Source organism: Bubalus kerabau, chromosome 5 (genome assembly GCF_029407905.1).
Source record: "Bubalus kerabau isolate K-KA32 ecotype Philippines breed swamp buffalo chromosome 5, PCC_UOA_SB_1v2, whole genome shotgun sequence".
In the NCBI taxonomy this organism is placed as follows: Eukaryota; Metazoa; Chordata; class Mammalia; order Artiodactyla; family Bovidae; genus Bubalus; species Bubalus kerabau.
The window spans coordinates 80,866,978-80,930,101 of NC_073628.1; the positions used below are offsets into that span (position 1 = coordinate 80,866,978).

The 63,124-nt window shown below is 47.4% G+C and overlaps 1 long non-coding RNA gene across 1 annotated transcript; it reads right to left on the bottom strand.

The window, feature by feature from the left end:
* Positions 1-46,024: 46,024 nt before the first annotated feature.
* LOC129653940 (uncharacterized) lies at positions 46,025-48,476 on the bottom strand. The gene is made up of 2 exons (XR_008715298.1): positions 47,967-48,476; positions 46,025-47,807 (listed from the first exon to the last, which is right to left on the bottom strand). It is a non-coding gene; the product is annotated as an uncharacterized LOC129653940 (long non-coding RNA).
* Between the last annotated feature and the right edge of the window lie 14,648 nt (positions 48,477-63,124).

Genomic DNA, 63,124 nt, shown 5'->3' on the forward strand with positions numbered 1-63,124 from the left:
TATTCGCATTGCCTGTTGCATATTTCAAATCCTATTTTATTCCTGGTGTACCTTTGGGTTTGTTACCCAAAGAGAGAGTCTGCAGATCTTTAATCATCACAATTAGAGGGTGAGAAATCTAAAACATCACCTCTGACTCCCTTGGTAAGCCCTCCAGTACAGTTCATTGGCCATGTCTGTCTCAGAGAGTTCTAGGAGCTCTTGTTTTCCCCAAGCAAGACCTTACTGTATGTCCCGAGGAATGTTGGCTGCACGTGATTATTTTTTTAGATTAATTTTCATTGGAGTGTAGTTGATTTACAGTGTTGTGTTAGTTTCTGCCGTACAGTAAAGTAGCTGAGTAATACATATACATACATCCACTTTTTTTCAGATTAATGGCATGAATGAACTTATTTACAAAACAGAAACAGGATCACAGATATAGAAGACAAACTTACAAATACCGGGGGTGGGGGGGAGGAGGGATGATAAATTGGGAATTTGGAATTGAGATACACACTGCTATATATAAAATAGATAACTAATGAGGACCTACTGAATAGCACCGAGAACTCTATCCAATACTCTGCACTTGATCCTTTAATGTGTCTGTGGGCACGAGGTCATGGGCATCCACGGGCACACGCAGGCACGCACCCACTCAACCAAACATGGAGCTTCTACTTGGGTGCTGTTCCCGAAAGATCGGTAAGAAGTAGAATCTGGAATATAGATGGTTTCAATTAGAACTGGAAGCAAGTCTCCTGAGCTGCGTTCATCTTCCACATAACCAGAGAGGTCAAGTGTTCATGCTTTATTGTAAGAGTTTCCAAAAGCACATTGGGATGTACAGGGGCTGAATTCAATTTAAGTCTTAGTTTAAAAAATAGCTCCTCTGTCTACAAGTCAAGTACCAAAGTCCCTTATTAAAAGAATAATTTCCAGTATGAAGCTAAAACCCCATCACAAGAAACCCCAAAGGGGATCATCTTTTATTTCTATCCAGACCCAAGGATTGAACTCACTTCTCTTGCAGGCGGATTGTTTATCACTGAGTCACTATGGAAGCCCCTGGAATATCTGGGGATAAGCAATATGGGAGCTTCCTATGTGGGTCAGTGGTGAAAAGATCCACCTGCCAATGCAGGAGACACAGGTTCAATCCCTGGGTTTGGAGGATCCTCTGGAGGAGGAAATGGCAACCCACTCCAGTATTCTTGCCTGGGAAAACCCATGGATAGAGGAGCCTGGCATGCTACAGTCCATAGGGTCGCAGAGTCAAACATGACTTAGCAACTAAAGAACAATTTTTACCTGTTCCCGAAGACTTCTCCCATGTGGAGGTGTGAACTCCTGTCAGCAACCTCTCTCACTAACTGACTTCACCATGGGCAGGAAATGTGCCTTTAGAGGTTTTGAAAAGAATAAACTGGGCATACTGGCCTTGATTCAGCTCCTTCCTTTTTCCTGCTGGGACCTGGGCTGCTCACCGATACTGGCACCAGTCCTGGCCTTTTAGGAAGGAGACCTGGGTTACCCACCACTTCTATAACTGGGCCAATTTATCTAATTTGAAGATTCAGTTAACAGGCCCATTTGCTCTTACTCCAAGCTGCAGTTTTCAACCAATCAATACTAACTGTGATGTTTTGGCCTCCATCTGCCTTACCGTTTGTCTTCTTTTTCAGCTAGTTCAGAACTTGAGTGCAGAAAAAATTGTTATTTACTGGAGGGCAGGGCCCCCTCTAAGATTCCTGGTTGCTAATTCAGTTAATGTTTGTTGGACAGATGAATAAATGAAGGTATAAATTCCAGATTCTAGTTTGCTTCTCGAAACATTATTTTTCAGATAAGAAAGACTGCAATGTAGCAGTCCAGTGAGTCCTATTAAAGGGTCCAATGAGTCCTTATTGTGTTCAGGTCCAGTGAGTCCTATTAAAGGATTCATAGAGCATCAATCAAATGCACTTTTATGTGTAACATAGGATCACCCAAAGGGGGAAAATGATACTGAAAATGCAGTAGCTGCTCCCAAATTCCCTTCCCCATTTCAACTCAAAGACTTGGAGACTCCAACTCTTCATCCACTGTTCCTAGGATGCCAGCTTGGAGCATATAATATGCCTCACATCTGACCTTTTCAGCCAGAAATTTGCTTTGTGAATTAAGAAATGGGTGAAATGACCCCAGGGACCACCTCAGCTTGCCCAGACTGTCTGTATTCTCTGGCCCTACATTGCTGGAGATGCCTGGCCCTTGAGCCTACTGATCTGCTGTCCTGAATGGTGTCCCTTACTGCCCAGTGACACACTCATGCCCACCACTAGCCTCCTATATACTGAGTTCTCTCCCTAAGTCAGATGGCCCCATGAGAGAAGCAGTGCTTCCTGGTAGGACCATCACACCCTCTGTTATCAGACCAGCTGCCTCCTGGTCATCATTAAACATTGGAGAGGGCAGTCAGTTTCAGCCTCTGCTGTTCCCTAACCTCTGCTCAGCTCTACTACCCAAACAGGAGCCTGTCTGATCAGGGCATGGAGCCCACCGGCCACTCACCCTCATTTGCAGTGGCTCCAGCAATAGCCCTGTTCCCCCAGACTCCAGCCCTAAGCCCTGAGTGCTTCCTGAGTCAGGGCCTCCCACTCCCTGCTCCCTGGGTGAGCCTCATCTAGGGATAAAGATTACTCTAGGTAAGCAACAAGTAGCTTATGCCAACACTTATCCACTGGGAATAGTTTAATAGTGTTAGTAGCTTGGTTGTGTCTGACTCTTTGTGATCCCACAGACTGTAGCCCACTAGGCTCCTCTGTCCATGGGATTCTCCAGGCAAGAATACTGGAGTAGGTTGCCATTCCCTTCTCCAGTCTTCCTGACACAGGGATAGAACCTGCGTCTCCTGCATTGCAGGCAGATTCTTTACTGTGTGAGCTACAGGGAAGACTTCCACTGGGAGTGACAGCCTTGAATGATGTGTTGAGATTATTTCTGGGCTTAGCAGGAAAGAATGATGTGATGGATTAATGATGTCTACCATAAGAGCAGGAGTAGGGACAGGTGGTCTCTATACTATTTGCTACCCGTTTGACAGAGTTTCTGCCTCAGTTTCCCTAAGCTGCTCTGATTCTCTGCTGATTCTAAAATCTGACCTGATCTCTAAGCCCACCTCACTGGAGCCCCAGATCCCTCCCATCTTTATTGGGGAAATGACTCATTTTCCTATTTCCTTTTCCCTCAGCTTGGGTCCTGCCCTCAGTAGACTGATCACTTGGGAATATTCCACAGTCATTGTCCACCCACCTCCAAGTATCTTGGTTTGCTCAGTTCTTCCTGCCACCATCTCCCACCTGCAAAACTGGGCACTGGTTCAAAACCATGAGATAACCCTTCATACCCACGAGGAGGGCTGGAATCAAAAAGTCAGATAATAGCAAGTGTGGGTGAGGATAGGGAGAAATCTGAACCCTCTTACACTGCTACTGGGAATGCAGGCTGGTGCAGCCACCTTGGAAAGCACTCTGTAAATTTCTCCAACAAACATAGGTTACCATTTGATTGAGCAATACTCCTGCATATATTCTCAGGTGAAATTAAACATATGTCCACATTAAAACCTGTACACCAATGTTTATAGCAGTACTATTCATAATGGGCAAAAAGTAGAATCAACCCAAATGAGAACTGATGAATGGATAAACAAAATGTGGTATATTCATATAATGGAATATTATTCATCCATAAACAGGAGTGAAGTACTGATACTTATCACAACTTGGATGAGCCTTCAAAACATTGTTCTGAGTGAAAGAAGCCAGACTCAAAGGACCACATATATTATGATTCTATTTGCCTGAAAATCCATAACAGAGAAATCTATAGAGATAGAAAGAAGAGTAGCATTTGCCTGGTGCTGGTTAAATAGTTAAATGGTACGAGGCTTCTTTCTGAGGTGATGAAATGTTCTAAAAGTTTCTAAAAATGTTCTAAAATCTTGGTGATATTTGCACAATTCTGTGAATATACTAAAAACCATTGAACTTTACACTTTAAACAGGGGACATATATGGTATGTGAGGGGCTTCCCAGGTAGTGCAGTGGTGAAGAATCCACCTGTCAATGCAGGAGACACAAGAGATGCAGGTTTGATCCCTGGGTCAGGAAGATCCCCTGCAAAAGGAAATGGCAACCCACTCCAGTATCCTTGCCTGAAAAATTCCATGGACAGGGGAGCCTGGTGGGCTACAGTCCATGGGGTCACAGAGTCGGACAAGACTGATTGACTGAACACACACACACACACACACACACGTGGTATGCGAGTGATATCTCAATAAAGCTGTTTCAAGCAATACAAAACAGGTCCTGGTGCCAACACCCGCCTGAGTCAGGTCTGGGGTCCTTGTGGGCCCATCTGGCCTGGGCTAGGCTGTATCTCCACTTTGTGCCCTGGGGGCTTCCAAGCCAGCACCGCCCAGCTCCAGCCAGGGCTCAAAGTGACCTTGAAGCCTGATCACGTGACCCAGGCAAGCAAGTCTGAGGCGGGTGTGGCTGTGAGAACCTTGTGTGGAGGGTACCTCATCCCTCCTCTCCTGGAACTTCTCTGACCACTGCCACCTGTGAACAACTTGGCCAAGTCCATGGCTCCACTCCTCTGTGCCAGCTGCGTCTTGAATGCCCTGCCCTGGTCTTGACCCTAGTCTGATGCTGATCACCCTGAGGGGTCTCCATGTTCTCAGGATTGCTCAGCCACTTGGTTCCCCACAGCCCCTCTTCCTCCCAGCCCTCCAGAGGGACCATGCCAAGGATGGCCGTTTCAAGTAAGGCTCAGTTCATTTCAGTTCAGTCGCTCAGTCATGTCCAACTCTTTGCGACCCCATGAATCGCAGCGTGCCAGGCCTCCCTGTCCATCACCAACTCCCGAAGTTCACTCAGATTCACGTCTGTTGAGTCAGTGATGCTATCCAGCCTGGCTATTGGGACTCAAAGTCTTAATAGCTGTCTTGAGTAACAAAGAGGTGGCAGGGTGGTGGGGGTTCATTCCCATGATTTAGAGCCCGGTTTGTCAACCTTTTTTATCACCCTCTCTCAGGAACTGTTTAAAAGACCTTTGTGTGGCGATCAGTTCCCCTGACCTCATTCAATCTTAATACTGCAGATATATTCTGTATCTGTTTATGTACTATGGCTCTTGGAGGGCTTGGAGGGCCACAAGCCACTTCAAAGGCTTTTTTGCCTCCTCAAGGGCAATATAACCCCTGTTAGAAATGCAGGATATTCTAGTTTTCTCTAGATACATAATTTCAAAAGGTAAATGCACCTCAGTGTTCTTTCAGCATTATTGACTATAACCAAGATATGGAAACAACCTAAATACCCATTGACAGATAAATGGATAAAGAAGATGTGGTTAAAAAAAAAAAAGATATGGTGCATATATACAATGGAATATTACTCAGCCATAAAAAGAATAAAATAATACCATTTGCAGCAACATGGATGGACCTAGAGATTATCATACTAGGTGATATAAACCAGAGAGAGAAAGATGAATATAATATGAGATCATTTACATTTGGAATCTAAAAAATTATACAAATGGATTTATGTACAAAACGGAAATAGACCCACAGACATAGAAAGCAAACTTACTGTTACAGAAGAGGAAGGGGGTGGGGGAGGGATAAATTAGGAGTTTGGGATTAACATGTACAATCTACTATATATAAAAGAGATAAACAACAAGGACCCACTGTACAGCACAGGAAACTATACTCAATATTTTGTAATAACCTATGAGGGAAAAGAATCTAAAGAAGAATATATATATATATATATATATATATAATTGGTTAATTTTGCTGTTCAACTGAAACTAACACAGCAGATATACTTCAACTTTTAAAAAAAGAAAGTTTAAGTCCAAAAAAGATTTTTAAAATTAAAAATTGTATTCTGTCTAGTTGAGCTACCATGAGCTGAGCCCCATTATTCTATTTTTTTATATTTATTTTTTTGGTTGTGTCAGGTCTTAGTTGCAGCCTGTGGGATCCAGTTTCCTAACTAGGGATCAAACCTGGGTCTCCAGCATGGGGAGCACAGAGTCTTAGCCACTGGACCACCAGGGGAGTCCCAAGCCCCACTGTTTTAAATATTTGTACTAATCTTTGTATCTTCTATAATTTTTGCTTTATAAATGTTATTTGGTGCATCCCTGCTATATTTAAAATGGATAACCAACAAGGACCTACTGTATAGCACAGGGAACTCTGCTCAGTGTTAGTGTGGCAGGCTGGATGGGAGGGGCGTTTGGGGAAGAACTGGATACACATACATGGATGGCTGAGTCTCTTTGCTTTGCACCTGAAACTATTACAACATTGTTTGTTAATCGGCTACACCCAATTACAATATTAAAAGCTTTTTTAAAAAATAAAATTAAAATAATGAAAAGAAAAAATGTTATTTCGTGCATAAAAAAAGAATTCAGGGTATTCTAAAGGAACCCAAGGCCACAGGTGTCTGGAGCCTCAGAAATACTTCAGAAAAAGAAAGGAAAGTGACTCTGCTTCTCTCCCCCTGCTCTGTCCTTGTCTGTGTATTTGCTTCTTCTCTCCCTCTCTCTGCAAAGTAACTTTCTTTGCTGTTCTGTCACCTGCAGGAAACACTGCTCATGCTACTTAGCATTGACATAAACTCTGCAAGGAGGCAACCCAGATGATGCCTAGAGTCCCTTAGTCTCTAACCTAAACACTCATGGAAGGACTTCTTCCAGCCCAGGTTGGAGGTGCCCACTCCTGAGACAATCACGGGGCCAGTGGGCAGGGGCAACAGGTATAAAAATGGCTGGTGGGAGTCTATCACTGCTACCAGGTGGACAGAGAAGACAGTGCTCAGAGGAGGGGAGCCTGAGCATCAGCTTCTCAACACCATCTTAGAATCCCAGCTCTCCCATTCCTTCCTCTCTTCCACACCTCCCTGCCCCTGACCTTCATCTTCTGTGAGTGAAAGTCAAAGTCATTCAGTCGTGTCCGACTCTTTGCGACCCCATGGACTACAAAGTCCATGGAATTCTCCAGGCCAGAATACTGGAGTGGGTAGCTGTTCCCTTCTCCTGGGGATCTTCCCAACCCAGGGATCGAACCCAGGTCTCCCACATTGCAGGTGGATTCTTTACCAGCTGAGCCACAAGAGAAGCCCATGGATTATTCCTAAACCTCACCTTGACCCTGGCTTCATTTCCTCCCTGCACTCAGGTCTGGGCCTCTCATTTATGTCCCGAAGCGAATTCACACTCAATGAGGAGCCTGGAGAGCCCGCTGGCCCTGACACAGCAGGGGCCCTGGTGACTGACCTTGGCCAGCTGCCTATCTTTCTTTTTGCAAATGATCAGTTGCATCGTGTGACTTTTCACCTTGTCTCTCTATCCCCAGTTCTGAATCCTTGCTCTAAGCTGTTTCCTCAAAACCTGGAGACCAGCCCTCACCTGTCCCAGTGTCTCTGTGCAGGACTCCTAGGGCCCACTCACTGCCACACCTGGATGTTCCTCATGTCTATTACCTGCATGTGAACGTCACCCCACCCACCAAGCCACGGCTATCCCTGCCCTCCAGATGCAATCTTCAGCTTTTAAGCAAACACACCTAGGAGTTTCCCCAGACTCACTGAATCCACCCTCCAAGCCAGTAACCCCTTCCCTGGTGTGTTTGTGATTCATCACGCCCTCTTCCCTCCTCCGTGTGACTGACCCTCCCAAGGTGTGGCCTGCGCTCAGTCTTCATTCTGTGCCCCACACAGGGGGACCCATTTGTTTCTCCCCATTTGTTCTGATTCTTCCCAGGCACCATTCTGTCAAAAGTGGCTCAGTGGCAGGCAGTTTGCAGGGAATTTAAGTGATATGTGCTGTAAGCCAGAAACTGGCAAGATAGGAAGAAATGCTGAGAAGACTATGCAGGAGACCCAGGTTCAATCCCTGGGTCATCAGGAAGATCCCTTGGAGGAGGAAATGGCAACCCACTCCAGTATTCTTGCCTGGAGAACCCCAGGACAGAGGAGCCTGGCAGGCTGTAGTACATGGGGTCACAAAGAGTCGGGCATGAGTTAGCAACTGAGCATGCACGCACACGCCAAGAAGTACATGAAACAGTTTCGTCCTTTTATCCCAGAGGCAGCAGCTGAGCACTTAGTATTTGGAGCACTCAGGACCTTGTTCCCCGAGGAACATCCATCTGGCCCTTAAGACTTAAAATGGAAAGTCAGCAGCTCCCTGCAGAAGTACCCAGCCTTGTTCATGTAGGGGCACAGAGAGTCCTTTCTGTTCAGTTTCCAGAAGCCTGGTGAAGCTGAGGGGAGGTGGGAGGTAGGCATGGACACAGTCGCCTTTAGAATTAAGTTTCAGCCTAATAGCCCTTGCCTGCACAGCCAGGCAAATGGTTGTGATCAGATAAGAACAAATCCTGCCTTCTGCCCAGGACTCACAAATGCCTCCAGACTCACAGGCAGCTAAGCCTTCTCAAGAGGGAAGTGATCAATAACAGGTGCAAAATGGTTTTATCAAGAGCTGTTCTGTAATAACCTAGATGGGAAAAGAATCTGAAAAAGAACAGATATATGAGTATGTACAACTAAATCACTGCTGTACAGCTGAAATGAACACAACACTGTAAATCAACTATCACTCCAATATAAAATTAAAAAGAGCTTAGTCACTGAGGTGGTGGCCACAGAGACTGGGATTCAAAGAGATGGGTTGGAACAACATCCCTGGACTTCAGATGTGAGAGTGACCTTCTTCCTCATCCTCCCCCGCCCTCAGCTCCACCTCCTCTCCCACATTTGCTTCTCTCCATACACTGGGGTCATTCCTCTCTGTCTACAGACAGTTTTCCTGTGCTCCATCTCTATACTTAACTCTCAAAGGATGATCTGACCCATAGAGTGTCCCCTTCTCTAGGAAGATCCCCTAAAACTCAGAGGTAAGCATCCCATATCTATTTCTGCCCCATGATCTCATCTCTGCCTCCTGACTGTCCCTATTGTAGACCCCTGACCCAAGCTGAGCTGGCAAGGTTCTCCTAAAAGTTTGAACTTAAGAAAAGAGAGACACAATGACCGAAGTTGTTGGAGCAGAATCACACTGGTGACTGCCCAAGTGTCCTACTGCGCTGAGTCTGACTCGATCCAATTCCTCTCATTGCTGTGTCAAGCAGAATTAGTATTATTGCTAAATCTCTCCTAAGTGAGGCAGGGCTAGATTCTGGTGGCTATACCACAAGAGCTCTGAAGCTAACAGAACCATTTTTTTCCCATGTTTCTATCTCAGATTCCCTGCAGAGAGAATATGACTCAACTTTGCCTCTGGAATGAATTCTTCTGGTCAGCATCAATTGACTGCGGCTAGGGAGGGCAGCAGGAGAAGGCAATGGCAACCCACTCCAGTACTCTTGCCTGGAAAATCCCATAGGCAGAGGAGCCTGGTCGGCTGCAGTCCATGGGGTTGCGACGAGTCAGACACGACTGAGAACCTTCACTTTCACTTTTCACTTTCATGCATGGGAGAAGGAAATGGTAACCCACTCCAGTGTTCTTGCCTGGAGAATCCCAGGGACTGGGGAGCCTGGTGGGCTGCCGTCTATGGGATCGCACAGAGTCGGACACGACTGAAGTGACTTAGCAGCAGCAGCAGCAGCAGGGAGGGCAACACTGCTTGGAAACATGGCTATAGTGACCCACCCTTGAATGTATTGTTCTGTGTTGAACACACCTTTGCAGGTGGTCTTCATGAAGATGCCCATGAAAGGTCTCCTACAATGAGATCAGGCTGAGAAGGGGGGGCCAGGCACAGATGAGGGTAGTAAGGACTCTGGTCTGACTGAGGCAAAGGGTTTGTGATGAGGCAAAGGGTTTGTGATGGAGCACAGTGTGGTGTCAGCTTAACTTGAGGCTTATAAAGTCTCTCTAAAGCAGGAAGGGGCGTTTCTAGAATTACATCTCCAGTGGACTCTGTAAATCTTCTAACCTGGGAGCCTTGGCATCTGGTGGGCTGCAAAGCTGTGCGATTTCAGGTAAAGGAGAGTAGTGCTAACCAGTGTGCTTCCATGAGAAGTAACTTGTCGGTTACTCAGAGCTCTGTCCAAAGCTGTGAGTTTAATTAGCTTTAATATCCTCTCTGCCACAAAACCTAATGTGAAAACACAGACACATGCAAGGAAAACACATTTGGTTAATTAGCCTTGTGCAAACAACGTCCCTCACTTCTGCTCCAGCTTCCAGGTTTCTTCGCTGAGCAGCCAGAGCCACGGCTTCCTGGAGGAAGCCAAGGCCTTGTCTCTCTGATAATGAGAGTGGGCGCTGGGAACCCTGCTGCCACCTACCACAGGTGCCAGAGAATGCGAGCTGGCTGTCTGCTCCATCCTCAGCAAAGCTGCCTGGGCCAACACTGTCAGAGGTGGAGGGAGCCCTGGATTTACACCTGGAAGGGCCATGGGAAGCACCTGGTAGAGCCTCCGCGTTTTATGTTATCATTTTACTATTTATTTATTTACTGGTGAAATATACATAAATATGAAATCTCCCAGGTTAACCATTTTTAAGTATACAATTTAGTGGAATTAAGTACATTCACACTGTTGGACAACCATCACCTCCATGCGTCTCTAAAACTTTTTCGTCATCCCAATAGAAACTTCATACTCATTAAGTAGTAACTCCCTATTCCCTTCTCCCTCAGCCTCTGGCAACCACCGTTTTGCTTTCTGTGTCTATGTTTTTGAGAGCTCTAGGTACCTCATATCAGTGGAACCATATAATAGTTGTCATTTTGTGCCTGGCTTATTTCATTCAGCATAATGTCTTCAAGGATCATCCATGTGGTAGTGGTTGGAATTTCACCCCTTTTTCAGGCTGAATAATATTCCATTGTATGGGTAGATCACATTTTGCTTTCCATTCATCTGTGGATAGACATTTGAGTTGTTTCCACATTTTGCTGTTCTAACTGAATTATAGTAGTATTGAATAATAATGCTATTAACATTGGTTTACAAGTTTATCCGTTTTTAATTTTGAACTCCTATTACATAGTACAGATAAATGAAAAAGCAAATTAAAATACTCCTTAATCTCAACATTGAGAGCTAACGCTATGAACGTTCACTATTTATACTTCCAAATGTTCTCCTCTCACTCCTTCAAGTTCTTTCTCCTTCTAGATGTTCATACGTGTGTGTCTGTTAGTTGCTCTGTACAACTGTGTGATTTCATGGACTATAGCCAACCAGGCTTCCCTATCCATGGGATTCTCCAGGTAAGAATCCTGGAGTAGGCTGCCATTCCCTTGTCCAGGGGATCTTCCCAACTCAGGGATTGAACCTAGGTCTCCTGCATTGCAGGCGGATTCTTTACCAACTGAGCTATCAAGGAAGCCCTAGATATTCATATAGACATATTTGTAGACAAAATGGAAATATACTACACATATTTGTTTATAAACTTTTTAAGCTTATTTTATCACATGTAACATCTTCATGTCTCCTTCTCCCTCTCTTGATAGGTGATGGATAGATGACAGACAGATATATGTGGATACAGATACTGCTACCTGATTCTAAAGATTATACTGTATGGCTGGGCCTAGAGATTATCATACTAAGTGAAGTATGTCAGATAATGACAAATGATACCACTTATATGTGGAATCTAAAAAAACTGATACAAGTGAACTTACTTACAAAACAGACTCACAGACATAGAAAACAAACCTATGGTTACCAAAGGGGAAAGAGAGGGGAGGGGGATAAATTAGGAGTGTGGGATTAAAAGATATAAAATACTACTATATATAAAATAGATAAACAAAAAGAACCTACTGTATAGTACAGGGAACTGTATTCAACATCTTGAATACAACCAGGCTTCTCTATCCGTGGGATTCTCCAGGCAAGAATCCTGGAGTGGGCTGCCATCCCCTTGTCCAGGGAATCGTCCCAACCTGGGGATCGAACCTAGGTCTCCTGCATTGCAGGCGGATTCTTTACCAACTGAGCCATCAAGGAAGCCCTACATATTCATATAGATTATTCATAATAATCTATAATGGAAAAAATCTGAAAAAGAATGTATAAATATCTAGAGATACAAATCTGAACTATTTGCTGTACACCAGAACCACTGGAATTTTTATTTAAAAATTGTTTTAAATAAAGACTACATTGTAGTCTATTCTATGAGTGTACCATTATGTGAAACACCATCATGTAATTGGTCCATTTTCCAGTGTTGTTGGACACTTAGATTATTTTCAAAATTTTGCTATTAATATTATAAGCAATGCTACGATGTGTCCTGTAGCCAAGTCTTGGTGTATAATCTTTATTCTCTCAGAATAAATTTCTTAAGCAGAGTAATTACAAACTTCCTCATTTTATAACTATGAAAATTGGGATCCCAACAAGCAAAGTGCTTACCCAAACTTCCAGGGCATAATTTGGTCATTCTGAGCAGCATTAGAAAGGAGTGCTATCTATGAATGTTCTCAGAGCCCTTCTCGGTCTGCATCCGTGCATGCTAAGTTCTTTCAGTCGTGTCTGACTCTGTGACCCCATGGACTATAGCCTGCCAGGCTCCTCTTTCCATGAAATTCTCCAGGCGACAATACTGGAGTGGGTTGCCATGCCTTCCTCCAGGGGATCTTCCTGACCCAGGGATCGAATCCAGGGTTTTACATCTCCTGCATTTACAGGCGGTTCTTCATCACTAGTGCCACCTGGGAAGCCCCCTTTTTAGTCTACCAGAAGCCAAAACCCTTGATTTCTTACTGATCAGAGATGCTCACTGTGCTGACCCTCGTGAGCCCACCCTCCCCACAGTCACCCAGGATGCTCCCAGTCACCAGGTTCCACCGAGTGGCTCAGTCCTTTAGTAGCTCCAAGTGGGCCAGGGTTCACCAGGGTTCATCAGATCAACAATTCTTGCTGAGCTAAGTTAGTCAGTCGGGACTAACTAACTCTCCAGCAGAGATGGCACTGATAGACGACTTTTGGATGGTGTGTGTGTATATATAAGGATAGAATAAGCAAGCCCAGGTATTTGCTACCTGGAATTTAAGATGTATTAATACTTAGAGTTGGAGAAGGCAATGGCACCCCACTCCAGTACTCTTGCCTGGAAAATCCCATGGACGGAGGAGCCTGGTAGGCTGCAGTCCATGGGGTCACTAGGAGTCGGACACGACTGAGCGACTTCACTTTCACTTTTCATTTTCATGCACTGGAGAAGAAAATGGAAGCCCACTCCAGTGTTCTTGCCTGGAGAATCCCAGGGACGGGGGAGCCTGGTGGGCTGCCGTCTATGGGGTCGCACAGAGTCGGACACGACTGAAGTGACTTAGCAATACTTTGAATGCTATGGAGTACGTACTCAATAAAGAATTGTTCAAATAAAAGGGAAGGAAGGAAGGGAAAGAGGGAGGAAGGTAAAAGAAAGAGGCAGGGAGGGAGGGAAGGAAACTGGTGTTTAATTCCACCCTCCCTAGTCTGTCCCCACAGACTTCACCCCACTCTTGCCCCATCCTTCCCCCAAGTTTGGTTAAAGGGAGCTTTTCTAATGAAGACAGGGCTAAAGGAAGGAGAGTCCCAGAACCAGCTCAGTCTCTTCCCAAGCTCTATATTCATTAGACCAAGAGCTAGGAAGTGCAGGGTGATTTATGGGGCTCCGAGCCTCCATCATTGAAAACAGTATGATGAATTAGAGTAGTAATGCATTGAAGTCAGAGCCCTAATGCAGTGTGATATTCCGGCTTGGAGAATTTATGGAGATAAAATTGTAAATATATAAGGAAAGAGGGGAAAATCAATCTGCGTGTGGACAAACTGGGGAGGCAGGACAGCCCCTCAGGATAAGCTTGGCACCCAAGGGCCCCAGCCATAGGCTTTTGGTTGATTTAAACAGATCCACGCTTGCCTGACATCTTTGGGTTTGGACCACACAGATTCTAAACAGTAGCAGCCCAAGGGGGGCCCCATGCAGGTCTGACTTAGCCCCGCCTCCCACGATATGGCTCCTGAAGGTGGTGGCACTGACCGTCTGGCCTCCTCCATGGACTGGAAACCCTTGAGGGCAGATACCATGTCTTCTTGACGCCATACCCCTGACATGTAGCCATCATGAACAGGACACGATCTGTGATCCTTCAGTGTTTATTAAATAAATGAGTCATTCATGTTCCATTTTATCCATACAGATTGAAACCACAGACAAAATATCTCTAACCCCAAACTGAACATGGCAGTCCCAGAGCAAGTCCCAAGAGCTCTGCCAGTTTTCCAGAGAAGGAAAGGAAAGAACACGCAAAGACTCCAGGGAAACTTTACCGAGGAACTGACAGCTGAGTGGGGCAGCCCTGTCCTTTGTCAGGATGAGGGGAGGAGATGGGGGGGCTCAGCTGGGCCTGAGGAGGGTCCCACAGCCAGCATGTGGCAGCCTGGCTGGGGTTCTACCCGCCCTGTTAACTGCACTCAGCTCTCCTCCTCCTTCAGCTCCTTTCCCTCCATTTCTGAGGCCACAGGGAGGGCCCCTAAGGAGAAGGAGAAGAGGGCAACAGAGGGTGAGAGGATAGGATGGCATCACCAATTCAGTGGACATTCTGGGAGATGGTGAGGGACAGGGAGGCCTGGAGTGGGGCAGTCCACGGGGCTGCAAAGAGTTGGATGCAACTTGGCAACTGGACAGCAAACGACAGGGTCGCCAAGGGCTCAGTCTTTTCCCCATGACTCCCAGGACAGCAGCCGCCTCCTCCGGGCATCTTGGAAAATGCACATGTGGTGAGTGAGTGTGTGTGTGTGTGTGTGATGAGTGTGTGTGTATGTGCACAGCGTGTTTGTGTGTTGGGAGGGCAGGGACAGGGATGAGGTGGTCATTTCAGTGAGGTCAGCACCAGCCCAGCGGCAAACTTTGGCATGTACCAGTTATCTGTGATGACGCTTGTGAATCAGAAACTACTTTGAAGAGAAAGAAGAGGAGAGAGAAAAGGAAAATTAATGATACGAATTATTTGCCTTATGTGGATATTTGTTTTCTTTGTTTGCATGTTGCTTAGTCCTTAAGAGCTCTGAAAAGTAAAATAAAACCCCAGCACAGGATCAGGCTCAATTAGGTGCTTAATAAATACTTTGAATGATGATGAATGGCAATAATAACAACAAGACAGCTCCCTTCTACCTCCCTCTACTCGGAGTGCCCTTGGCGCTTCATGCTTAAAACTCTCTTTGTAACAGGGTCTCTTGTGAACAGGGATTCCCTGGAAGCTCAGTTGGTAAAGAATCCACCTGCAATGCAGGAGACCCCGGTTCAATGCCTGGGTTGGGAAGATTCCCTAGAGAAGGGATAGGCTACCCACTCCCAGTATTCTTCAGCTTCCGTGGTAGTTCAGACAGTAAAGAATCTGCCTGTAATGCGGGAGACCTGGATTTAATCCCTGGGTTGGGAAGACCCCTAGAGGAGGGCATGGCAAACCACTCCAGCATTCTTGCCTGAAGAATCCCATGGACAGAGGAGCCTGGCGGGCTATAGTCCATGGGGTCGCAAAGAGCTGGACATGACTGAGCGACTTAGCACAGCACAGCATAGTCCTTGTGAAGAGCCTCAGCTGCCCAGCTGTTCAGGCGGCAGCTCACAGCAGTTGTTTATTTAGTCTTTGATTTGAACAGAGCGGTGGAGTGGGGGTGCAACTCAAGGAAGCGGGGGGAGAGTTCGCTGAGCCCAGAGTAGAGTCCTCTCTCTGAGCCACCTCAGCCCCCGTAGGCTCTGCAAGGGGCCAGCATTTAAAAGTGTCCTTCAACAGACCAGCCCTCTCTGCATCTGTTCTTGCAAAACCTGTCCTGGAGCCATGCTCCCCTGCCACCCACCACACCTAGAACAAAATGCAAACTCCCTGCGGGCCCGCAAGTCACCGCCTGATCCCGCAACGGTCTCCCCCAGGTCCCCGTGGGACTCACTCTCTCACTTCATCCTTGTTTATCTTTGGGGAGCCTCCCCTGACCACTGTATCTAAAACAGGCCTCTCCCCATCAACTTGTGATGTCTCCCCCATTATCTGACTTGCAATCTTTCATGCCATCTGCCACCTGCAGAAATCACATTGCGTATTTAGCTGTCTACCTGTCGCTGGGGGGTAAGCTGCATGAAGACAGGCGCTCTCTTTCTTATTTTTAAACTTTAAACTTGATTTTTCTGCTGGACATATAATAAAGACTCAAAATGTATGTGCTATGAATAAATGAACCAGTGAGTGCTCTAAAAAACGTACGTCTTCAACAATAAAGGGACACACACTACTATATGTAAGATAGATAACCAACAAGGACCTACGGTATAGCACAGGGAACTCTGCTCAACATTCTGGTATAACCTATATGAGAAAATCTAAAAAAGAATAGATATATGTATCTGTATAATTGAATCACTTTGCTGTACACCTGAAACTAACACAACATTTTAAATCAACTATGCTTCTGTGCTCAGTTGCTTCAGTCATGTCCGACTCTTTGTGGGCTGTAGCCCGCCAGGCACTGGAGTGGGTTGCCATTTCCTTCTCCAGGGCATCTTCCTGACCCAGGGATTGAACCTGCATCTCTTGCACTGCAGGCAGATTCTTTATCATCTGAGCCACCAGGGAAGTAAACATTAACTATACTCCAATAAAATTAAAACGAACAATAACAATAATAAATGGTCTATTCTGCAGGCAGGAGTCCTCTGTCCTGAAGGGAAGAACTTAGGCCTACAAAGGTCTTGGAATGCGAGGCCCCTCTCCCTCCTCTGCGCCAGGTGTCTACACACCTGCCCACCACAACCCTACTCTGCCTGGAAGGCTGAGGCTCTTTGTTTGCATTTCAAAGAGGAGGAGGATTATTCATTACACAGGTGCTGTTACCTTGCCCCCCTTTCCAGCCCCCAGGTGTTCGAGGAATGCAAGTTCTCCACCATCACCGCTTCCTGGGTGTCACTGCTTCGCACGGATCAGCTCTTGGTCTGCCCTGGTGGGACCTGCACAGAAGCAGCATTCTGTCCCATGCTGGCACAGAGGCTCGGCCTGATCCACACCAAGGGCAAAGTCCACGAGAGGCTTCAGAAGGGCCCATACCATCGGAGGAGGCGGAACCCACGGCTGTCCGGGCAACGTGCACAGACAGAGCTGCTGGCCACCCAGGCCTGGGCCTCAGGGTCTGTCGCTCTGCCCTTCCCTCTTAGCCCGTCTCCACATCTGCCAGCCCCCATAGATGTGGTGCCTCTGGCTTCCCTCATCCCCCCTCCTGTCATCACCTGCACTCACGGCCCCATCTCCTGCCCCTAGTACAGCACCGCCTGTCATTTCTTGACTCCAGCTCCCAGCTTGCAGAAGGTCCCAGCTGTATGTTTCCCAGGGCCGTTGTGACAAGGTACTATAAACACATGGCTTGAGCAACAGAAGTCTATTGTCTCCCAGTTCTGGCAGCTACAGGTTCAGGATCAAAGCGTCCACAGGGTTGGTTCCCGCTCAGGACCGTGAGGAAGAATATTCCAGATCTCTCCCCAGTTTCTGGTGGTTTGCTGGTAACTTTTGGCATTTCTTAGCTTGCAGAAGCATCCCCCTGATCTCCACATCCCCCTGATCTCCAACTCCAAGCTTGCTCCACTTGCCACATGATAAGACAATAAGTCTGAGAGGCGAGGTGTTGAGGCAAGGAATCTGACTTTATTTGGAAGGAAAGCTGGCTGACTGAGAAGATGACAGACTAGGGTATCGAAAATAACCATCTTCCCTGGGGCCTGGATGCCAGGTTCATTTATGGGTCAGGGATGGGGGGATGTGAAGAAGCAAAGTAAAAAGATCATTCAATCCTTGCAAATATCTCCCAGAATGGCAAGCCTCAGGCAGGGGGATGTGTTAGTTTCACTTCCTTACAGTCATTTCATGAGTGGTATGAAATGGAATATCTCCTGTCATATCAACAAACAGAGATGCCACAGCTATCGACAATTTTGGCCTCTCCAAATGTGAATTTTCTGAGCCTCTCGGGTAAGCAGCAGAGGGGCACCATTTGCCACACAAAGAATTCAAGAAGGTCACAGCCCTGCACGGGTGGGCGGGGTCAGGTTATCTCCCCTAGGTAGGCTATTATGTATGCCTATAAGTTGGCACTAGTGGTCAAGAACCTGCCTGCCAATGCAGGAGACAGGAGAGACACGGGTTCGATCCCTGGGTCAGGAAGATCCCCTGGAGAAGGGCTATTTTTGCCTGGAGAATCCCATGGACAGAGGAGCCTGACTAGCTACAGTACGCTGCATCGCATAGAGTCGGACATGACTGAAGCAACTGGCACGCACACATAATAGTAAAAGCAGCAAAATAAGAGTTAAAGTCACAGAAGCAGATCCAGTATAAATGCAAAATTAACCCTTACGATTACACACTTTCATCTTCACATGGTGTTCTCTCTGTGTATCTGTCTCCAAATGTCCCCTTTTTATAAGGACACTAGTCATGTGGGTTTAGGACCCACCCCACTCCAGTATGACCTCATTCTAAAACCTAATTCCACCTGTAAAAACCCTATTTCCAAATAAGGTCACACCCAGAGCATATACTTGGGGGGATTGGGACACAGTTCAACCCATTCCCAGCTGTCCACATAATAAAGTCCAAATTCCCCACATGGCATACAAGGTCTTCTCGAATCTGATTCAGATCTATGTTTCCAGCAGTTTCTCTCCTGCTTTATTTTTTCCTGCTTATATGTGACAGTCTTCCACAAGAAGATGGGGTTTCTGAGATTAAGGAGAGAAAGAAGCAGGGTTAGAAGGGAGAGGAACAGTTCCTGAGAGTTGACTAAATGCCGCACTCCACATCAGAAGTCTCACCTCTGTCATCTCATATCACCCTCACGACAACCTCGTGAGACAGGCATGGTGTCCATTTTACAGATGAGGAAACTGAGTCCCTGAGAGTAAAGCAACTTCCTTGTGATCACACCCATGGTAAGATGGATGCCAAGAACCACACCCAGGTGTGTGCAGCTCCAGAGCCTGGGTTCCCCTAGCTCTCCCGGGCAGAAGAAGCCTTTGAGAAGGCTGGGGGCGGAAAGACCGAGGCTTGGAGAAAAGTGGGGAGTGGAGGACTTGAGTGAGTAGAAAGTAAGAACAGAAAAAGGTGTTGGGGATATTTGGTAGTGATTCCCTATAAGAAAGGGATGCTCCGTCAGAAGAGTGGGGAAGAGGGCTCTGAGTGGGGTGCTCTGAAGAGGCAGGCCCGAAAGAGGGGCCCTAGCAGATGGCAGAGGCTGAAGACGCCACTGCAGGGCAAGAACCCGAGAGTTCTGGCAGCTCCAGGGGCTGAAGGTCCAGGAGGGACCCTTTGTCTCCTGGCTGTGCCCACTGGACGATTAGAGCTGCTTCCAGGATGCGTATTCTCGATTCATGCCTCTGCCTGGGGAGGATGCCCGCGAGCTTGTTATAACGCCTCTCACAACTGCATCAGGCATTCCCGGGAGTAGGAACCCCAATCAGTGTAAGATGAGGCAAATTACAGAACATAGCCATGCCAGGTGCCCAGGAGAGCCAGAGGTCTTCGGGCTGTGCCTTCGGGAGCCCTGGGGTCCGGTAGGGGGCGGGGGAGGGGGGATTCTCCGTGGCCCTTCTGGGTGGGCAGAGACCACGCCCCCTACCAATCAGAGCATCCCTGCTGCTATGTATTTTCTACATGCGGTTTCATACAAGATTTGAGTTCAGATGGGGCTTCCCTGATAGCTCAGTTGCGACCCCAGTTTGATTCCTGGGTCGGGAGATCCCCTGGAGAAGGGAAAGGCTACCCACTCCAATATTCTGGCCTGGAGAATTCCATGGACTGTATAGTCCATGGGGTCACAAGACTCGGACACAACTTAGCAAGTATACCACCCACTTGGATGAGGTACCTAGAGTCATCAAATTCAGAGAGACAGAAAGTAGAATGGTGGTCACCAGGAGCTGGAGGAGAGGGGAAAGGGGAGTTATTGTTTAGTAGGTTCAGAGTTTCTGTTTGGGATGATGAGAAAGTTCTGGAGACGGATGGTGGTGATGCTGTACAACAATGAATGTACTTAATGTCCCTGAGCTGTGCACTTAAAAATGGTTAAAATGGTAGATGTTACTTTATAGTTTACCATGATAAATAAATAAAGAGGGGTTCCACTTGTAGGTTTTTCTCCACAGGTTTCACAAGGTATCATCAAAAACCCGACTTTTCAGGGAATTCCCTGGAGGTCCAGTGGTTAGGACTCTGGGCTTCCACTGCAGGGGGCACAGGTTCAATCTCTGGTTGGGGATCTAAGATCTCAAATGCATGAAGCGCGACCCCAGACCAAAAGCAAACAAACAAAAAATCCCAGTTCTCCAGACTGGTGATTGCCAAGGGGGGCTGGGATAGAGTGTGAGGTTGGGGTTAGCAGATGGAAGCTTTTGTGTACAGAATGGATAAGCAACAAGATCCTACTGTATAGCACAGAGAACTATATTCAATATCCCATGATAAACCACAACGGGAAAAATATTTTTTAAATAATGTGTATATATGCATGTATAACTGGACCACTTTGCTGTACAAAAGAAATCAATACAACATTTTAAATCAATTACACTTCAATTTAAAAAATATTGATTTAAAAAAAAAAAAACAGTTCTCCAGGTGATTCTCATGTGCAGGTAGGGCTGGGAATCACTGGTCTTTAGGGATAATTTTCTTAATCCCTTGGGGTTTCCCTGGTGGCTCAATGGTAAAGAATCCACCTGCTAAGCAGGAGATGCAGGTTCGATCCCTGGGTCAGGAGGAATCCTTGGAAAAGGAAATGGCAACCCATTCTAGTATTCTTCCCTGGGAAATCCCATGGACAGAGAAGCCTGGCGGGCTACAGTCCATGGGGTCGCAAAGAGTTGGACATGACTAAGCGACTAAACAGCATCTTAATCCCTTTTTGAGGAGAACATTGCTCTTAAGCTCCTGAAGATGATCCCACTGTGGTTCCTAGAAGGACCTGATGGGCATCAACTAGCTGACCTACAGACCAGACTTCCTGGACTGAGTCTTGAGTGCTCCCCTTGCTCAGACAACTGCAGGCCATTACTTCACTTCTCTAAGACCTCAGCGGGGCTAACCGGAGTGCCTTCCTGTGAGGCTGTGCTGGAAGCGGACATGAGACAGTCATGCAAAATGCCTGCAGTGTAGAAATAGTGTCAATAAGTGTGGGTTGATATTATCTGCCGTCAAATCAACCAAGAGTGAATAATTCCTACTGTATCCCGTGGGCTATGGCAGGGGAATACAAAGATGTGTCAGGTTGGTTCCTGCCTCCAGGAGTTTAGAGCTGTATGACTTTACAACTACATGTGCCTTGAGAGAGACAAATCAAATGTGGAGTTCAAAGGCAGGAGTGATGACAGCAGGAATGAAGAGCAGGAAAATCTGAAGGTCAGTGGTGTCTGAGCCGGCCCTGACTGGACACTGAGTTAGAAAGCTGACCTCCCCACCACCCTGTCTGGTAACATCCTTCTCCTTTTCCAATGAGACATCCAAGCCTTAGAGGGTCAGGGTGGTTCTCCAGGTTTCATAACCCCATGACCCTGATTACTGAAAAGACCCCTGGAGGCCGACTGACAAGCCTCACTGCCTGAATGTGGTTCATGCCAGGGCGGCTCCGGGCTGCACAAAGCTCAGTGTGCTCCAGCTACGGGCAGCTGTCTGAGCCCACGCAGATGCCCTCCTCCTGGCCCAGGTGTGGGGAGCCTCCAGGGCACCTGGGGTAGTGCTCCCTCTTGGGGACACTAAGCATCAAACAGAACTGGAGGTGACTGCACTGGGCGACCAGCTGGCTGGAGACAGGGCGTGGTCGGTGTTCTTTCATGATCTTCTTTGGCCCTTTGTTCTCCCAGCACAAAGCTTTCATGATGGAGAAGCCGTCCCCATCATTAGGGGGAGGTCTGGGCATTAGAGCCTGAGGGGCAGGAAGCCCTCTTCTTCCTGCAGCCTTTGCTGCTTTGATGTCACTTTGGTGTCTGTTGACCTGGACTTGGAGAGAGTTTGGAGGAGGGCACACAGGCAGTGAGTGGCAGAATGGGGCGGAGGGCACTTCAAGCAAAAGAAAGGATACTAGCAGAGGCTCAGAAAAGACAACCCAGGGCATGTTTGGAACTTCAAGAAGAGTCTGTAAGTTCTGGCTGGGGAGTGCAGCCAACAAAGGAAAGATGGAGATTTAAGACTAGAAAGATAAGGGTAGGTCTGTGGAGGGCTTGCCCTTACTTCAGTAGGTGATAGGGAGCCACGGAAGGTTCCACAACAAACAGATGAGACAACTGGGACTTTGTAGTTTGCTAAGCAAATGAATGAATGAGTGTCTGAGGAAGGTGTGACAGCCGTAGGTAGGATGCCTGTGTGACAGACGTTGGCAGGAGGAGCAACTCGGCTGTAACATGTCCCCATGGCCTTCTGTATGCTTGGGTCACTGGTACAAGTGTTCCGCAAAGCCAGCTGCAAGAAGGCTCATATCTATTCTATCTCATGTGCCCTCAGTCGCTAAATCATGTCCGACTCTTTGTGACTCTATGGACCATAGCCCGCCAGGCTCCTCTGTCCGTGGGATTCTCCAGGCAAGAATACTGGAGTGGGTTGTCATTTCCTCCTCCAGGGGAGCTTTCCAACCCTGGGTCTCTTGCATTGGCAGGCAGATTCTTTACCACTGAGCCACCTGGGAAGCCCATTCTATTTCTTACAAATAAACAAAACCAGCTCAAAGAAAACTTACAAACAAGGTTAAGGAGGAGAAGTTCAGAGTCTCCCTCCGGGTGCTCCCCTGTGCCCCGTCCCTGGGTTTGCTCTCAGCTGCCTTGGGTACAGGCTCCCTTGGTCTCCGAGGGACGACGATCCTCTACCTGGCGCCCCTTGGGCTGCCTGCGGTTCCCTGGGCCCTGGTATCAGCTCCTCCAGGCTCACACCAGCCGTCCCCACCAGGGGTCCTGGGAGCACCATGAGCTCAGAGCTCCACCCTGCACAGCTCCCCCTCTGCCCTCCCTGGACACTGACCCACAGGAGGTAGGGCAACTCTCCCTTTTCCAGGCCTTGGGACACAGAGGACATCCCCTTTCCCAGCTATGTGGCCTCCCTAAATATTACCAAGGAGCCTAGCAGCCTCCGAACACAGAAGGTCGAAAACTGCTTCTTCCCCAAAGACAAAGTCGCTCAGCTTCCTTGGCACAGATGTCCGCACCCCATCCCCACCCGCACCCCGGGAAGTCAACAGCCCCCCCACTTTCAAGTGTGGGGGAGGCACCATGAGTGTCAACTGAGAAGTACCACGTAACTCCAGAATCAAAGAAAGAAGAAAAGAAGACCAGAGAGAGCGTGAGATCTCCACTTCATTTACACTGTAGCACTTTCCATTGTTGCTGCTGTGGTAATCGTGGTGATGTTTAGTCACTCAGGGGTGTCCAGCCCTTTGCAACCCCATGGACTGTAGCCCACCAGGCTCCTCTGTTCATGGGATTTCCCAAGCAAGAATGGTAGGGTGGGCGCCCATGCCCTTCTCCAGGAGACCTTCCTGACCTAGGGATCAAACCTGTGTCTCCTGCACTGGCATGTAGACTTTTTACCACTGAGCCACCAGGGAAGCCCCATAACACTCTTCATACTATATTATTATTGTTGTTGGTGTTTACTTGGGGTTTTCCTTAATGTTGTATATCCTGTGTGTATTACAGTCCAAGCATGTGGCATTTGCTTATGAGATCTCTATGGAGGAGGGAGGAGAATGAACGGGGAAGTTGGAAAATGGAACTGACATTCACCAATTACCTTCTGCTGGCAGGTTCTCTGCTGGGCGCTGTGCACACACACTATTTCACTTACACCTCCCCATGGGCCTTATAAGGAAAGTAGTATTATTATTCTGAATTTACTGATTTAAAAAAAATGAAGAAATAAATCAGATGAGTACATGTATGAATGACAATGCTATTTTTCTCTCCCTTTCTATCATGCAAAGATGGCTTACATTCCTGAATTATAAAGCATTTTTCAAAAAGTCAGAGAACAAAAAAGAAATATTAAAAAGAGATTAAAGCAGTATGATTTCTGAACCATTCAGTAAAGGAGGATAATAGCTTTGTTATCCAGCTCCCGTCTTCATAAAGTCATTGTTATCATGAGTTAGAACCTGCATTAACTCCGAAATTAAAATAATAGGCCCATGTGCAGCAAATTCTGAAGACACACTCTGTGGTTTTCCAAGCGCCTATCAATAGTCTCCTGAACTTTAGTTGGATCTGAACGTTTTACCGTAAGAGGATCGAATTTAAATGTTCTACTTTACAAAGAAAAAGCAATAAAACAGGGTGACTCTGATGAACCTCTCCAGGCAAGAATACTGGAGTGGGTTGCCATTTTCTCTCCAGGGGATCTTCCCAACCCAGGTATCGAACTTGGGTCTCGTATTGCAGGCAGATTCTTTACCATCTGAGCCATCAGGGAAGCCCTTACATTAAGTAGGACTAAAGTACAGTCTCTGATATCATCAGTGTAATGCCCGCATTTAGGAGCAGGAGGAAGGGCCTCATGCGCACACCTCAGGTGGTGTCTCAGTGGACAATTCTGGAACCACCAAGCAGACTCAGAACAGTCTCCATGGAGAATGGCATTCACAGGCTGGGCTCCAGTGATTCCAACAGCAGCATTTGTGACAATACATTTTTAATTAAATTGAAAGGCAAACTTATGAAGAAATAAAGGCTATTCAAATAAATACAATGCATTTTTCTGAAATATATTATCATGCTTACTGGAAATTAGCCTGAGGGTGTAAAATAAAGGGAATATCAATGGGAATTTGCTATCAAGTCAAAGATCCTGAAGGTGTATCTCTGCACTAATTTCCAAGACCCGTGACACTCACAGTTGGCACTCTGTGCGTGTTTCTGACCCTCCGTTCTGGGGCAGCTCATTCTGGTGGGCTCCTTCAGGTGTGGAAGTGCCGTGTGGTCACCATCTTCAGCACTGGGCTGAGAACTCTTAGACTGTTGAGCCCATGATGTGTGATTCACTCTGCCTAGCCCCGTGAGTTGAAGGGCCTGACCTGCACCAGCTGATGGTCCAGAGATGGCTCCTCTGAGGACAAAGCAGGGTGGGCTAGAGGGCAGATGCCACCCGTAAAGAGAACTGTGGCCAGAAGGGGTTTTGCCTGGTAATCCAGTCCTCAGTCCATTTTAATTCTCCCGCCTTTCAGAGACCTGGAACCCTGGATCTGCTTTCACTGTGATGTTAGTGTCACAGAAATAATACTTCAAACGAAGAAGAGAGGGCTACAGATATGCAGAGAACTTCCATATTTGCTCTAGACATGTGCTCCCCTGGGCTACCTGCAGAGCACTGTAACACGGGATCTCTCACAGCAGTGTAGTGGCAGACAAGGCTAGATGTGCAGAGAGACAGGGAGAGAGGAAGGAAGGGAGGGAGAGAGGGAAAGGAAAGAAAAGTCCCACTTCTGAGAAAAGAGTTCTTTACAGTCAGATCAAACACAAAACTAGAGGAGCAGCGCATGGAACAATCTCTATTCTCATTCATCTCTCACAGGAGACGGGAACACACGTGCTAAAACAGCATTTGCCAGTGTTAACAGCTCACATTTTTCACAAAGTCTTTACCCAACAGAACTGGGTGGTTGACTTGATCCACAAGTCGTTCATAAAAAGCCACTGTCTCCACCACCTGCCATCCCCACCCCCCTACACACACTCAAAAGCTGGGTTTCATAGCCCCATGACCCTAATCACTGAAAAGCCCCCTGGAGGCTGGCCGACTGGCCTCCTGCCTGAACATAGTTCATCCCGGGGCGGCTCCAGGCTGCACACAGACTCAGTGTGCTCCAGCCACGGGCAGCTGTCTGAGCTCCTCACCCAGCAGCCCACGTAGCTGCCCTCCTCCTGGCCCAGGTGTGGGGACCCTCCAGGCCGCCTGGGGTAGTGCTCCCTCTTGGGGACCCTAAGCATCAAACAGAACTGAGGTGACTGCACTGGACGACCAGTTGGCTGGAGAAAGGATGTAGTCAGTGTCCTTTCTTGGTCTTCTCTGGCCCTTTGTTCTCCCAGAACAAAGCTTTCATGATGGAGAAGCCATCCTCATCTTTAGGGGGAGGTCTGGAAATTAGAACCTGAGGGCAGGAAGCCCTTCCCTTCCTGCAGCCCTTACAGCTTTGATGTCACTTCGGTTTCTGGTGAACACCTGGATTTGGAAGCGGTTGGAGGAGAGCACTCATGGCTTGGAAGTGGTCCAGGAATGTCAGGCGATCAGACGCACCTGGAATGTTAGACGTCTAAATCAAGGGCTGGTAAATTACAGCCCACAGGCTAAGGCAGCCCGTGGCCTGTTTTTATACAGCCAACAAGCTAAGTGTCATTTTTATATTTTTGAAAAGTTGTAAAACAAACAAAAAAAGAATATGCAACAGAGACATATGTGGCCTGCATAGCCTAAAATATTTACCTTTTACTGAATCAGCTTGCCAGCCCCTGGTAAATGGAGATGCTAGGGATGACAAAATGTCTAAAGTTTACGAGCAAAGGTAAAGATGCAAATGAATCCCTGTAAGCACTCATCTTCGGTTGAAAATAACACCCGCGGAGCAGGCACATGGCTCCCCTCTGACCCAGCCCTGCCCGCTTATTATGGGATGTGGTTTCTTAGGGTGATGAGGCTGAAGTTTCCTAGATGAAATGAATGGGGATTCTATAACGTGGAGGGATGTGATGCAAGTTTTGTGTCAACTTGGCAGGACCCTTTCAAGGTCTGTCTGACAAAGGGATAGAAGAAATGCTCTTGAAATGCACATTTAAAAGAGTCCCACCTACACTTGGATGACAGCCCAGCTCCACTGGTCACCCTCTGCATGGCCTGGACTGGGACTACAGCTGTGTGGTCTGGAAGAGCTGGATTCTTGCTCCGCCTTATCCCTTCTTTGCTGTGTGCACCTGTTCTACCTGAGCCTCAACTTTCTCATTTGTAAACCGGAGAACCACCAGCCTTGACTCTCGGAGTGTATCCTTGGACATTAAGTGAAGTGCTGTCTCTGAAGGAGTTTGTCAGGGTGAATTACACAAACTTGGAGACCAAGATGGCTGTGAGACTCACTGCCTTCCTCAACAACGTCTGGACCAAGGAGCAAGAGCTGGTCCCATCCTTGACCACCCAGACCTCACTATAATTCTGCCCACACTCAGCCCCTACACTACATACAATGTTAGATCAACACAGCCTACAACCATCCGGTGCCCCTTTGAGACCATGGGAACCCACCCAGCCACCCCCAGGACTCCAAGACCCAAACCTGGAGTGGATGGAGAAAGTATGAACACCTCCATGCCCCAGGGAGAGGCCCCTCCCCTGTGGCCCCAAATAAAAATGTGAAAATGCAATAAATAATACAATACACAAATAAAAAACTAGAGAATATAACAAAAAAAACAAGCAGATGCATGGCTACAGAAAGGAAACTAGTGGTTGTCAGTGGGGTGAGGGAAGGGAGGGGCAAGGTAGGGATAGAGAATTAAAAGGTAAAAACTACTATGTGTAAAATAAATAAGCTACGAGAATATATTATACAGCACAAGGAATAAAGCCAATATTTTGTAACAACTTAAATGGAATATAACCTTTAAAATTGTGAACCACTATGTTGAACACCTGAAACTTATATAATATTGTGCATCAACCATTGTTGTTCAGTCGCTAAGTCATGTCTGACTCTTTGTGACCCCGTGGACTGCAGCGCGCCAGGCTTCCCTGTCCTTCACTATCTCCCAGAGCTTGCTCGAACTCATGTCCATTGAATCAGTGATGCTGTCTAACCATCTCATTCTCTGTCGCCCCCTTTTCCTGCCCTCAATCTTCCCCTGCATCAGGGTCTTTTCTGATGAGTAGGCTCTTTGCATCAGGTGGCCGAAGTATTAGAGCTTCAGCTTCAGCTCCTTGCTGTCTAAAGGCCTCTAAGAGTATTCTTCAGCATCAACCATATATCAGTTAAGAAAAAAAGAATAAGTTCAATGAAGGTAAGGACATTTTATGCTTTACTTATCTTTGTATTCGTTGAGGTTGGTAACTACCCTGTACATAGTAGAAACTCAAATACATTTGTTGAATGAAATAGATAAATAAATTACACGGAGGTGGGGTCCACTTTCCAGTCTTGTGGTCTAATAGCAGCAGCCACACTGGGCGGTCATTGCCACACACTGCTTATTCTTTGATCCTGAAGCCACACTTGCGGCCCTCAGCCAGAGGCAGGATGTGTATGAGCTTTATCAAGCAGCCCTACCCCAGTAAATATTCCCAGATGCCCTGGTGGGAGCTGGGAGAGGAGGAAGGTTTTGAAAAATCTTCTCAGAAATTTCCACCATGAAGCCCCACCTCCCAAGTTAAGTCCCCCAAGCTCAACTCCTCCCAGGAACCCACTGAGAAGGAAAGGCCCTGAAATTCCCAAACCTTTAGCTCATTCCGAGCAACAAGTTCACCAGACGCTTCTGCACAGTAAGCAATGTCAGACACAGACTCCTCCCCGTCTTTCCCGATGTGGCTCCTCCAGGCCCAGCTCATTCGCTCTGCCTGGCCCATCTGGAAAGGCCTGGGGTGCAGCGAATGGTTTCCAAAGGTCTGAAGTTAATGAAATGCATCATTTCTAAAGTCATTCTAGAAAGAGATTAGAAGCTTCCAGTGGGAGGTAAAGAGAACCTCTCCCTCCAGAAGCCATTAACCTTCCCGCATCTTAGGGGGTGCTAGACAAGCAGTTTGGAAGGAGAGCAGACCCAACTGGGGACCCACGGAGGATCACTTTGGGGGTGAGCCTGGTAAGTCAGTCTCTAAGAGTGTGTGCCTCAGCTGTCACCAAGAACACTACTGGCTTCCAGCCTGAGATGGGAGAGGGGACAGGGATAAGAGTGGTGACTCTCACTCAGCACATCCTGCACCCCAGGCCCAGCCTGGTTCAAGCTCCACCTCATCCAGTGCTCACAACGACCCAGTGAGACAGGCTCTTTATTAGCCCATTTCACAGATTAGGAAGGCAAGGCTCAGAGAAGGTAACTGAGGCCAGTAGCCAACAAGTGTCAGGAGTAGGATTTGACCCTCTGTGTCCAACCCCTATGCTATGCCCCCAGAGAGGGGCTGAGGCATTGGTCTTCAGAGAAAATTGAATGATCCCCCAGATGGGAATTCAGAAAAGGGCTTAGCAGCCATGGGGCAAGTGACACACGTGGTTTGGGAGTGTGGGGAGGAATGAGAGAGTCAGACTTGGGGCAGGCCCTGGCCCCGGCCTGGACTTGCCATGTGGTGGTGAAGTCTCTGCGGCCATCCCCAGTGAGGCTCCACCTCCCTTTCCTTGGCTCCCTGTCCATCTTTTTCTAGGGGGGCAGTCTGGCCTACTGTGCAGTTCAGAGCACAGCGGAGTTAGTCCTTCGGCCTTGGCATCCCAGCTGCTCTGCTTTCCTCTTTTCTGCAAGAGGAGGAAATCCCATTTTATCTGAAAACGCTTGGGCATCAAGGCTCTTAGGAGCCTGGGTGCAGGCCTAGGTCTGGGAGCTGCAGCCCAAAATGTGAAGCATGAGAAAGGCTGTCCACCCCCTTCCTCACACTTCCTCCCACCTGCAAGTCAGTGGGAGGCCTGCTTGAGACAAACAGCACTTCACCATTTATTTTTCCTTTCTTCTGTTTTTTTAAAACACTTATGTTCCATAATAGCTGGTATTCCTCAGTGTTTACTCGCATCATTATACAGCTCTTATTCCTTAAATGTTTGCTTAACATTTTTTGCAGAGCGAAGGAGAAAGCTCCATGGGCCTTTGTGAACAGCTGCTTCCCAAAGGCAAAGGAGGAAAATGCTAAGGTGAGAGGGTTCGGGTTCCTGGGGCCCCTGGCTGAGCCCTGGGAGGTTTTCTCAGCAGCCCAAGGGCTGCAGCTCATTTCCAAGGCCATGACACAGCTGCCTTCAGAGTCCAGTCACTAACCAGTCTCTGGGGCCTTGAAGGCCATGGAGGCTGTTAGAAAAAAGGTCATCTCATTTCCCACCCAGAAGCATTTGGTGGGAAGTGCCCATAACAGTGGGGCAGTCCAAATGACCCACACCCCAGTGGGGCCACTGCACTGAGGCCCCAGCAGGGTAGATAGTTCCCTGGCGAGCTCTGAGACCAGAACTGGCTGTGGAATAGCCAGATAGCACCCCCAGCCAGGCATCTCCAACAACTTCTTGGCAGGTCAACTACATGGTCTCTCCTGCAGCCCCTTCTCCTAGAATTGACACATTTTATTTGCAAAACTCCTTGTGATTTTCAGAACACTTTCACACACATTTTTTATTTGATCTTCACATTTCCCTGGAAGAAATGAATGTAACACCCTCCTCCCCATTCTCCCCCTGGCATGCAGAACACATGTCTGCTGATGTTTCTCCTCCAAGGCACCCTTTAGTGATCCCCCATGTCCTTTAGGGTCAAGCCTAGCCCCTGGCACCTCCAGGGCCCTTCCATCATGCCTACGATGGTGCCCACTCATTAAATCACTTGCCTAAGAATCATCATAGGGCTTTCCAGGTGGCTCAGTGGTGAAGAACCCACCTGCCAATGCAGGAGATTTGGGAGACTCAGGTTCAATCCCTGGGTCGGGAAGATCCCCTGGAGAAAGAAATGGCAATCCACTCCAGTATTCTTGCCTGGGGAATCCCATGGACAGAGAAGCCTGGAGGGCTACAGTCATGGAGTGGCAAAGAGTCGGATATGACCAGACGCGGCGCGCACTCACACACACACACACAAGAATACTCATCTCAAATCCGCTTCTGACCAACACGCTCTAAAACAATTGTGAGGATTAAATGAGATTATGTGAGTCAAACAGTGCCTGGCATACGGCAGGAGCTTACTAGAAGGGAGCTACCTTGATTACTATTCCTGCCAGAGCCAGTGCCTGGTAGGGCCAGCCCAGACTGCGTAAGCACAGTCTCAGGCTAAGCCAGCACTAAAATGCACCTCCCAGTGCTGACCTCATCCCGCCCGGCCCAGGAGGAGGTAATTCAAGCAGAGAAGTTGAGCGTGTGCCCAGTTCACAGCCACCCATATGGAGGCTCGTGAAACACCACCCACGGCAGCTCTCTTGTGAATACAGCGCTCTGATTGTTCCAAGTAACCAGGAATGTTCCTGGGTAATAACTAAGCCCTCAGCAAAAAGCAACCGAGAGGCTGGAAACCTGGGTGTCTGAGGCTAGGCAATCAAGTGTGATTTAAGAGATGCCAAAAATCTCTGCTTTCTAAACTCACAGCTTGCCCCAAAGCCTCTGCTGTCCCCAGCCAAGGTCCCTGAAATTCCCTCATTCAAAATCCATTCCTTGGAGTTTTTTTTTTGGGGGGGGGTGGTGGTGGCGGATTCTTTGTGTGTATGGGTGTGTGTGTGTGTGTGGTGTCTCACAGCAACGAGGAATAGAACCCATGCCTTTCCCCTGCGTTGGAAGTGCTGAGTCAACCACTGGACCACAAGGGAAGTCCTCCCTTGGAGGTTTTATTTTTTTTTATTAATTTATTTATTTTAATTGGAGGCTAATTACTTTACAATATTGTAGTGGTTTTTGCCATACATTGACATGAATCAGCCATGGGTGTACATTTGTCCCCCATCCTGAACCCCCCTCCCACCTCACTCCCCATCCCATCCCTCAGGATCACCCCAGTGCACCAGCCCTGAGCACCCTGTCTCATGCATCAAACCTGGACTGGCAGTCTGTTTCACATACGAGTTTTGAGTACGAGTTTAGAATTAAACGACCTGGGTTCAGCTTTGGGCTCAATCATCCACAAGAGGAGTGTGTGTGCTTAGTCGTTCAGTCATGTCCGACTCCTTGCGACCCCATGGACTGTAGTCCGCCAGGCTCCTCTGTCCTTGGGGATTCTCCAGGCAAGAATACTGGAGAATGCCCTCCTCCAGGGGATCTTCCCAACCCAGGGATCAAACCCAGGTCTCCCACATTGCAGGTAGATTCTTTACCATCTGAGCCACCGGGAGACGTGTCCAAATTAAGTTCACATATCAAGGAGAGCACAACCGGGCACAGAAGTCTCCAGGTACGAGTTGGTTGGTGCCTGCTCCAGGTGCATACCACACGTAAGGGGGTTTGTGCCATTGAAACAGTCAACTGCTAAGTTCCTAGGGACAGAAAGTAGAACAGTGTTTGAGAGGTTGCAGGAGGGGAGTGAGGTGTTATTTTGGGGGGTTCAGGGTTTTAGTTTAGGAAATGGAAAGAGTTCGATGGTTGGATGGTGTTGATGTTACACAATGTGAATATACTTAATGCCACTGAACTGTACCCTTAAAAATGGCGAAGATGGTATAATTTAGGTTGTGTGCATTATAGTACAATTGAAAAAAAAAAAAAACCACTACAATAAGCCAAAGACAAAGGTAGCTCTGATGCTCACTGTGTTGTAAAGGCTGAAGGCTCCTGGTCCCAAGATTTCAAAGGCCTCGAGAAGAAACACCTGAAGCAGATGCTGGCCAGGCCAGCCTCCCCGGGGTGTGCAGCGCGGGGAGGGGGAATAGGAAGGAAAGATGGGCCCGGAAAGAGGAACAAGCAGCGAAGGGAGCCCACAGCCTAGCGCTCCTGGAGAGTGTGCGGAAAACCTTTCTCACCTTCCACATTGCAGATGAAACAAGGCAGATGCAGGGGATTGGGGGATAAAAAGGAAAGGACCTGTGGGGCTCAGCTTCCTGATTTCTACAAGGACCACTGAGTATGGCGTCCATGGGTAGGTCCATGCCAGGTGGGCTCTGACAGTCAGTCAACCAACACGTATCTCCAGGTGTGCACCAGGAAATGCGCAGGTACAGTCCTGTGTAGTGGGGAATCAGGTGAGGGGCCCATTCAGGGTGGAAGTGGCAGGATTATCCAGGAAGGCTTCCTGGAAGAGGCAGCCTTCCCTGAGTGTTGAAGGAGTTGGGGAGAGTATTAGAAGGGACTTGGGGGGGACCAAGGAGTAGGCTCCCAGGTCAGCGGGAGCCTCTTATATTCTCTTCACACACCCCGCCCCCCTGCCTCAATTTGTCTGGGGTCCTGCTGATTGATTACAAACTACATGAAAGACGGACTCTCCTCCCCAAGGCCTTGATGGTCCACTTAGTTGCCCCTTTAAGGATTCACCAAATAAGTAATTACTAAGACTGACTCAGCAAGAAAATGAAATATCTCTTGGGGAGGGGGTAGACAAATTCCCTATATAATGAAGGGAGTTACATAGGCCCTTCATTGCCCCCAGCCCATGAGAGAGGGACAGAGGGTGGCAGCCAGTGATTATGCTTTGTTTCTGCAGCATGCCCTTTCCAGAGAGACCAGGGCCACTTCCTTCAGATAAACACCCACCACACAGCTGGAGCACAGGATGTATCCTCCAAGCTGTCCTGCACAGAGGCCTCGGCTGCTTACACCCGTACTTAACTGCGTCCCAAGGGGAATTTCAAGTGATGCTCTGGCCAGGATGCCCAAAGGATAGCAATGGACCCCTCTGGAGACAAGAAGCCTCCTGCCCTGGCTCACGTCCTGGGCCCTGCATTTTCTCTCTGTCTGTCTTCACTCACGACAGTCTCTCAGGTGGTTCTCTTGGGCCCTTGGGCCAAGAAGAGAGAATGGTCACACCCTGACCTCCGGGAACCCTCCTCCCAGCTCCTGTTGTGTATCTTCCTTTCCCAGGGGTCCTGGTGTGTGACTTTCAGGACCAAGGGGAAGAATGTGGTCTCTCCTTCTGAAACTGCAGACTTTAGCCTGACTCCTCGAGATAGTGCGGAGTGGGGAAAGGGGGGCCCTGTGGGAGGGATGAGGCACGAGGCGGTTGTCATGCGCCTGTGAGGGCTGCACACGCTCCCGTCATCCTCAAACCACCACGGAGGCTGGAGGAAACCCACATGTGGGGAGACCTTTGACCGCAGTTAGGAAGTCGGGGGCAGGTCTGGCTGAATTCAAAGCTTTTAACTCACTAAAATATGCTGTTCCCCTGAGATGGGGATGAATCTTCTGTGAGCAGGTAGCAGAAACCAAATTCAAATGTGGGTATTTTGTTTTTCAGTAAACATAACACTTTGTTGCTTTGTGGAGGCCAGGCAGACTGCCCTTCCAGCCTCTCAGCCCAGCGACATGCTAGTCTGCGGGTTTTCTCTGTCTCCTTCTCCCTGTGTCTCTGTCTCTGTGTCTCTTTCTCTCTGTTTCTATCTCTCCCTCCCTGCCTTCCTTAGTCACTGTCAACAAGTTTGATTTCCCCAGTAGAGAGTTTTACAGCCGTAATAATGTAGTCCATCTTCTGGAGTTTAGGGTACCCTTATATATTATCTCATTTGTCTTTGCAGCATTTCTGTAAGGTGAAGGCTTGACAGAAATAGTAAAACAAGAGGCGAGAGCTATAAAAGGACTTTCGTGAGGTTCTGTGCGAGAGCAGGGTGGGTGTTGGGGGTGTCTGAGACCAGTACTTCCAGAAGACCCACTGAGCCTGGCATGTGAGGCTTTGTAGCAGCCTGCACTCTTCCAACAAGCCTAGAAGTGTTTTAAGAACAAAAGATGTAATGTGGAAGCAAAGTGAATTAACTCTGCCTGGGGCATCCTCTGAAATGACCATGTGACACTGGTGTTCAGCCTTGAATGATGAGCAGCACATTTCTGTTTCAACTACAGGAAAAACAAGAAAGATCTGGGACAGAGAAGGGCCGGTATCCCAGCTCGTTTGGACTCATGGAGCTGCATAACCAGGTGCCTGCAGTTGGCAGTGGAATAAAGATGAGATTCCAGAAGACTCCGGTGATTTTTCCAGGGGGCAATGCTGTGAGTGTACCAAGGGATTTAGAACATGATCCTGCCCATGAGGAGCTTATAACCTAGTTGAGAAAATAAGATCAGGTAGACATTGAACCACTCAAAGCTATTGCTTTAGAGAATATAATTCTGAGTCCTACTGAAATAGCATTCCAAAGAAAGGAGAGATCAAGTATGGGCAAGGCAAGTCCAAGAAGTCATCACAAGAGAGGGGGAGGAGAATTTGATGGAAAGGAAAGCATTTAGGTGGGCAAAAAGGGGAGGAATCTGTGGGGAAGCTGAGGGAAGGCCTGGCGTGGGAGCCCCTTAGGCCCCTGTCCTCTTAGCATTGCATTTGTCCCCAGGCCACCCCCCTTTCCCATCACCCTGCCCCCATGATCCTGCCTCGACCCACAGACTGATACTCAGGTAGAATATAATGGATCATCGTATCACTCTCTTATGTGAAAAGTCTACCGTGGCTCCGTTCTGGGTGGATAGAAAGTAAATCAAGGGGTGTGGGAGGGATTCAGGTCCCTGAAGAGGAGGATGGAAATGTTGTAAGTCCCTGAACTAAATTTCCTGCCTGCCTGCTCCCTTCCATTGGCAAATCCAGGCTCCAGCTGTTTCTCATGCCTGGAACCTCTTGAGACACTGGCTAGCCCAGGGGACTCTAGAAAGATCGAAACATACTGGTCTTCAACAATTAGTTTTTGAATGAATGACTAAGTGAATGAATGAATGAATGAGAACCTGAATTCCCTTTCCTTTCCCCTCCATCACTCATCACAGGTAGCTCACCAGGGTGCTGTGTCTATCTGTCGTTTCTTGGTATCCTCAGGGGATTGTTTCCAGGACAGATGTCTAAATCCATGGATGTTCAAGCCCCTTATATAAAATGGTGTAGTATTTGCATATAACCTACACTCGTCCTCCTGTATACTTTACATCATCTCTAGATTACTTACAAGAACTTGGTTGTTGGTCGTCCAGTTGCTAAGTCATGTCCAACTATTTATGGCCCCACGGACTGTAGCCTGCCAGGCTCCTCTGTCCATGGGATTTCCCAGTCAAGAATACTGGAGTGGGTTGCCATTTCCTTTCCCAGGGGCTCTTCCCAGGCCCACGGATCAAACACACGTCTTCCACATTGCAGGTGAATTCTTTACCATCGAGTCACCAGAGAAGCCCTTTACGATACCTAATATAATGTAGATGATAGGTAAATAGAAGCTCCAAGCAGCAAATTCAAGTTTTGCTTTGGGGAAATTTCTGAAATTTTCTTTCTCTCCAAGTATTTTCCATCTGCTGTTAGCTGAATCTGCAGATAGGGAATCTTCAGATACGGAAGGCTGACTTCACTCAACTCTGGACAAACGCAGTTCTAAGTAGTTTGTTCATATTCTCTCTCACATCCCTGAGTGTATTCATGCACATCTGACAGCTGAGAAAATGTTCAGGGAGGCTGTAAATAATACCAATGATAATAATAATGTCAGTGATAGCTGACTCTCATTGAGCACGATCTATGTGTCAGGCACCGTCTAAATGATATAAACACGTTATTCCACTTAACCCCACAACAACCCTATGAAGTAGCTGTTTTGAAGATAAGGAAACTGACAGAGAGCTAAGTGATGCAGCAAGTTCTCACAGCTAGTGAATGAATGAAAATAAATGGGCACTAAGAAAGCGGGTACAATCAACAAAAACAGAAAATCATTTCCATCCCCTTCTCGAATGGGGTCCACCTCCCAAACAGAGGTGAGTGGCCGTGAACAGGTTTGGGCCCTAGCGCCCCCCCAGACTCAGAATCATTGAGATTGCTCCCGGAGTCACCTCCTCCCACCTCCTCCCAGGTTGGCACAGCAGCCAACCTGGAGCTGTAGTTCTTGAGATGATAAGGGCTCTGGGAATGGCTTGGAGGAGGAGAGTTAATTAGTTCACAGCAAACAGAGCAGGAGCGTGATTACTCCCACCGCAGGGAGTTGATGGCAAGTGATAAAGGCTAAGCCAGCCCCCAGGAAGTTCAGTCCTTCTGCACCTGCACAGACGGAAGGACAGGGGACCTCCTCTTCTTCCTCCAGGGACCAGAGTCACCATCCAGAACAGAGTGGGATTAAAGAAGCCTTTCTCCAAGTTGCACCTGGGCCACCCCACCCCACCCTGCCCTGACTGGATTACAAGGTGACTGTCAGCGATCTTGTGGGTCCTGACCTCACTGCAGTGGAGTATAGGGTATACAGAAGGCTGGGCTGTCCAGCAAGGCACCCAGCCTTCTGTTTCTGTTCTATTGCCTGTATACTCTGAGAGACTCACTTGGACTTTCTAAGGTTACACGACCAGCCGTGCAAAAGGAAGAACTCAGGTATGAAGGAAAAGAGTCTAGGTTCAAATCTTGACTTTTTCATTCACTAGCTGTGTGACCTTGGTTGAATTTCATAACATCTCTGATGTATTCTTTAAAATATCAGTTTTAAAATATTTTCTTTTAAATATCAGCATCAGTTTTCTTTAAAAATAAATAAATAACATGGAAAAAAAATTACCTAACATATTAAATAGCATATATAGCTATTATATAACTAGCATAGCATGTATAACTTGCCCAAAACAATCTTACTCAAAAAATACTACTTTCCTTCCCTATCTGTAAAATGGAACTAGTCTCACCTGCCTGTCCCTACCTTACAGGGATTGGTGCCAGTGAGGTGAGGTGTCGAATATGAAGATGTTCTGTGACCTATATCTCTACGGAGTACAGCTTCCTCCATCATTCTTCCAGCAAAAGTGCAACATTGACTTCCCAGCGCTGGCTGGGCTCAGGAGCCGTGTGTCAATGATTTAGGGCCTGGCGTGATGATTTTGCCAGTCAGCTCCATAGCAGGCAGGAAGTGAGAACACTCACAGCTTACGCTGCAGTCTGCCTGATGGTAAGCAAGCCGCCTCGGTGTTAAGTTGCTTCAGTTGTGTCCAACTCTTTGTGACCCTATGGACTATAGCCTACCAGGCTCCTCTCTCCATGGAATTCTCCAGCCAAGAATATCGGAGTGGGTTGTCCTGCCCTTCTCCAGGGCATCTTCCTGATTCAGGAATCAAACCTGTGTCTCTTATGACTCCTGCTTTGGCAGGTGGGTTCTTTACCACTAACACTATCTGGGAAGCCCAAGCAAGCCTCCTCTAGCTCCAAGTAGAACTCAGGAGAGGAGAGGGAACACCCCCATGCCCTTTGGGGAAGGACTAGGCCTCAGGAGGACAGCTCAGGAGACGAGAGGTCAGAGTGCAGAGTCGATAAACCAGACAGGAACAGAAGGGAATGGCTCTCTGAAGACCTCCTACCAGAGATGGCTGGAGACTGAGCTTCCCAGCAGCCTGCTATGGGAGGATGCAGGGCCAGCCCGAGGCCTCCAGGGAGGCTCTAGGGGGATCATGCCTCTCACCTGGTGCTACGGCACCTGGGGAAGCTGAGGTCCAGAGAACAGGTCCTGGGATGCTGGTGAACACCTAAGAGGGCCCAGGTATGAAGACAGGGCTGTTCTGGGGGCTGTTGAACAGGATGGTGGACAGGGTGGGTGAGTGGGAAGGAGACTGGATGGAATGGGTAGCCTATCCCTTCTCCAGGGGATCGTCCCAATCCAGGAATCAAACTGGGGTCTCCTGCATTGCATTGCATTGCAGTCAGATTCCCCAAGGTCAGGGAAGCCCTCAAAGCACACAGCAGGAACCGGAAAGTCATAGGGCATGAGGTCAGTGAAGGAGCAAACTAAGAAAGCCACACCTATCTCATGATCTTCCTGATTTTTTTTTTTAACTTTTATTTTGTATTGGGGTATAGTCTATTAACAATGTTGTCATAGTTTCGGGTTAACAGCGAAGGGACTCAGCCATACATGTATATGTATTCATTCTCCCCCAAGCTCCCCTCCCATCCAGGCTGCCACAAAATGCTGAGCAGAGTTCCCTGTGCTGTACAGTAGGTCCTTGTTGGTTACCCACTTTAAATACAGCCGTGTGTACTGACAACACCACAGCCTTGGGCAAAGGCACTCACCCTACCCTCTCAGCCTCATTTCCACATTAGAAAGCCCAAGAAAACAGTAATGACCTGCTTCCATTTCAGAAAGTCTTTAAAGTGATTAACATTGTGGGGATGGCTTTGAACTTCTCAGATAGGAGCTGCTATGGAAATATTATTATTGTTTTAAAAAATAATATGTCTCCCATTGCTGGCTGTTGCTAAAGAGTCTGTTGCCTTATCATTAGGGGTAAATGTTTGTGAGCTGACTAATACAACTCCATTTTTCAGACTGTTTAATTTAGATGTTAATAAATTCAATACCTTTATCCACTTATTGTCCCAGATAATATCCTTTGGGAATAACTTCTTATTTATGATAGTGACCTGAGCAAGGAGGCTCATACACTGTATTAGGAATGCCTTCAATATGAAATGATGAAAATTGCATTATGAATACAGTTCTCTTGCAAGCTTCCAAATGATCAGAACCACAACCCAGCCCAAACTTCACCATTAAGTTGAATTAACATTTCTGTAAGAACTGTGTAATGCTTGCACAGTCTGATTTTCTGTTTAATTTCTCAACCCAAGCATACTGTGTTTTCCATTTAATTGACTTTGCCTCAATCTTTATTCAAAGGGGGGGAAAAGATACAGAAGAAGAGGGAAAATGACTTCTATTACATCCCTCTGCCCTTCCCCTCTCTGCTGCCTGCACCCCACGGCCCAGGCTGAGGGGCACCTGCCAGGAGAGGCACAGCCCTTGGGCGTCAGGAGGCTGGGGACCTGCACTGAAGTCAGGGAAAAGCAGCATCTCTGTCTCGTGTGACATCAAACACCCTTTCTCAGGGTGAAAGTGTCTGGAGATGGCACCAGGACCACAGGCATTCAGAGATTTGGGGGAAGGGAGGGCTCTTGCCCATCTAGGAGGGTCAGCTCTCAGCCCTGCTCGAAACCCCAGCCAGCAGTCTCTCTGGGTCTTGGGGCTCCGTCTTGGGATCACATGGGTGTGCTAAGTCACTTCAGTCGTATTCAACTCTTGGCAACCCTATGGACTGCAGCCTGCCAGGCTCCCCTGTCCGTGGAATTCTCCAGGCAAGAAGACTAGAGTGGGTTGTCATAGCCTCCTCCAGGGGATCTTCCTAACCCAGTGATTGAACCTACGTCTCCTGCATTGGCAGCCGGGTTCTTTACGGCTAGCGCCATCTGGGAAGCCCCAGGAGCCACATGCAACACAGAACTGCTCTAGGCATTCGCAACGGGATGTTGTTGCTTAGTTGCTAAGTTGCGTCTGACTCTTTTGTGACCCCATAGACTGCAGCCTGCCAGGTTCCTCTGTCCATGGGATTCTCCAGACAAGCATACTGGAGTGGGTTACCATTTCCTTCTCCAGGGGATCTTCCCGACACAGGGATCAAATATGCATCTCCTGCGTTAGCAAGCGGGTTCTTTACCGCTGAGCCACCAAGGTGTAATCTTTCTCTTTAAAAAGCCCTTTTGAAGAGGACCCCACCAGTCCTGTGGACATCACAGCCCAGCCCCCAAACTCTGCAGGGAACCGTAGCCTGTTCCCAGTCCTCCCCATCTCCCCCACCCTCTCCCCATCTTCTCCGCCCTGCTCCTTCCTTTCTGTCCCTCCCTCCCTCACCTGCTCTCACTCACCTGGCAGGCTCTCCTCCATCCAAGTTAGGTTTCACACACACAGTAGACCATCCTTGCCTAAATACTAGTCAAGATAACCCATCAGTCCTCAGTTACCTGCATGGTGATCAAAGGCGGCAAAACCAGCCCAGAACCACAGACACTGCCATTCGGAATGTGGGAGATGGTTTCATAAGCTACAGCTCCCCAGCATGCCTCTGCTAGTTACTGTTCAAATGAACCTCTGCAGGCAGGGTCCCTGGTGTGAGGTGAGTTCCTCGTGGGGCCGAACAAGAGTGCAGTGACAAGCACACACAGTCTCGCGACAAAGAGTCACAGTCTCCGGCAGGCCTGGAGGCGGCTCTGCCTGGCTAAGCCTTTCCTCATGTCTGGCTTTACTTGGGAGGCACAAATGGCACCAAAGGACTCAGGACGGGTGGATGGAAAGACTTTTCTTCAAAAGGGAGCAGCCTGGTCAGAGCGTATGCCGAGAAGAGACATGAAAAAATAAACCCTCGGGATCCAAGCACAGAACAAGCAGTCAGCATGCTTTGGAGCAGACAGCTCTGAATCCCCGTCATGGGGTAGCTTCCCTCTAGCTGTGTGTGCAGAGTCTGCTTCCTCATGTCTGTGTCCCACGCCACCCCCTTACCTCAGCACCTTATCATGTCACATCGGAGTCCCAACCTCCCAGCTCACCTGCCTCCCATTTCCCTTCTGTTACTGACCTGGGTCCTGGGACTCTTCAATCAATAGAAATCGATAAGAGTCCAAAAGAGAAATTCAGGCAAGGCTTTTATTGGGACTCGTGCTACAGCAGGAAGGAATGAAAACTGGTAACAGGTGCCTTGCCCACTCCCTGGGGGATGGGGGGACATGCCAGCTGGTTCCTTAAATGGGGTAACAGCAGGCACAGGGTTGGGCAGGGGATGGTCTGCCCACCCCTGTAGTGGTGCAGAATGCGAGGATCACGCACAGTCCCCCGCTTTTGCTCTTGGCAGCTCAGAAGTGGCAGTTGGTTTGTGGCCTTTTTGTATCTTACTGCTTATAGTTGTCCCAACTGAGCATGCGTGCAGTTATTTTCAGTCCCTTGTAGTTTCTTCGTATTCTGTTGCTGGAGGAGAGGTTTGTCTAGGTGCAAGGACTCTGGTAAAGGGTCCCAGGTCTCAGGTCCCAGCCTGTCTCCCTTCCACTCCCACAGCTGTATCCACAGAACCTGATACAGAGTAGAGATAGTTCACTTATGTTTCTCTGCTCATCACCAAAGCAGAGACAAGCCTGGCTGTGCCAAGGTGAGAGGTGGTATAGCAAGTGATTAAACCTGAAGCCTGGCCCTACCATCTTCCAGCCAGGTGACCATGGATGAGGAACTCACTTCCACTATACTTCAGTGTTCACCCCTATAAAGTGAAAGTGGAAGAGTTAGTTGCTCAGTCATGCCCGACTCTTTGTGACCTCATGGTCTGCAGCCCACCAGACTCCTCTGTACTTTTCCAGGCAAGAATACTGGAGTGAGTGGGTAGCCATTCCCAACCCAGAGATTGAACCCAGTCTCCTGCATTGGCAGGTGGATTCTTTACCATCTGAACCACCAGAGAAGCTCCCCCTCTATAAAATGAGGCCAAAAACAATGGATTGCTTTTGTATGAATTGACATATGTATAAATTGCTTAGAACATTGTCTGACACACAGTGCTATGTGTTTGCAAGTATTGTTAGTAAGATGTTTAACCCCTTGAGAGCAGAGGCTGTACCCTGCATCCCCAGATCTCTATTCAGCTTATGCGACAAAACAGCAAAATCATTTAACAGAAAGGCACAGGAGAGAAATGAGGTTAGATTCAAGAGCTGGCTGTGTGATCTTGGATAAATTATATGTTATTCAATACAATGACATTTAGTCTTGTGAAAAACTTGCAAGGCTGGTGTAAGGCTTGGAATGATGTTTGTAAAACCTTTATTAGCATAGCGTCTGGTGCTACAGGACACTGGATAAATGGTGGCCATAATCTTTGCTATTATTGCTGAAAGAATGAGCGGCGAGTGAGCTGCAGTCTCTCCAAAGCTGGAATTACATCAGTAAATCTTCAGGAAACCTGCATCCCCATGGGAGGGTCCTGCTAAAGGAATTGTGGGGCCCGGTGCAAAATGAAAGCATAGGGCTCCTTGTCCAAAAATATGATTCAGTATTTCAAGATGGCGACAGCATGGCATTACACCAAGCATGGACCCTACCCAGGGCACCGGGGTCATTCCCACCCCCGGGACTGACCAGCCCTAGTTTCAGCCGAAGGGGCCAAGGCCCTCTTTTGAAGTCAAGAGTCTCAACCCAGAGAATTCTGGGACTTCAGCAGAGTGAGGCTGAGCACGCAGAGCTCCCAAGGCCAGGCCAAGTGTCCCCAGTGACTTGACTTCCCAGCAGTGGCCTTAGCACCCCCTCCTGCACTGAGACCTCAGTCCACAAGTGGGTGACTCAAGGCAATCCCTTATCTTTGATTAGGTGTGGACCAAAAATGTACTTGGTAGCTGCAACCAACTGAATTACCGACCCTAATCTCTCACTCCCCTCTCAGCGTACTGACTTCAAGGTCAGCCCAAGTGCATCTCACTGCTGCTTGAATTTCATCCACATTACTCACTTTGAACAACAGGAGCAGCTGGGCTTGCCCTCTTGCACACCTGCCTCTCACCATGGGAAGTACACACCCAGGGTGGCCCCTGCCCCCCAAAAGAGGACAGACACATGAAACAGACCTGGACCCACCTCACAATCTGCAGTCAAGCCCAGATAAACTCAACTGAGATCAAATGAACCCTCCCATAAGCAAGGAACAAATATTCTTTGTTTGGGGCACTAAGCTTGGGGTAGCTTGTTGAGCGGAGTCACCTTGGCAATAGCTGATAGTTGATATAGTACCTTGCAACCCAAAGAAACTGACACTCATCCCCCAATCACTTATTAAAAGTAAGGTACCAGGCACAACTTATAGGGGTTTGCAAATAAAACACACACACACATCCCCCAGCCACAGTCAAGAAACCACCGAGAGGAGAGAGCAAATCTGTGTAACTATTACCTTGAGTTAACAACTCTAGTTTTACCTCCCAATTTCCTTTAAACCATATTCCTGGAAGCCCATTTTCCCTGCCCTTGGATGAAAAGATGGCAGCTCCATGGCTCTCCTGACCACTCCTATGTAATAAACAGTTCTCCAGTCCCCACCATCACAAGTCTTGGTTTAATATTAATAATTAAAATGCCAGCCCTGAGGCTTAGTCAAGATTCCACTCTTGATCCAAGCTGGAGACCTCTCCCTCCACTCCTGGATCCCACGCCTTGGGGGCAGTGAGGCTGGACAGGTGGATGTGGTCACTGTCTTCTCCAGCCCCTCCAACCATAGGATTCTACTCCTTCTGTCCAGCTTCAGAACTGGATTGGAACTGGGCTGATGGAGGGAAGAGAAACAGGAAGTGGAGAGCAGAAAATTCTCCCTTGACTGGCACTGCTGGGTGATCTGGCATGACTCCCTCTTAAGTGAAGGAAGATTCTTGTCTCAAGTGCATTTATGAGGGCACGTCTGGAGACACCCTCAAAGCTGGGGCTCTCTTGTCCACAGTTCCCCTGACCTGTGTCAAAATACCTCCATTCCTATTGGTTCCTTACTCTTTCCTCAGCCCCTAAGCTGTCAGCACTCCCTTCAACTTCTTTCAGCTGATTCTGTCTGTCCTTCCAGGTGACCCTCTAGGACAGGTCCTAAGATGGCCCACACTAGCCCTCTCTCACACATGGTCAAAAGTGGTCCAGGGTATCACCCTGCACCCTTTGCCCTGGCAGATGCCAGGAGTGCAGGTCAGTCCTGGGGTGGCAGAAACTTCCCAGCCTTGCTCCTCTCCTCACAAAGCTGCTGCCTCTTGCCTTTTATATTTTCAAGGGGGACTCAGACCATGGACTACATACCCTCCGATCTGAAGGGGATCTATATTGAGCTGGGTGATTATATTTAAAACCCTTTCATCTGGACTTGAGGTGAAGGAGGATATATCTTCCATGTCCCTGTATTGGTCATGGTTCAGACAAGAAAATAGAAACCACCTATTCTTTTCATCAGAAAGGTGAAAGACTGTAAGTTTCCCTGGTTGGCAGTACTCTGTGTGTGTTGTCACACATGCCAAGACACTAAAGCATCCTAACTCCACAGGGAGAAGAAAATGAAGAGCCCACACTTGGAACTTTCCTGGGCTCTGCTGTGTGCCCCTCTTCCCTTGACTGATTTTGATCTATACCCTTTTCCTATTCAGTTCAGTTCAGTTCAGTTGCTCAGTCGTGTCCGACTCTTCTCGACCCCATGAATTGCAGCACACCAGGCCTCCCTGTCCATCAGCAACTCCTGGAGTTCAGTCAGACTCACCTCCATCGAGTCAGTGATGCCATCCAGCCATCTCATCCTCTGTCGTCCCCTTCTCCTCCTGCCCCCAATCCCTCCCAGCATCAGAGTCTTTTCCAGTGAGTCAACTCTTCGCATGAGATGGCCAAAGTACTGGAGTTTCAGCTTCAGCATCATTCCCTCCAAAGAAATCCCAGGGCTGATCTCCTTCAGAATGGACTGGTTGGATCTCCTTGCAGTCCAAGGGACTCTCAAGAGTCTTCTCTAGCACCACAGTTCAAAAGCATCAATTCTTCGGCGCTCAGCCTTCTTCGCAGTCCAACTCTCACATCCATACATGACCACAGGAAAAACCATAGCCTTGACTAGACGGACCTTTACAATCTTAATGAGTTCTATGAGTATTTCTAGTGAATTATCAAAACTGAAGTTCTTTTGGAAGCTCTTGAACTTGCAATTGGTGTTAGAAGTGGGAGAAGTCTAGTGGAAAGTCCCCTTTAAATTTCCAGTTGGCTAACTTTGCAGAAATCAGGTGTCAGTCAAATTCTTGGAAAGGCTAGAGGAGAGAGATTTAGGAGTGCCTCTCCAGCCCATCACAGAATTTCAGGTTTATCACCATGGCAGTGATCCTAAAGGTCATGAAGTTGTTGTGCTACCTCGAGTCTGAAAATTGCAGAAACCATTGCTGATGTTCACAGCTTCCCATCAGCCCTGAGGCAGGACACTGACTGGAAAACAGAGAATCCACTGGGAAAATTCAAATTGGGCAGAGCACTCACTACTTCTGCCATGCTGAAAGAGACAGAATAGCTCTGACTGCTACTTGGCTTTCAAATCTAGCTCCAGGGCATCTCATTGGCAGAATTAAACCACTCACCAAACAAGTAAGTCTGAGAACTGGCTTCTAGACTTGTAAAGAGGAGAGCTAAAGAGGAGAGATCTAGAGTAGGTGTTCGGGCAACAGGGGCGGAAGAGTGGCAATGAATGACTCCTGCTTTGGGCTCACCAAGAGCTCTCTTTCTTTAAATCCACTTCCTAATTTCCCATCACGACTCTTCAAAGACTTTACTAAGAATGAGGGGTTTGAGACTCATGTTACTAAATTTTGGAAAACTCCACAGTAAATTCTGCAGTCTCCCCACTCCTTTGAATAATGTATGTATGGTTCACAAGCTTCAGCCACAAGCACCATTTTAACATCACATTTTAACATCACACATGGAACAATTAGGATACACTAACACTTGGAATAATGAAGGTATGAACATCCTGAGTCTGGTCTTTGGAAATTATAGATGTGATCATACAGCCTGATATTCAGGAGAAACCCTTCTCTTTAGGACACTTATTTCCAAAATCTGAAATTAAATGAGATAAAGTAATACTGATTTGGTAAAGGATACCTTGTTTACAAAACACTTCATTCGAATGATAGGGATTTTCAGATGTTTACCACTTGTCAAAACAGAGGGAAGAAACTCTACAGTATTAAGAGGTGTTGTGAGTTGAAAACCAATCGTTAGTTCAGGCAAAGTGTCTTAGAAACAGTTATGAAGTCACTGGAGAATTATAACTTGTGTAACACATGGTTTCTATGAAAGGATCTTTTTTAATAAAATAAGACCCAACTATGCATTATGAGTATGGCATGAGTCAGTAAAGGCTTCCCAGAGGTCTCAGGGGTGCATTTCCCATCTCCCTTAGATGCTAATCTCCTAAAGGGAAAGAGTATATTGTCTGTGTTTATCAGTTAGGATGCTTTTGGCTGTAAGAAACAGAATATCATATCCCAATCAAAATAACTGAAACAATAAGGATATTGATTATCTTACACATCAAGAAGCCTACGAATATCCCCAGGTCTAGAATCGGTTAATTCAGTGTGATGAAGTCATCAAGGACTTACTGCCTTCCACTTTCCCCCTCTTCCATCCTTAGTGTCTGCCTTCTCCCCTCAAAGTGGCAAGATGGCGGCCAACCATACAGCCTCAGGCAATCACATCACAAAATAGGAGGACAACCTCTTTCCCCATTTCTCTTTTTTCCACAGAGAAAATCTTTCCCTGGAAGACTTTCCTTTTGTGTGTGTGACTTTCCTTGCAAGGTCCTTAATCAAGGTTGGGTCTTGGGGGTGGCCTACTGGACCAGAAAGGAAGGAAGAGATTGGGAAATGTTATTAGTTCAGCAACTGATAACCAACTCTGCCCCTTCCTGAAGCCACAGCTCAATGTGCTGCACGTAGTAGGTGTTCAGTAGACACAAGGTAAGAAGTAAAATATCCAAGAGCCAGCTGGGAGCAGTGCTCACTCAGTCAGTCTCAATGTCCAGGCTTAGTAGCCTCCGTCACAGGCACCAAGAACTAGCCCTATTTTCCTTCTTCCTTTTCTAGAAGCGTCTGGTAAGCCTGGTCCAGGAAACAAGGAATGAAACTATTTCTATGTTTTGTCACTGTCTTGTTCTCCCATCTCCTGTAAGCGCTGACGTACCCAGGCAGTAGAAGCCTGGAGACCCCAGAGGAGAAGAGCTACTGACAGACGCACGGTGGTCCCCACAAAGATGAGAGAGCCCGTCCCGGGCTTGACCTCAGGAAAGCCTGCCTTCAGATCAGGAAGTAGAGGGACCTCATTCACATTCCCAGGGAAACTGAGGGCAGCACTCTCGAGTTAAAATGATTGCATCATGCAGGGCCCTTTAGAGGAGCTGAAACTCAATGACTTTCAAGAGAAGACAACAGTCGTTCAGAGGTGAATGGTGTTGGATTTGCAAAGGTCCCCATCCTCAACGGGGACACGTGGGCCAGATGCCTCCTCTTTCTTCAAGATGGAGATGGGACTCACTAAAACATCGCAGCCTCTTCCACTTGCCTTGGTGACCGAATCTCATTGATCTCAGCAGTTACGTGGCCTCTGTCTGTGTCCACTCAGCTTCCTCCAAGAAAGCACAGAAAAATGAGATTTCAGCAAAAATTGTGGGAAGTGAGGAGTTTGGACACAGACTTAGCCCCAGCTGACCCCATGGTGAGAGCTGGAGCAGCCCAGAGGGTGCAGACCATCAAGGCAGAAGGAAAGCAAAGCATTCATTTTATACCTAAGGGAACAGGATCCCCAGAGAGGTACACAGGTACTTTGGCTCATTGGAGAGGCTAATGAGCCCACTCTCCACTCCTAATTAGTTGTATAATCTTGGACAAGCTGCATAACCACTTTGAATATTGGTTTCTTCATCTGTAAAATGGAGTTAATTATGTGGACTGCGCAGAACTGCCTCCAGCATTAAAAGAGATACACCAGGTGGGGGTGGCTCTTCCTGGACTGCGACATCACCGTGACCATCTCCCTTCCTACTCCTCTCCCTACTCTGCCTCGGGGCTCCTGGCAGCAGCAAGAGGCTGTACTTTGTTGCAGCGCAGGTGTTCTTTCTCCCCAACACAGCCCTGAGCCTCCCGGTCAGGGGCCATGAGGCAGTCAGGGAAGCCCTCCCATGAGTCCCCACACTCGGAGCATCAGCCAAGGTCTGGATGGTTCCTGGAGGAATCACAGGTGCACCTCTGCCCACCCCACTCGCTGGGAGCTGGCTTTTATTTACCCCCACAAAGGGGCACAGCTGCTGGTGTTAGGTCCAGGCTCCTTCCTCCTGCCTCTTCCTTCCCAACCACCCAGCCTGGGTCTGCCCTCATAGGGGCTGCTCTCCCTACCCCCAGCTTCAGCCACCTGGCAGGAGCAGTTTTGACCTTCAGAGACCGAGGACACCAGCCCCACCTCCCTCCCACCTCACCCTGGGAGTGCCAAGACGGGAACCACCTGTGTCCCAGTTATACTGCAGTCAGTGATAATCTAAGTGAGAACAACAGCCCAAGTGGACCATTCTGGAAGCATGTCCTCCGGGAAGTCACTGTCTGTAGAGATGAGCTGCTGCTGCTAAGTCACTTCAGTCGTGTCCGACTCTATGTGACCCCAAAGACGGCAGCCCACCAGGCTCCGCTGTTCCTGGGATTCTCCAGGCAAGAATACTGGAGTGGGTTGCCATTTCCTTCTCCAATGCATGAAAGTGAAAAGTGAAAGTGAAGTCGCTCAGTCGTGTCCGACTCTTAGCGACCCCATGGACTGGAGCCTACCAGGCTCCTCCATCCGTGGGATTTTCCAGGCAAGAGTACTGCTCCAAAGTTCCTGCAACTCTGCCCTGAGCTCCATGCCCTAACCAAACACCAGCTACCCTGCTTTCCTGATCTTTCTGATCCCCACGAATCTCCCATTTGAATTGGAACTATCTCCTGCAGAGGAAGCTTCCAGCATAAAGAGAGATAACCCCCAAGCCCGTGGGCAGCCCTGGGGTGGCAGCCAGGATTCCTGTTTGTGATTTCTTATAGGACCCAAGCAAGAAGCATTATGCCTCCAGATCCTCTAAAGCTTGATGTGTAGACATGATCTTCGGCACAAGAGAGTTGTAAGGAATAACCGAATAGCAATTGTATTTTTAAAGCACTTTGCAAGGTGCCACATAAATAACTCTTCCTGTAAGTGATTGTCATATATATAAAATGCTAGAGATGGCAGGGGAAAATTATCGCCAGAGGCAAAGACACACACCGAGTCAGGAAAGCAGGTCTCTCTGCAGGAAGCCATCGATGGCATCCTGAGAATTAAATGTCAGCAGGGACTCTGTCCCTGGTCTTCATTTCCCAGTTGCCACATGCAGACAGCAAGAGACATGTGCATGTGTTTTAAAAAATCACTGGCAGTAAAATCCACTTAAAATATTAAATCAGCCCTGATGTGGGGGACTTACAGTGGCACTGATTCTACCTACGATTGTTTTTAATTCTTGGCAGAGCGTGAGATGATCAAACATAACCATTATTTTTCCATTTTATCTGGGGTTGCTAATTCTTTATTCTCCTGGAGCCTGTTAAGGGCAGTTTGCTTTCCTCCAATGGTGCGGCATTTAGCATTAGTTAGATGTCATTTACAAGGACAGCTCAAGGTCAAACTACCCCCACACATATTCTCTCCAATTGCGTGGTGTTAAGTCAGCTTCATTCTCAGTGTGAAAAAGCTCTCAGAAATAAAATACAATTGTATAAAAGTCTGCACACAATCCTTTAGGGAGGCAACTTTGGGTACTAGTTCTGAGCTTGAAACAAACAAAGAGACCCATCCTGGTGACAAGCCAAGCCTGATCTCAAATGGTACAAACAGGGAGTGTGGAAAGGCCAACACTTTGAAACACCAAGAAAATAGACAAGATTCAAACAAGATTTCACCAAAGAGACAGAGAATACAAAAAAATACAACAGGAATGAAACAGGCTATGACTTCAAATACCTTAAACATTAAAAAAAAGAAAAAAAGAAAAGCATGCACATTTTTGTGCCAATAAAGTTAAAACTTGGATGAAATGAATGATTTCCTAAACAACTTACTGACTTGAAATAGACTGCCCTGATGGTCCAGTGGTTAAGAATCCATCTTCCAATGCAGGGGACATGGGTTTGATCTCTGGTAGGGTAACTAAGCGGAGAAGGCAATGGCACCCCACTCCAGTACTCTTGCCTGGAAAATCCCATGGACGGAGGAGCCTGGTAGGCTGCAGTCCATGGGGTCGCTAAGAGTCAGATACAACTGAGCGACTTCACTTTCACTTTTCCCTTTCATGCATTGGAGAAGGAAATGGCAACCCACTCCAGTGTTCTTGCCTGGAGAATCCCAGGGACAGGGGAGCCTGGTGGGCTGCCATCTATGGGGTCGCACAGAGTCGGACACGACCAAAGTGACTTAGCTTAGCTTAGCTTAGGGTAACTAAGATCCCATATGTAGCTGAGCAACTACACCCACGTGCCACAATGAAAGATCATGTTCTGCAACTAAGATCAGCTCAGCCAAATAAGTAAATGAATAATTTTTTTTTAAGTACACTTGTGTGTAAAGATAATGGATTGGACACATGCCTCTACCATTTCCCCCTCCCTTAAACTCCATTAAAACTACAGGAAAGAATTTTGTTTTTTAATTTGCTATTTTTAGGGTTTAGTCCCTTTTCAGCCCTGTTGTATAGTCTGGCGTTCATTTCCAGTGAACTCTGGGGTTTTGTGTTTTTATTAACACAATTTTTTAGAGCAGTTTTCAATTCACAGTAAAATTGAGGGAAAGGTTAAAAAAAAAATGTTTTCCATATAATCCCTGCCCCCAAAAGGATTTTTTTTTTTTTTTTTAGGAAAAAGACTTATAATCTAGAAGCTGTGAAGCTGTGAGTCAGTGGAACACGTGGTAGGTAACTCAGCTGTCTTGAGGTGGTGTGTCACACTGCGCCGCTGGCCCAGGTCTCCTCCTTTTCGATGACCACTGTCCAGAAGACACCTGGTGGCAGCTTCTCCCTGTGCCTGGTGGCTCCGGACAGAGCTGGGGTGTCCACCTGGCGCTTTCCCCCGTGCTCCCAAAACCAGGAACACTCAGGGCAGAAGTAACGCCATTCACTTCCACTATTTTCGAGCCGTGGACTGATACAGCAAGGCCTCCACTTCTGGGCATCCCACTCCCCGGACCCATGTCTGCCCAAGACGGAAAAGGCAGCTCTTTCACTCCCGACATGGAATGGGGGAGAGGACCAGAGTGTGAGGCCTGCACCAGCCTTCCTTTCCCACATCACACCCGACGCCCTTCTCCTCCACGTGTGCCCTCCCCCGCCTGCACCATAACACTTGGAAAGGGCAGCTGTGCCGTAGCCCCTCCCCCACCACCCCACAGCGCATGCCCAGACCCACTCAGGCCCTCCACATGTTGCCATCGCCACAGGTTGTATTTTTTTAAATCTCCCATAGGTGTGAGGAAATAGAAAAATAGATTGTGTCTAACTTGTTTGCATTTAAAATAATTATATTTGGTGAATTAGATGTAAATGAGTCCCCAGTCACACAATATTTTTTAATGTAATAGAATTTACTTCAAAATGTTTTAAATTTTCATTTCAAATGGAGCCATTGGAAACTGAATTCTTCAGCAATATGGCATCTTGTTACTTTCATCAGGTTGGGAAAAATGAATGAAAGTCAGACAGTGGAAGCAGTTGTGAGAATTACTATAACAAAAGAAGTTACTGTATTTTCTCCTTTAAGTGCCTTCCAATGTCAAGAAGGTAGAGGAAGAAAATGTATTTTTAAAGGGTAAAATTTTCTGAATGGGATTTTTGCTTTTAAGAATGAAAAGAGCTGACATTGATGGAATGTCTGCTCTGGGCCCAAACCTAAATCCAGAGCTGAACATACATTAACTCAAGAACATATATTAACCCTCACAGCAACTCAGGCCAGTCAGAACCACTGTGGTTCCATTTTACAGATGAAGAAACTGAGGCTTGGTGAGGTTAAGTAATGTGGACTAAGTTTCCTGACATATCAGTAAACAAAGGATGTTGCCATCATCAAGCTGTCACATTACATCCGCCTGGATAACGAGCCTTGAGGGAACACAGGATGGAGACAGACTGCGGCTGCCAAGTCTGCCTAGGAATCAGCAGCTGCAACAACCCCCGATGGTGTACCTGAGGTGACTCAGGATAAAAAAAACACACGGTCCTGACCCCATAGAGCTGAGGTCCATAACAAAATGATTTCAGCGAGCCCAGACTCTTGCATCTTTTCATACATAGAAAAGATCTAAATTCTTTGCGATATCTGTGGGGTTTTTTTTTTTTTTTAGTTAACAATAACCTTTTGATTCCTTTTCATTCCAATCCCAAAGAAAGGCAATGCCAAAGAATGCTCAAACTACCTCAAAATTGCACTCATCTCACATGTTAGTAAAGTAATACTCAAAGTTCTCCAAGCCAGGTTCCAACAGTGCATGAACTGAGAACTTCCAGATGTTCAAGCTGGATTTAGAAAAGGCAGAGGAACCAGAGATCAAATTGCCAACATCCGATGGATCATCGAAAAAGTGAGAGAGCTCCAGAAAAACATCTATTTCTGCTTTATTGACTATGCCAAAGCCTTTGACTGTGTGGATCACAACAAACTATGGAAAATTCTGAAAGAGATGGGAATACCAGACCACCTGACCTGCCTTCTGAGAAACCTGTATGCAGGTCAAGAAGCAACATTTAGAACTGGACATGAAACAACAGACTGGTTCCAAATAGGGAAAGGAGTACATCAAGGCTGTATATTGTCACCCTGCTTATTTAACTTATATGCAGAGTACATCATGAGAAATGCTGGGCTGGAGGAAGCACAAGCTGGAATCAAGATTGCTGGGAGAAGTATCAATAACCTCAGATATGCAGATGACACCACACTTATGGCAGAAAGTGAAGAACTAAAGAGTCTCTTGATGAAAGTGAAACAGGAGAGTGACAAACTTGGCTTAAAACTCAACATTCAAAAAACTAAGATCATAGCATCTGGTCCCATAACTTCAATGCAAATAGATGGGGAAACAATTAAAACTGTGAGAGACTTTATTTTGGGGGCTCCAAAATCACTGCAGATGGTGACTGCAGCCATGAAATTAAAAGACACTTGCTCCTTGGAAGAAAAGCTATGACTGACCTAGACAGCATATTAAAAAGCAGAGACATTACTTTGCCAACAAAGGTCCATCTAGTCAAAGCTTTGGTTTTTCCAGTAGTCATGTATGGATGTGAGAGTTGGACTATAAAGAAAGCTGAGCACCGAAGAATTGAGAGTTCCTTGGACTGCAAGGAGATCCAACCAATCCATCCTAGAGGAAATCAGCCCTGAATATTCATTGGAAGGATTGACGCTGAAGCTGAAACTCCCAATACTTTGGCCACTCTGTGGGAAGAACTGACTCATTTGAAAAGACCCTGATGCTGGGAATGATTGACGGTGGGAGGAGAAGGGGACAACAGAGGATGAGATGGCTGGATGGCATCACCAACTCAATGGACACGAGTTTGAGTAAGCTCCGGGAGCTGGTGATAAACACGGAAGCCTGGTGTAGTGCAGTCCATGGAGTCACAAAGAGTCAGACATGACTGAGCAGCTGAACTGAACTGAACTGAACCTTTTGACGTTCAGACTTCCTGCCTTTTGAGCAAAAAACTCTGATATAACCTGCCCACTCTAACCCCCTATCCTCCAACCTCCACCCAAGCCTCCTCAGAGCAATCTCTCAGAGTTATTTGAGATTCTGTCTCCTAGGCTTGGAGTCCTAAGAATGTTCACCAAATAAAACATAGCTCTCAACTTTTACACTGTACATTTTTTTTTTCAGTTGATAGTAAACTCATTCAGGGTCACATGGCTATGAAATGGGGATTCTGAGTTTGTCTGACTCTGAGCCTGAGTTTTTAGTCAACACATATCCTGACTTTACTCTGGAATCTTGTCTAAACTTTCTCTATTTATACTGCTTCTAATACTTAATTTTTGTCAGGCTTAAGAAAGTGAAACTTCTGCCCAGAGAAAGAATGTTCTACCCATTTAGATTCTCACTTATTTCTGGATCCAGAGTGCAAATTCCAGAAACATTCTCTCTGCCAAAGTGAGTCAGAGCATGATGTGTTGATGCTGCTGGATGGTTTTAGGATTGAAGGATTATTGGCAACCCAGCCTTCCAGCCATGCTTCCCTGAGATGCACTCTCTAACAGTTTTGTTTGGCCAGTGGGGTGGTTGAAAAGAACTTACTGAACCTCAGATAGGCTGGTCCCCTGGACTATGTCCACTGGCTTACAGCATTTGCATTGCCTGTCTGGGGTCAATCAGCCCCCATCCCCGCCCATCAGAACATCCCTCCCTCATCCTTCCTGGACACACAGAACCCTTCCAAACGATCTGTGCTCCATAGTTACCAAATGGGATCCCAACTGTGTCCCCTACTCTGACTCTTTTAACGTACCCTACCCACCCCATAAACCCTGCTGTCAGTGTGACCAGCTCAACTTAAGAACCCACACCATCCACTTTGACCCTCCTCATCAGCAGCAACCCCTAAATTCACATCATTTGCTTACTCTGTGTTTCCCATCTGCCTTTGTGGTGACCTAGTTCTTGGACCATCCGTTCAGCTCAGACCTTGGCCGCATCAGACTCTGCTTCCAGTGTCGGCTCATTGGCTCCCCCTGCCCACTTCGCTGAAGGATCGGTGCCCCCTATCCCACCCCCACCCCCTCACCCCTGAAGCTGTGCAGCCCTCCCCCACCCTCAGTGGGAAACAGACAAGAAATCCCATTAGGGAGGGAGGAGGGAGAGAAAGACCTAAAGTGCTAGACATGTCGTAATTGTCATTTCATCCTCACAACTACTTGTAATTGATTTATCCCCCACTTTACTCCAGAAATGGGTTAAGAAGCCTTGTGAGACTACATAAAAGGCCAACTAGCATGAATTAAAAGCAGAAGCAGAAGAAAAAAGTAACAGGGCACATAAACCAAGATTAAAGTGCCAAATATGTCCATAAAGTCTGTGCTCTGCATGGGCCATAGCTTTGCCTCGAATACCCACTGCAGCCAGGAGGACCTGAGCAACAGCTGAGGCAGATGCCCTGTTCAGTTGAGGGTGAGGAAACTGACCAGAAGGTTGAGTGACTCAGCCAAGGTCACACAACCGGGTGACTGGAAGGTGGCCATGCGATTTAAATCTAGGCCTACCGGAACAGAAGACCCTTCCTTAAGTCTGTAAGACCCTCCCCCGAACTCCCTTCTGAACAAAAAGCATCCATCAGCCTCCCTCCCGCCACAGGAGTGTCACCTAGACAATTAGAGAAGAGGCCACCTGGCTGCACAGGGCTTGTCCCTAGGCACCATGGCACTGAGGCAAGGGACCTCCAACAGTTGCTCTGTCCTGGGGGAGACGTAGAAGCAATCAAGCTGCAGCCCTGGGCAGAGGCCAGGGAGCCAGGGGAGGCAACCGGCAGGACAGCCAGCACTTCTGTGAGACAGGCCAGCTCCCCTATTTCACCCTGAAGGCAGCATACAACTAATAGGCTTGTCATCTGGGGAGATAACATTAGCCTCGTCATTACCATTTTACTAAATAAGTAATTTTCAATTAATTACATTGCACTCTGGAAAGAATTAGCTCTGGTTGACTTTTCCATTCCTGCTGATTATGACATTGGCAGAATTCATTAGTCCTGTAGATAAGCCAGTATTTGTGGGTGTGGTGGGTAGAGACAAGCTCACATGGACCAGTGCCAGGAGCCCCAGCGTATCAGGAAAGCTCTAGTCTGTGGCCAGCAACGTGGCCTTGGTCCACCCATGGGCCCTCCAGGGCCACAGCCATTAGCCCTGAGAGCAGCATCCATCCAGAAAAGACCTCCTCACCGGTTGCTTTGCCTTTTGGCCTTCCCTTTGATTCCAGGATAAAAATCTGTGAATTGACTTGTTGATTGGTTTCCTCTCAATTTGAGAGCCTCCAAGAGCAGCTGGGCTTCCCTGGTGACTCAGATGGTAAAGAATCTGCCAGCAGTGCTGGAGACCTGGGTTTGATTGCTGGGCAGGGAAGACCTGCTGGAGAAGGGAATGGCAACACACCCCAGTATTCTTGCCTGGAAAATCCCATAGACAGAGGAGTCTGGCAGGCTATAGTCCATAGGGTTGCAGAAGCGACCTTATGACTGAAGCGACTTAGCACCCACGCTTGTCCCTCTATTTAGTTAAGTGTCTTCAAGGAAAACCATGCAGTCCATGGGGTCACAAAGAGTCAGACATCACTGAGTGACTAACACACAAGAGCAGCTAAAGACTGTGCCCTGAGGGGAGGGAAGCCTGGACCCTGTGCTGAGGAGCAAGCTAAGGAGGACCAGCCTGGAAACACCAGGTGCTCTGCAGTAGACGTGTGTGAATGGTCACAGGCTGGAGTTCCTCATAGGCCACTGCAATGGATGAGTGTTCATTTCCCTCCAACATTCATGTGAAACCCACCCCTCAGTGTGATGGTGCTTGGAGGTGGGGCCTGGGGCCTCTGGCAACAATTAGGTCATGAGGGTGCAGCCCTCATGAATGGGATTAGTGCCCTTGTAAAAGGGACCTCAGGGAGCCTCCTAACCCTCTTTCCATCATGTGAAGGCACAACAAGATGATGGCAATCTGCAACTTGGAAGAGGACCCTCCTCAGAACCGCCTGGGCTGACACTCTGGTCTTGGGCTCCAGCTTCCAAAACTGTGAGATGTAAATGTCTGTTTCACCCAGTCTATGGTACTTCATTACAGCAGCTGGAATGGACCAAGACTGCCACCTACCCTTAGCCTCTCTAAGCCTCAATTTCCTCAGCAGCCAGCTGGAAAAACAGCACCCTCTGATAGGTGTTTTGGGAAGGCTGTCATTTCTAGTGTTAATAGCTAGATTTTAATGGAGTACTGACCACATGCTGGACACTGTTCTGAACACATGGACCAATTCATTTAACCATGATCGCAACCTTATGAGGTAGGTACCATAATTTTTTCCACTGTCAGATGAGAAAATTGAGGATCAGAAAAGTGAACAATCACCAGGTGGCCCAAAGCCACCTGAGTGGCAGCTAGATGGCAGCTAGAGGGTCACCTCCATGCCCCTTACTCTTAGCTAATACTCTCTGTCAATTAGAGGAGATAAAGCATAAAATATTTCATAGAAATTCTGGCATATATAAAAACTCAAATACTGTTAGCTGTTTTGGCTGTTAATTTTGCACATTAGTGGGATGGAGAGGAAAAGCCAAATAGGAGGGTGATGTAGAAATTCCACTGGAGGGACGCTACAACCCTGGGTCCCTTGCTTCCCACTCTAGCCCACCTCTCTGCAGACAGGGTTCTATTTCAGAAGCTTCTCCCTCCATAGACACTTATATAATTTTCCCAAAACAGAAGGTTGGGTTTGGGGAGCTGGGAAAGAACTGAGTGACCCTCTAGCCCAGGCTCCTCACATTACAGGTGATCCCCCGTCACAGAGCGGAGCCAGCAGGGAGTCTGGGTCCCCTGACAATTCCTCTACTGCAGGCTTAATGTCCTACAGTCTTCTTTGCATATTGCTTTCCATAAATTTGCATACTGGGCTCTAGAGACTCAGCATATGAAACAAAATAAAAGAATTTATGGACGCTGAATTCCAACGTAATAATCAACTCAACATACTTGAAATGCAGAACAGAGCCCCAGGCTGCCAGGAAGGGGCTGAGGGCCTGGTGAGGCAGGACGGGCATGCAGGACATAGCCTCACTCTGCACACCATCAGGAGCATTGTCCCATTCCCAGGACGACCCAGGAGCTGCTCCAAGGAGCCAAGGGACACCTCCTTGACAGCCCACCAGAACTAGGACACAATCTCCCCATATAGCCTTCACAAGGGCAAGGGAGGGTGAAGCAACTTCTCTAAGATCGCCAGACAGCTCATGACAGAGCCAAGACAGGGACTCCCAGCCCCACTGTGACATCCACCTCCCAGGTGAAGCTGTCATGAGACCTCTCTGAAGTGCAATCTCTTCCTTCTCTGGCTGGGGAGGGAGCCTCTAATCCCCTTGGATCAGAGCTGTACCTCTAAGGAATTGTCCACTTGGAAAACCCAGAGACTACGAGCAGATGAGCCCAAGGATTGGTAAGTGCTGTGCTGTATGGACTTACCCTGGGTGGTCCCTGAGCCAGGCAGGCCCCCATGCTCGTAGGCTTCACCTGGGGGCATGGTTGGGAGGTGGGGCCAAGGGAGAGAGAGAAATAAAAACACTCACCAGAGCCCACATGGGAAAAAAAAGAGAAGCCAACAAAGCAGTCACTGGCCTGCTGGGGAAGAACAAGCAGGACTGACCCAGGAATGCCCATCTCTCCCTTCTAGAGCCCAGGGGTGAGGGATTAACATGATGCTGAACAGAGGGCAGCCCCAGCTGCTGGAAGAGACCCAAGAAGGGGGTCCTGAGAGCTCCAGTTAAAGAGAGGCTTCACGGGGGACCATGGGATACCGGGAACTCAGTGAGAGCAAAGGGCCAGAGACAGTCCAGAAGACACCCCTCCAGTTTGCAGTGGTTTTCCTTGAAGACACTTAGCTAAATACAAGGGGACGTGTGTGGATGCTAAGTTGCTTCAGTCATGTCTGACTCTGCGACCCTAAGAACTATAGCCTACCTGTGTCCATGGGATTTCCCAAGCAAGTATACTGGAGTGGGTTGCCATGCCCTCCTCCAGGAGATCTTCCCAATCCGGGGGTCAAACCTGCATCTCCTGTGTGGCAGGCAGATTCTTTACTCACTTAACCACCTGGGAAGTCCAAATACAGGGAATTTGCTGGTTAATTCATACAAAGGCCTGCTGATGACAGACTGCAGGGCAACACCTCCTTCTCCAGAGACATGGTAGAAAACCACCTTTTGGACTGGACTGAAATTGTGCCTGGGGTGGGCAGATGGGCCGTCAGGGGCTCAAGTTAGGGTTCTGCAGACCCTCTCTGATTCATGGCCCTGTGCCTTCTCCCCTGCCAGGCTGGCAGGCTTGAACTGAATGGGACATAATTTGAGTTTGGGCATGTTGGAAAAAAATAAAGAAACTGTCTTCTTCACCTTCATGGAGGCTGGGAAAAAGTAGAGTAGGGTGGGTGGGGCCTTTGTGGAAGGGGAAGAGGGACACAAGGAAAGCACAGGTGGAAGGAATAGTCCCAGCAAAGTCAGCATGCTTGGTGATATTAGTTAATACTGAGTCATCCTGCATTATTAAAACACAGCAGTGAGACTAGGTTGAAGTCTGGAAAGATGGCTTGGGACCCATCCTAGGAGGCTCTTGGACACTGAGTTTGACTGTCATTCTACTGGCAAGGACTCCACTGAAAGCTTTGAAGGCAGACTGTGTGATGCACTGATGCTTTAGAAAGCAGTTCCTCATGCAGGGGACAGAGAGGAAAGAGCTTCAGAGGAGAAAGATTAATTAGGAGGCCTCTGCACCGGGACAAACCATGAGAGATGGGGAAATAGCCTGAATTTGAGCAGTGGAAAGGAAAGGTGGAAACTAGAAGGCAGTGAAAAGAGAGCTGATAGGAATCAGTGATGGATCAGCTCTGAAGATAAGTAAGAGGAAGGCATCAGAGATGCCTGAGCTTGGGCCAGAATGACTGGGCGATGATGTGATGTGACATCCAGGATTTGGGAGGGGTAGGTGCAAATCAGGTATAAAGGGAGAAGATTGAATGCATTTTGCTACATTTGATATTCATTTGATAACCTCATGGGTCTTCAGGACAGTCTTGTGGAGATACCCAGAAAGGGGTTGGAAACTCAAGATCAAGTAAGAGGTAGTGGGCTGGAGAAAAGATAGGGATCTGGAGGCTGACTTCACTAAAGGAACCAGAGGATATTGAGAAGGGAAAGAGGAGAAATCAAGAAGGAAACTCTGGAGAATGCTGAGCAGATAAAGATGAGGACAGACACATCCTCTGTAGTTAGCAACGAGGCAGGGGAGGGCACCCAGGGATAGGTTGCAGGAGTCAAAAACGCAAAAACAAAATGACTTGGGATGGTTTTTTGTGAGAAAATAAAGCCCCAGAGTGTCCAAAATCATTTCAACTCTTAGGGAATTGAAGTTAAAGTCTTTTTCTGGGAAAATAAGAATTTTATAAGAGTAGTGAACAATAAGGGCATCATCTGTAGCTCAACTGGTAAAGAATCCGCCTCCAATGCAGGAGACCCTGGTTCGATTTCTGGGTAGGGAAGATCCACTGGAGAAAGGATAGGCTACCCACTCCAGTATTCTTGGGCTTCCCTGGTGGCTCAGATGGTAAAGAATCTGCCTGCAATGCGGGAGACCTGGGTTCAGTCCCCGGGTTGGGAAGATCACACGCAGGAGGGCATGGCAACCCACTCCAGTATTCTTGCCTGGAGAGTCCCCTCGAACAGAGGAACCTGGTGGGCCACAGCCCATGGGGTTGCAAAGAGTCAGACACAACTGAGGGACTAAGCACAGCACAGTGAACAGGAAACATGCAAATATCCTGGATTATTCAAACAATTTCTACCTCTCAAGTTATTAAGACTCCATTCTTCAGATTAATTTTCTCTTAATGAATTAAAATAAAAAATTTTCATAACTTTATCATCATAGATGGCATAAATATTTTTTTTAACTTGCAGTTAATATCAGCTCCATCCTTCAGCTGCTCCAGCCAAAAATATTGTAATCATCCTTGACTCTTCCCTCCCACTCATGCCCCATGTCTAACCGACAGAAAATCCTATAAACTCGCCTCACCAGCTCCACAGCTGCCAGGCTGGTCCAAGCCACCGTCACCACTCACGCAGGTTGTGGCCTCAGGCTCCCACAGTCCCCACTTCCCCTGGACTCACTTGCCAGAATGGTCCTCATAAAATGCAGTAGGACAGGGGCTTCCCTGGTGGGTCAGTGGGAAAGAATCCACCTGCCAATGCAAGAGACATGGGTTTGACCCCTGAGCCGGGAAAATCCCACATGCTGAGGAACAATTAAGCCCGTGCGCCACAACTATTAAGCCTGTGCTCTAGGGCTTGGGAGCTGCAATTATTGAAGCCCACCTGCCCCAGAGCCCACGCTCCGCAACAAGAGAAGCCACGACAATGAGAAGCCCGCACACTACCTCTAGAGAGTAGCCCCAACTCACCACAACTAGAGAAAAGCCTCTGCAGCAATGAAGACCCACTGGAGCCAAGATAAATACATAAAATTATTAAAACAAACAAAAAATGCAGTAGGACCTTGTCAGGCTTTGGTTCAAAACTTCCAATGACTTCCCATCTCAAGAGTTAAACCCGAAGTCCCCAGCATGATGCGTAAGGATCAGGCCCACCATGAATCACCCGCTGCTCCCTCTCTCCCTCCATCTCCTGCTTCAGCCCTGCAGGCCTCCTTGCTCTTCCTCAAACATCTCCTTTCAGTGTTCTTTTGTTTTCTCTACTTTGCTATTTCCATGAGTATCTAGACAGCTTCCTCCCAAACCAACGTGTTTTTTTCATAGACCACATTTTCCTAGATGCCTTGCTATTCTCAGAGATGCCTTGCCTATTTAAAATTGAATGCTTGACATATCCAGAAAAGATGAAAACTCTAATTCAAAAAGATACCTGCACCCCAATCTTCATTGCAGCACTATTCACAGTAGCCAAGACATGGAAGCAACCCAAGTGTCCATTGACAAAGGAATGGATAAAGAAGATGTGGTATATTTATACAGTGGAATAGTACTCAGCCATAAGGGGGATGGGTGGGTATCAATTAGGAGTATGGGATTAACAGATACATACCACTATATATAAAATACATAAACAACAAGGAGTTACTACATAGCACAGGGAACTAGATTCAATATCTTGTAATAACTGATAATAAAAAGGAATCAGAAAAAATATATATATAACTGAATAGATGTATAACTGAATCACTTTGCTGTATACCTAAAACTAACACATACTGTAAATCAACTATACTTTGAATTAATTAATCAATGCTTGCCCCAGACTCTGTCTCTCACATATACTCACACATATTTATGTTTTATTTCTCTTCATATAACATGCTAACATACTATATAATTTCTCATTTATTTTTGTTTATTGTCTGTCAGCTAGGATGTAAAAGACTATAAAGAAGGGATTTTTCCACGCACCTATGGACACCTTATCTTTGACAAAGGAGGCAAAAATATGCAATGGAGAAAAGACAATCTCTTTAACAAGTGGTGCTGGGAAATCTGGTCAACCACCTGTAAAAGAATGAAACTAGAACACTTTCTAACGCCATACACAAAAATAAACTCAAACTGGATTAAAAATTTAAATGTAAGACCAGAAACTACAAAACTCCTAGAGGAAAACATAGGCAGAACACTCTCTGGCATAAATCACAGCAAGATCCTCTATAACCCACCTCCCAGAGTAATGGAAATAAAAGCAAAAATAAATAAATTGGACCTAATTAAACTTAAAAGCTTTTGCACAATGAAGGAAACTATAAGCAAGGTGAAAAGACAGCCTTCAGAATGGGAGAAGGTAATAGCAAATGAAGCAACTGACAAAGAATTAATATCAAAAATATACAAGCAGCTCATGCAGTTCAATACCAGAAAAATAAATGACCCTATCTAAAAATGGGCCAAAGAACTAAACAGACATTTCTCCAAAGAAGACATACAGATGGCTAACAAACACATGAAAAGATGCTGAACATCACTTATTATCAGAGAAATGCAAATCAAAACCACAGTGAGGTACCATCTCAAGCCGGTCAGAATGGCTGCTATCAAAAAGTCTACAAACCATAAATGCTAGAGAGGGTGTGGAGAAAAGGGAACCCTCTTACACTGTTG